The 68,941-nt window shown below is 49.2% G+C and overlaps 5 protein-coding genes across 7 annotated transcripts in view; 3 read left to right on the plus strand and 2 right to left on the minus strand.

The window, feature by feature from the left end:
* IFFO1 (intermediate filament family orphan 1) overlaps positions 1-9,444 on the plus strand; it is a 17,631-nt gene extending 8,187 nt beyond the window's left edge. Inside the window, exons 6-10 of one of the 3 annotated variants that reach the window (XM_007469427.1) lie at positions 4,131-4,288; positions 4,386-4,506; positions 4,770-4,862; positions 7,560-7,690; positions 8,330-9,444. In XM_007469427.1, coding sequence (XP_007469489.1) covers positions 4,131-4,288; positions 4,386-4,506; positions 4,770-4,862; positions 7,560-7,690; positions 8,330-8,441 — 615 coding nt within the window. In that variant the 3' untranslated portion in view covers positions 8,442-9,444. Of the gene's footprint in view, positions 1-4,106; positions 4,289-4,385; positions 4,507-4,766; positions 4,863-7,559; positions 7,691-8,329 lie in introns of all 3 variants that reach the window. The other 2 variants (XM_007469425.1, XM_007469426.1) reach the window with 2 other exon arrangements.
* Positions 9,445-10,158: 714 nt separating this feature from the next.
* Positions 10,159-14,475, minus strand: GAPDH (glyceraldehyde-3-phosphate dehydrogenase). The gene is made up of 12 exons (XM_007469428.1): positions 14,443-14,475; positions 14,145-14,185; positions 12,232-12,331; positions 12,045-12,151; positions 11,836-11,926; positions 11,593-11,708; positions 11,422-11,503; positions 11,069-11,220; positions 10,907-10,985; positions 10,741-10,824; positions 10,560-10,657; positions 10,159-10,453 (listed from the first exon to the last, which is right to left on the minus strand). The coding sequence occupies exons 2-12, from the start codon at positions 14,165-14,167 to the stop codon at positions 10,384-10,386; spliced, it is 1,002 nt and encodes a 333-aa protein (XP_007469490.1). The 5' UTR covers positions 14,168-14,185; positions 14,443-14,475; the 3' UTR covers positions 10,159-10,383.
* A 2,872-nt stretch (positions 14,476-17,347) lies between these two features.
* NCAPD2 (non-SMC condensin I complex subunit D2) lies at positions 17,348-43,758 on the minus strand. The gene is made up of 31 exons (XM_007469429.1): positions 43,632-43,758; positions 35,236-35,311; positions 34,850-34,908; positions 34,182-34,363; positions 33,728-33,870; positions 31,318-31,445; positions 31,122-31,245; positions 30,793-30,940; positions 29,586-29,783; positions 29,100-29,234; positions 28,913-29,000; positions 28,636-28,816; positions 27,166-27,290; positions 26,340-26,579; positions 25,866-26,040; positions 25,268-25,352; positions 23,485-23,618; positions 22,673-22,805; positions 22,495-22,579; positions 22,252-22,419; positions 21,786-21,955; positions 20,974-21,085; positions 20,776-20,899; positions 20,538-20,693; positions 20,018-20,195; positions 19,463-19,557; positions 18,909-18,989; positions 18,570-18,753; positions 17,910-18,036; positions 17,650-17,805; positions 17,348-17,430 (listed from the first exon to the last, which is right to left on the minus strand). Exons 1-31 carry the CDS (start codon positions 43,756-43,758, stop codon positions 17,348-17,350), a joined length of 4,200 nt encoding a protein of 1,399 aa, XP_007469491.1.
* Positions 43,759-45,614: 1,856 nt separating this feature from the next.
* On the plus strand, positions 45,615-46,662 carry MRPL51 (mitochondrial ribosomal protein L51). The gene is made up of 3 exons (XM_007469430.1): positions 45,615-45,723; positions 45,808-45,918; positions 46,349-46,662. The coding sequence occupies exons 1-3, from the start codon at positions 45,615-45,617 to the stop codon at positions 46,543-46,545; spliced, it is 417 nt and encodes a 138-aa protein (XP_007469492.1). The 3' UTR covers positions 46,546-46,662.
* Positions 46,663-63,183: 16,521 nt separating this feature from the next.
* On the plus strand, positions 63,184-67,847 carry VAMP1 (vesicle associated membrane protein 1). The gene is made up of 5 exons (XM_007469431.1): positions 63,184-63,332; positions 66,132-66,258; positions 66,441-66,599; positions 67,277-67,328; positions 67,732-67,847. Coding segments are annotated over exons 1-5 (357 nt in total). The 5' UTR covers positions 63,184-63,330; the 3' UTR covers positions 67,749-67,847.
* Positions 67,848-68,941: the final 1,094 nt, after the last annotated feature.

Consider the following 68,941-nt stretch of genomic DNA (forward strand, 5'->3'; position numbering starts at 1 on the left):
CCGCCCCCCGCCCCGCCCCACCGGCTGGTGTCCGCGCCCCGAGCTCTGTAGGGGGGCGCGGGGCCCCGAGAGCCCGGTCCTCCGCAGGAGCTGGGCCCTGGCGGGACGAGGCTGGGGGGTGAGGGACAGCCTCTGGAGAGGACTTCGCAGCGGCCTCTAACGCCATCTCTCCCCTCCCCTCTCTCTCCCATCCGCCTCCTTTTGCCTCTCTGCCTTTCATCTTCTCTTGCTTCCTCCCCAGAAGAAGCTGGTTAGTTCTGCTCTCACGCAAGCTTCCTGCGTCCCCTGCCCGTTTCTCAGCTCCCCAGGCCTCCTGACCCGCAGGGCTCTTAGCGCAGACCCCTCCCCTCGATCCTGCCGCCCTCTCCCCCCTCTCTCTCCCTCTGCCCCCTTCTCTCTCCCTCCCCCCCTTCTCTCTCTCTTCCCCCTTCTCTCTCCCTCTCCTTCTCTCTCTCTAAATTGCAGTTCATAGTTCCTTGCAATTCTGAGGCACAAAAGTAGGTGAGACTGCTTTTGTATCTGCGAAGTGCTTCACTCCTGAATGTAATTCTAGCTGAGTGCAATCTAGGTTAAGAGCCGGGCAAGCGGGTAATTAGAGCCCGCTCGCTGCCCGAGGACCGGCCGCCCCGCCGAAGCGCGCCCGGAGCCGGCGCCCTTCTCCCGGCCGAGCCGAGCTGCGGCTGGACACGGAGCGCCCGAGATGATGGTGCTGGACAAGGAGGACGGTAGGTGGCGGGCGGGGGTCCCGACTCCCCGCACACCCGCGCCCCCCGCCGCGGCGCGCAGGAACACACACGCCAGGACGCCGGCGCGCACACACCGGGCTGTGCCGGGCTTGCCGGGCGGGCGGTCCGCAGGGCGCTGGGACTGGAGCCTGGGGCGGAGGGAGGACCGAGTGGGACTGGCGTGGGGAGATGAGGGAGCCCCGGGCTGCGCGGCCCCGGGGCCGGGACAGGCCGGACTGAACCTCGGGAGGGCGAGCTGTGCGCCGGCCGTGTGATGCTCTGCGGGGCCGCGTGGAGGATCCGGCTGCCCTCCTATCTCGGCGCAGGGGTGGTTCACGTAGAGCGTTTTCGTCTTTGCGGCTGCTCCTCTCACCGCAGCCATCAGCCTCGCGCCGCCCGCGTAACCCGAGAGGCGCTGAGCGCCGAACAAATCAGTGGCTTCGGGAAATCGGACTCCAGAGCTTGCGACGAGCGGGCGCGCGGAAAGACGGTGGCCGCTGGGTGCCCGGCAGGCGAGGGGAAAGGCCGGAGGGACCCTCGGGGAGACAGCTGCCCGAAAGCTCCGTGAGAAAAAGGGTTGCCTCCTGTGATTCCCACTGTCTCCCAGTGTGATTCTCACTGTGTCTTGAAATAGGAGGCAGGAGTTTGGCCCAGAGGAAGAAAGTGTCCCGCTCCTGGCCAGTAGCACGAGTGCAGGAGCGGCATGGACTTGCCCTGGTCAAGAGGCTCGCTGCGCCCGAGAGGTCAGAACAGAGGGACCCATGGTGGTCCCACACACCCCAAGGCCTTCCTGACGGGGAGTGCCCTGCAGTAATTGTCCTGGTATGTGCAGGAGAAGTTGGAGAACCCAGTCCCCTTGAGGGTAAAACCAGGGGTGCCCTGTGACCCAAGGGCAGCCCTCAGGGTCAAGAGTGGCCGTCCCAGGCCCTCCTGCCCTGTAGGTGAGGGTTACCTGGTTTGTTAAGTTTGTTAGTGTTGTCGGGAGGGAGATGTGAATGTAATTGTTCGCACCCACGCCATCACCTGGGTTCTACTGGTAAGGAACTGAGGTGGGTTTTCTGTGAGTCAGTGGAAATCCTCTTAGAGTGACATCTTCTGACCTCTGCTAGTGAGTAGTAGAGGTCTGTGCCCTTTTGCCCTCCAGGTCAGTGGTGTTACTGACATGGTCACTTGGTGAAAATCTGAAGTTAAGTGACTTAAGTTCACACAGGATGTTCACTTTGCTGCCACCATGTGCTGATGCCCCTAGCCTCCCCTCCCACCTTCTGAGACCTCCAGCAGGGAGGGACATTTAAAGTATCTGGCCTGGGGGTGGCATGTGTGGGAGCCCTGTGGCCCGCAAGGCCATTTCTCAGCGTGAGTGTGGAAAGAGAGGGAGGGGGAACTAAATGCTCTGGCCAAAAGAATCCATTGTCCAGGGTCTGGCTCGGGTGTGACATTCATCTCCTGTATGCTTTTCTCTCTTCATGGCCCCCCTCCCCTGGAGCCCCATGTGGGCCATCAGAGAGCTGGGCTGGTGCAGTTGTGTACAGATTGAAAAAGAAAAGAAGGGGTCTGGGGTCAGGCCAGATAAGGAGGGAGGAGACCTTGATTTAGCTCCTTTCTCCGCTACCTCCCTGTGTAATCTCGGACCAGTCATGCCCATCTCTTCACTCTCCCTCTTGGTAGAATGAGGAGCCAGGGCAGAGGGTCCTTCCTTGGTGTTTGGAGGAACTCCCACCGTGGGGAGCATGTGGAAATCAGGGTATGTCTTTAGCCGAGATTGTTTAGCATGCTTGGCTCCCCAGGCCCAAGCCAGAAACCCAGAAGACCCAGGCCCTACACATGGGCGGCCTCAGGCAGGGAGACTGGTCTCCCGCCAATAAGACGACGCCACCACCACCACCTCGGGTCTTGCACTCTGTGCAGGCACCCAGAGTGCCCTGGACTTTGTGATACTAAAGGTTTCCAGATGAGCCCTGAATGGGAATGGCTCTCTGGAGGTCATTTTAGCCCATCTCCTGCCTACACCCTGGGCATATGTATTTTCCCGGGTCTTCACCAGACCTGTGGGGGAGAGCTCACACTGCCCCACAGGTCCCCCACCCTGTCCAGTCTAAACCATATGGTGCTCTGTACTGTTGATGCCACTGAGTTCTGGGACACGTCACAGCACAAGGAAGAAGGCTGGCTTAGGTCCTGAGGAGCCATTTGATTCTTGTCCTGCTCAGCCTAGAGCTGTCTTCCAAAAGCAACCTTTCTGCTCATAAAATCCACCCTCCACTCCCCATTGGAGTCTAGCATCTCCTGGTTCCAGGAAACCTTGAAGGTGGTACCTTCAGTTGGGGGAGGGAGAAAGGCTCTGGATATACTCACCCTCCCCCCACACCTGCTGCCTAAATCCTTCCTTGCACTTATGCCCTCCCAGCAGGTGGCCGTCTGGGCTGGGAGTCAGCACTGGTCCCCAGGGCCCCCAAGGGGTGTGTTCCTCAGGGCTGCGGACTGCACCCTTTGTCTGGCTGCAGCGTGAACTCAGGCTCCTATTAACCACCCCCAATGCCTTTTCTCCACCTGACAGCATCTTGTCGGAAGAGGCCGGGGCTCCTCTGGTTGAAGTCAGGTCCGCCAGCTGCTGAGGACCAAAGCTCTTGCTCTGCTGGGCTGCAGGGCTTTCATGTTGCACTTCTGAAAGATAATAAAATATCAATCGCTTTGCCGTAGCAACGGGTTTAAGAGACTTTCTGAAGTATTGGATCGTCAGAAAAAAATTTTTTTTTTTTTTTTGCTTTTAAGCACAGTGCATTATTAATAAAGTAATCCATTAGGTCGAGCAGTGAAGGGCCACCACAGAGAGGAGAGATCTGTTTTGCAAACGGTTAAACTTCAGGTTTTAAGATTAATTGCTTTCATTTGGATGCTTGCTCTTGGCCTAGGCAGCTCCACTTTACTGGAACTCAGGGTCCTGCCTTTCTACATGCCATCGGGCTCCCTTTGCCCTCTGGCTTCCAGATCTGGATGTGTGACTCAGGTTCTGCTTTGTCAACTCCGTGTCTCCCTCGTCCTTGCAGCCTGAAAGTTTCCTCTCAGTTCAGTCATTTCACTAGGAGACTTTTTTTTAGAAAAGAAATCCTCTGGGCCATTATGCACATCTTACTGTGGTCGAGGCCAGCCATTTCCCCCTTATCTTACTGCCCTGTTTTCTCTGTTTCTTGTCTGTCCTCCTCCTAGTCTGCAGCCCCGTCCCCATTGTGTCTGTCTGCCTGTCTCGGTGACGCTGGTGTTTCTGTTCCGTCTTGTAACTGTGCCGTCTCTCTGTCTGCCCCCTCTTCCCGCTGGTCCATGCTTCCCTCCCGTGCCGGCGCCCACGCCCTTCTCCTCATGCACCCGGCCTCGTCTCTGTAGTCTCTGCACTTGTCTCCCATTAAGGTCCCGTCCATGGGGGGGCGGAAGCGGGAGCGCAAGGCTGCCGTCGAGGAGGACACCTCCCTGTCGGAGCGTGACGGGCCCTGCCACCCCGCCGGGGACGAGGACGAGAGCTCGGCCCTCAGCATCAGCGAGGAGATGCAGCGCGTGCTGAACCAGCTGTGAGTCCCGCCGGCCCCTCGCCGCCCCTCCCCCGAGGCCGGAGCCCCGCCCAGCAGCCCCTCCCTGCCGCCCGCCTTGACGGCTCCCTGTCTCTAGGAGGGAGTATGATTTTGAGGACGACTGTGACAGCCTGACTTGGGAGGAGACCGAGGAGACCCTGCTGCTCTGGGAGGATTTCTCGGGCTATGCCCTGGCTGCTGCAGAGGCCCCGGGAGAGGTAACCGCCCTCCCGGCCGCAGGGTCCCGGCTCCTCCTCTCCGGGCGGTGCCAGGCCCGATTCCTCCCCGCCCACCGTCCACCGTGCTCTGTCTTCCCTTTGTGGCCATCATCCGTCACCTGCTTCTACCTGCTGCTTTGTCCTCGTCCCCTCTCTCTCTGGCTTCCTTTAAGCTGACTCACTCTCTCCCTCGCCTTGCCCTGTGGTGCTCCATCCCACCCCTCCCGTCTGGCCTCCCCCTGCTTCCCTTTCCTCTCCAGCAGCCGGAAGACAGTTTGGAGAAGGTGATTAAAGATACTGAGTCCCTGTTCAAAACCCGGGAGAAAGAATATCAGGAAACCATTGACCAGATAGAGGTAAGGCCGTGCACTGAAGCCGAGGGGCCCAGGTTCCCGGTGGGTCGCAGGTGCAATGGCCTCACCCCTGCCGGACCCCAGACACCAGGGCCTCCCCATTTCTTGCTGACGGGGGCGGAGTGATCTCCGCACTGTAGCACCTCTGGTGGGTCCTTAAGACCTCAGGCTGGGGAGGGAGGCCGACAGATGTGGGTTCACACCCCAGCTCTGTCACTTACTTCCACTCTAACTTTTACCAGGCCTCTTCTCTCTGAGCCTCTGCTGCTTTATTTGTAAAGTGGGGTTGTTACTAATACCTCCCTCAGGGTTGTTTGAAGGTCAAGTGAAATAAGGCCCAGGCAGAGCGTGGGGCAGCGTCTGTCTCGCAGTCAGCACAGCACATGGTCGTTGCTTTTTTATCATTGCCGTTATTATCGTTAGTGCTGTAGCGAAGTCCGCTCGGATGGACTTGAACTTTGCTGCTGTCGTGGCTCGACCTTTGAGCCGATGGGGAAATCTCCATTCTTATCCCCTAGGCTTGAGGGACCCTCGAGAGATGCGAGAGGAACTGCTCTTTCAACCTAAACTCTAGGCCTCTAGGGGCGGCGGGAAGGCTTTGTGGCACCTGGGAGGAGGGCCTGTGGGACGAGGCTTGTGTGTGATTCTCGTGAGCCCTCCTGCCCGAGCAAGCGTCAGAGGGTCCTTTCCATGCACTCTGACTTGGGGATGAGGCTGGGGGCCTCTCTCCAAGCCCAGTTGAGGAATTATTTTCCTACATCCTCATTCCCCTAACGCACCTTAGCCGGCCCTGCTCCTTTCAGCAAAACCTGCTTTCAGATGCTCACTTTTAAAGGCCCTGCTGGGGACTTCCCTGGCAGTCACATGGTTAAGACTCCACACTTCCACTGCAGGGGGCGCGGGTTCGCCCCCAGTTCGATCCCCCCGGTCCCGCATGCCATGTGGCCAAAAAAAGAAAAGAAAGGCACAGCCAGCTGTGCGCCACTAGCTGAGGAGCTGGGAGGGGGAACTGCACTCCGCTCTCGTGTTTACACCATCCCACTGTCCTCCTCCTCCCTATGCCTAGAATGGCATGATGGGAGGTGTCAGCAAGGCTGACCCGGTGGTGGTGGCTGCAGTGTTGCTCCTGGACATCCAAATGGGACACCTGAGGTCCCTTTAACTCAGTGACCTTTGATCTCTCAGGGGCCCTGGGATGGAGGCAAGGACCATTTCCACCACTGGATGGTGAGACCAAGGCCCAGGTGGAGGGTGGGCAGGAATTCTTTCCCCCACCCCTTCCCCTCCATCTGCTCGCAGCCTCACCCCTCCGCCCTGCCCCGCTGCCAGCGTGCACGGGGTTTGCAGTGTGGCTTTTGGGGTCGTCTCCTTCCTGCAGCCCTGCTCTGAATGTGTAGAGACTGGTGGCCATCCTAGCCTTGTATTCTGCTGGAATATGTTTGGTTCATTCCCACTGAGCGATGGGCTCCAGAACCCACCCCCCCTCTTTAATACCGGCTCTCCTGAGGTGTAGGGATTGGGGTGTAGGTGGCAGCCAGTCTGGACAAGAGCTGGCGGCACCGTATTTCCCTTCTGGACTGAACAGTCAGTGCGTGCTGCCCCTGGACACGCTTTTGCTGCTGGGGGCCCCGGCTGGGATCCCAGCTCTGGAACCAAGGCTGTCGTTTGAGCCGTGCTCACTAGGGCTTCTGATCCACCCGGGCTATCATCTCTGTGTCTGGCTCTGTGACTATTTTCTTTTCTCTCCGAGTTTCCCATCTTCTCTGCCCAGTTCAGACCATTCATGGGTGGCTTCCCGCCCTTTCTCTTTGCTCTCAGGCAGTCAAGCAAATCACCTCCGAGCAGTTTTACTCTGCCTCCCCTTGTGCCTGGAACAAAGAGAGGCAGCACATTGTCTGTGGCCCAGATCTTTCACCGCCTCTGTGCTTGGCTCTCAGCTCTTGCCTCTGAGCCTGTGGCGCAGAGGCGGGGCCTGGGAGGGAGACTGCGTGCCCTCGACTCTGGGCCACACATCATGTCATGCATGACGTGTCTTGAGTCGGGCTACATCTCAGAGCCCGTCGGACATTCAGCGAGGCAGGCAGTCCTTCCGTTCATCTCTGAAAAGGACTTACAAGTGAGAAAAGCAATGAGAGGAAATAGGTGGTAAGAGAGCAGAGTGCCTTTCAACAGGGCCCAGCCGGCCTCTGGGCCATGAGTCTCGTAGACGCTGCTTGAAGTTAACTAATGACTCTGCTGTCGAGGTGCACGCAGGGATGAGTAGGCCCCGTGGCCAGCCCTGCCAGGAGCTCCCAGCTTGCAGAGGGGGACAGGCTGGGGGGACAGCGCTGTGTGGGGAGTGAGGACCGGAGCAGGCCCCGGGGGGGCCCCGGGAAGGGGTAAGGTCATCCCCACGTGCCGCCCGAGCACTCAGGAACATCCCTTCCTCACGGCTCTCGTTGGGAGTCTGTTCCGAGGATGCTGGCCCAGAGCAGATCCTTTAGTGAAAGCCTCTGTGGGAGAGACTCCCGGGGAAACTAGAAGGAATGATGGGGTGTCAGGCACCTTCTGCCTTGAGCTGGTTTAGTTTAAAATCTGAGTCCTTCACTTCCACTACGGCTGCCTGTGCCCCTGCCCGGGGTGCCCTTGGCAGGTTAGCCTCCTGGAGGTCAGGGACAGGGGCCCTGCTGACCCGGCGGCCCTGCCCTGCCCCCGCCACAGCTGGAGCTGGCCACGGCCAAAAACGACATGAACCGGCACCTGCACGAGTACATGGAGATGTGCAGCATGAAGCGGGGCCTGGACGTGCAGATGGAGACCTGCCGCCGGCTCATCACCCAGTCCGGGGACCGGTAAGGGCCCCCCGGGCACAGGTGGGGAGGGGACAGTATCCGGCGCCCCTCACTGGGGAGCCCTGAGACCCTCCGGCAGTGACTCAGGCCCGTCTTGCCGTGGGGCTGCCCGTTGGAGGTCGTCTGGTCTGCTCGCCCCAGCCTGGCAGCTCCTTCCCCCTCGGCAGTCGTCCATCTGTGGTTGGACTGCTGAAACCTCCCGATGCCACTGACTCTGGTGGTTCCCCTGGTTAGAAAGGCAGCTAAAAGCTGACAGGGAGCACGAGGGGCAGATTTTTATCTAAAGTCAGCGCCACAGTTCGTGCCTTTGACTCTGCGTGTAAGTTTTTAAAAATCGCAAAACTATATCATAGACGTGAAGCTGAGGCCACAGAGCCGCTGCCCTCCGGCTCCGGCGTCTCGTACTGTGACCTCACATACTTCTGAACTCAGCCTCTTCGAGTCCCTAAGTTAAAGTGGGGACCGTTTCTTACCCCCTTCCCCCCTCCCTTGCCCTGCATCCGCCCTTGCCCTGTGGTCCTTCTGCCCTGCCGGATGCTGCTCACCTGCCTGCCAGGGGATCAGGCCAGGGGTGGTGGGCGTGCCAGCCTTGTCAGGATTCCTCCCTGCCCCGAGGTTACAACTGACGCTCTTTTCTAGAAAGTCTCCTGCTTTCACTGCGGCCCCGCTTAGTGACCTGCCACCCCCGGCGCCACCAAGCGAGGCTGAGGACTCCGATCGCGATGTCTCATCTGACGGCGCCATGAGATAGGGGCCTCCTCGGCCCGCTGGGACTCACCAAGGCAGGGGGCTGGGTGGTTCCCAGAAGGGAACGCGTTTGTCCTGCAGCACCGAGCCTGGCCCCGGCCACGGGGTGCTCCTCTCCAGCCTCCCCTCTTGGTCCTTGGCCTCTCTAGGGGTCTGGGGTGTCTGGAGCGAGGCTTGGCCTGCCCCTCCCGGGCGACTCCCTGCACAGCCGGCTCTCCTGCCTCCATGCGTGGGTGAATGCTACTTTCCCATCTTTAAAATGCTGCCAGAGCGCTCGTGGCCCCTCACCCTCTCCACTGAGTAAGGAACGTGATGGATTGTCCTTCTTGCCGTCCCTGTGGCCTCGAGCCAGCTGGCTGTCTTGATTCTGTACTGGTGCTAACTGGCGTGGGCACTGGTATGAGGGGGATTAGGCTGGACGTTCTGTGGCTTGTGCACCAGAGAGGGCTTCCCTCCGTGTCACAAGCGGAGGAAACGGGCCTGGGCAGGGCGCTCTGTCCTCCCTGTTGTCCGAGTGCTCATGGCCGGCTGCCGGTCGACAGCAGTGATGTGGCTGTGAGCCTTCCCTGGTGGAAGTGCCACGCATTACAGGGGCCTTAATGCGTCCGGTCCCGGCGGCTTCTGGGTCTGACTGGGTGTAGTGTCAGTATCGTGGAGGGAGACAGAAGCCCCTGCTTGTTTCCCAGTCACCGCCTGGTGACAGAAAGGTGAAGCTGTGTGTGTGTGTGTGTGCGCGCGCACGCGCGCATGTGTGTGCACACGAGCGTGTATGGGCACGTGCGCTCAGGGTCTCAGTTTCTTCAAGCATCAGCTGCAGGTGTGCATCCTCCGTGTCTGTCACATGCTGAGACACACCCGGCTGAATGAGATGTCCTAGACTCGGAAAAGCTTGGCGAACTGGGGCTACGAGACCGAGGGTCCCTCATCGTCGCTGCCTGAGGCGGGCTGGGCTGAGCTGATGTTTGTGTGGAACCTAATAATAATGAAACTGGCGACTATTTATTGAACACATCTGTGTCACTGTTTCCAGCACTTTCTGGTGGTTATACAGTCCTCTGCGCGGAGTGCGCTAGTTATCACTTTAAGAGCATGCAGGTGCAAGGCAGGTGCGGAGGTTATAAGTAACCTGCCCACAGTAATGGTGCCTCGAGTGGCACAGCCAGGGCCTCAGCCCTGGTTGCTGGCACCAGCTCTGTGTGTCTACTGCTAAACCCACGTGCATCCACACAGGTGACAGATGACATGGGAGCAAAGCCATCCCCACCCTTCCCATGGACCAGCCTACTGTAACCCCTCCGGTGACACTAGGGCACCCACCCAGCTGCACTACCAGTGATCACTGGGGCACTGAGACTTGCAGCCACTGGGCAGAGCTGGGGTCTGCACCCCACAGGCTGGCCGTGCTCCACGCTGCTGCAGAGGTCAGCCAACTGGCCAGAGGCCAGGCGGACTCTGCCCTGACTTCCTGTGCCAGTGTCACCCTCTGGGGAGCTGCAGACAGAATAGCATCTGGATACTTGGAGCGAGTCCCCGTGGCACCCAAAGGCCTGAGGGGAATCAAGGTGACCTGAGGACAGGTGGCTCTTCAGGGGAGCAGTGTCCACCCTGGGGTGGGGCTCCTGCCTGGTTGGGTGGTCTCAGCAAGTTGTAGTTCTCCTTGGCCCCAGCCCAGCTCCCCTCCCCTTTATCCTAGACCCTGGAGCAAGACAAAACAGTAGCCCGGGTGCAGTGTACTTTATTGATGGTACATGACAAGGTAGGGCTCCCTAAGCCCCTCCTCCTCCCCTTCCTCAGGGGGTCTGGGATGGAAACTGCGTGGAGCATGGAGGTCAGGTCGGGAGATTCTCAAGTGTGTTGGAGGATGGAGTTGGGGCAAGGGCTCCCCAGCAGCGGAGGACCTCTCTCTTCCTCTTGTGCTCCTGCTGGGGCTGGTGGTCCAGGGACTCTTACTCCTTGGAGGCCATGTGGACCATGAGGTCCACCACCCTGTTGCTGTAGCCAAATTCATTGTCGTACCTGGAAGGAGAGGGAGTTAGGGGTTGTTTTCCCGAGCCGGCCACCAGGGGGCAGCAGACTCAGTCCCACTCTGGCACAACCAACTCCCCACACCCCAGCCACGCACCAGGAAATGAGCTTGACAAAGTGGTCGTTGAGGGCGATGCCAGCCCCAGCATCGAAGGTAGAAGAGTGGGTGTCACTGTTGAAGTCACAGGAGACGACCTAGGGAGGGACAGGGCCAAGCATAGAACCCAGTCTTGCTCACTGGGGCCACGTGGACACCAAGTTCCCTGACCCATCAGTACCTGGTCCTCAGTGTAGCCCAGGATGCCCTTGAGGGGGCCGTCCGACGCTTGCTTTACCACCTTCTTGATGTCCTCGTATTTGGCCTGAGGAGGTAAAGACAGGCGGTTATTCAAGCTCCAGTCTTGCAAGCCCCAGCCCACCAAAGCCGCTCCAGCCGGAACTTACAGGTTTCTCCAGGCGGCAGGTCAGATCCACGACGGACACGTTGGGGGTAGGGACGCGGAAAGCCATGCCCGTGAGCTTCCTGTAGACACAAGGAAGCAGAGTCAGCACCAGGCGCCCTGGATCCCCGGGTCCCCAGGGCAGAAAAGCAGCAACGAGTCTCACCCGTTCAGCTCAGGGATGACCTTGCCCACAGCCTTGGCAGCGCCAGTAGAAGCAGGGATGATGTTCTGGGCAGCGCCTCGGCCATCACGCCACAGCTTCCCAGAGGGGCCATCCACGGTCTTCTGGGTGGCAGTGATGGCATGGACCGTTGTCTGGAGACAGGAGGGGGCGTGAAGGCCCTGCCTAGTGCTCACCCCTCCCCCCTCCCCGGGGGAAGTAAGTGACCTGAGCAGATCCCTTGGAACCCCGGATGCCCCTCAGCCCCACAGCCCAGGGCCATGCTCTGGGAGGGAGAAGGGTCCCACCCTGGGTGTGGACTGAATGTGCCCTGGCAAACCCCGCATCACTCATACCATGAGTCCCTCCACGATGCCGAAGTGGTCATGGATGACCTTGGCCAGGGGGGCCAAGCAGTTGGTGGTGCAGGAGGCATTGCTGGAAAGAGGGAGGCAGGTCAGGGGCACGCCCATCGCGCAACACGCAGCGCAATCTGCCCACTTCTCTGCGGCCTCTGCCGCGCTCACCTGACGATCTTGAGGTGGTTGTCATACTTCTCGTGGTTCACGCCCATGACGAACATGGGGGCGTCGGCGGAAGGGGCAGAGATGATGACCCTCTTGGCTCCACCCTTCAAGTGAGCCTGCAGCAGAGGGAGCACTTGCAAACCCAGGGTCCCCCTTCCCGGCCCCGGTCTGCCCCACCCAATCTTCCTGTCACACCAAAGCCTAGGGTCAGTTCCCCTCCTCTCCCGCCTCCCCGTGGCTCACCCCGGCCTTCTCCATGGTGGTGAAGACGCCGGTGGACTCCACCACATACTCAGCACCAGCATCACCCCATTTGATGTTGGCGGGATCTCGCCTACAAGGGAAGACAGGACAAAGCTCAGGGCCACGGGCTGCCACGGACCCAAAGAGGTCACCCCATCCCAGTACCTCCTCCAAGGCAACTTTCTTCCTGTTCCGTCTCCCACACTCACTCCTGGAAGATGGTGATGGCCTTTCCGTTGACAACAAGCTTCCCGTTCTCAGCCTTGACTGTGCCGTGGAACTTGCCATGGGTGGAGTCATACTGGAACATGTACACCTGGGGGGACGAGGGAGGGTGTCAAGGGGCTGCGCCTCAGCCAGGCTCTGCTCCCCGCCACCGGCACGGGCGGAACTCACCATGTAGTGAAGGTCAATGAAGGGGTCATTGATGGCGACGATGTCCACTTTGCCAGAGTTGAAAGCAGCCCTGGTGACCAGGCGCCCAATACGACCAAATCTGAGGGGGACAACAGGTGAGAAGGCATGAGAAGGGAGGAGGGGGTCCTCCTGGGTATGTAAGCAGCCCCAGGCCCACTCACCCTCTTTCAGAGGGAAGACGATGCCACTTTGCTACCACCAGGAGAGTTCCAGGAGAGCTCACTTCACCTTCCTAAGCAACTCTGCCAGGCCAGCCTGGCTTCCCAGCACGGCCACAAAGTGAAGGCTCACATCCTGCCCAAGCGGTGATTAGGCTCAAAGACTTGCCCACCCATCTGAAATCTGTTGAGGAGCGACAGGGTGGTGCGCTGCTGCCGCCACCTACAGTCTGGGCACGTGGCAGGCACATGGCACTCATCTGACTGTAAATGCCTGTTCCCATCTGGCCCAGCTTCGGGCTACACCCTCTAGAGAGCAAAGACTTGTACACTCAGCACCACCAAGCTCAAAGGGCAAGAACAAAGGTCAGAAGTGAACTGGCCAGGGGAAACTCACCCCTTCCCCAAGTCCCTCCTACAAAAGGGAGAGATAGGGAAAAGGAATGGTTTCTCAACCCCTAATCCCAGCGCTCTGATTTGCTTAGTACCTGTCCTTCCTAGCTCTTCACCAAAAACCAGGAGTGGGAGCAACAGACGTTTGGGTGTGGGGAGGGCAGGGGGAGGAGGCGGAAAAGAGCAGACGCCCAGGACCCCAGCTGCAGAAAGGTCAGGCAGCTATATTTAGCCCCAGCTTAGGGTGGAGTGGGGATCTGGTTTCTGGAAGACGGGATGGGGAGAAGGGCAGGATGCCTGAGGCTCACAGACACCTAATCCCTCCTGGTGACCTTTACAGCCTGGCCCTTAGGGTTGGGTCAGCTCTAGGCATGGATGGAAGAAATGAGCTTCGAGGAGAGCCGCTGTAAAGACAGGGGCTGCAGCTCCGGGAGCCATTTTGTGGTGGAAAATTTCTAAGTACCCATGACTCAGCTCCCCCAGCATGGCACCAAGCCACGGCTACCACACCTCTACGGGAAAAGGAAAGGAAAAAAAAAAACCCTAAACAACACAAGACCACCCCCATAAACCCACGTTTTTGATTCATCAGATAACCATCTAGGAAAAGCATCCTATCATCCCTGGGGGGAAATGTGGCTAGCAGTTTAAGGGATCTAGGGTTAGTATGGTCAGAGTTGAGGTCTAGCTGAACAAGAACGGGAAAGCCTGGCCTCACCTGGCTTAAGGGATAAAGGCGACTCCACCCCACGGGACAGGGGTAGGAGGGTTAGTCATAGGCAAGGAAGGAGGAAGGCTGAAGGGCTAAGGAAGGTTTCCTAACGGGCGGTTCATTCATTTCCGTCCTAGTTGCAACATGGCGGCTGGTTACCGCGGATGACCAACCCCCACCCCCGCAGCTGGTTCTGCGCGCAGCTGTGCCTCCTGCATCCCGGGGCTGCGCCCGGCCGGGGGCACGGGCTGCAGGTGGGGGACCGGCTCCTCCCCAGCACGTGACCGCGAAGGGCGCGAAATGAAAGAAAGGGCCCTAGCTGGAAGATTAGATGGGTCCAGACCAAGAATCGGAGACTCCTGTGTATCTGCCGCAGGCTGAGTGGAAGGCTCCGCAGAGGCGGAGTTAACAGGAGGCGCAACAGCCGGGGATGGGGGACACGAGGCCTTGCGAGGGCCTCCTTCGGGTCAGAGCACCGACCTTGAGCTCTCCTTGGGGGGGGTGGGTACGACCACCCCCATCCAGGTCCCCCACGCGCTGGCAGAGACCCGGTAGGGCAAGACCCACAGACGCAATTCGGTGGGGAGCGCAGGACTTACTGCCCCACCCCGCGCCACCCCGCAACTCACCCGTTCACTCCGACCTTCACCATGTTGTCTCCGGGACGCAGCTGCAGAGGGAGGTGAGCATTAGAACGCGGGGCGAAACGGCTGGAGTCCGGCGCTGCCCTCCCCGCCCCTCCCCCAGGCCTCCATCCCGGACCTGCGCTTCCGCACGTCCTTCCTCCCGCCCCTGCAAGGCGGGGGGCCCCCGCCGGGCGCGACCCGGACCCCGGCCTCCTCAGCCGCACCCCCGGCCCGCGCACGCCCCTTGTCCCTTTCGGGGCCGTCCCCGAGCCCTTTGTGGATCCTCTCCGCCAGGCTTTACCTGGCACTGCACACTAGTCACGGCTAACTGTCGAACGGGTAGGCGCAGAGAGCGCAGGGGAAGGCTGCAGCCGGAATTTATAAGGCAGGGGAGGGGCGGGGGCGTGGCGACGCAGCCCCGCCTAGCCCAGTCCCAGCCCCCGGGTGCGGAGGCATGAGCTACGTGCGCCCGTAAAGTCGCGAGTAGTCGGCCCTCCGCTTCTTTTGGACCAGCCTGGTTCTTCAAATGTGCACGCACCGCGCGTGTGGGCTGAGGAGGGAGAGGGGGAGGGGACCGAGACTGGCCCAAAGGAGGAGGGGACCGGTGATGGTGTTTGGCGGGGATTGGGGGCGGGGGGTTACTGCGGGATTCTGTGGACTCGGAGCCGTGGGCCCTGGTGAGAACTGAGGGATGCTGCACGGATGAAACGGGAGAACTTGGGGAGCCGGTTAGATAGGGAATTGGACCCGGAGCCAGGGAAGGCTCGCGGCTGCAGGGTCCCCCTTCCTCCTCCTCCCCGCCCCCGCTCCCCTACTTTCAAAGGCTGAGAGGCGGGAAGGCTGAGGAATTTCTCGAGGCTCTTCGGTAGTGACACAGGAACAGCAGAGGAAAAGGCTCGGGAGAGGCCTCCCGCAGGACCCCGCCCAGTCCCCCTTACCCCCCCGCCCCCCCGCAACGACCCGGATTCTGGGCCGGGGGCCGGGGCTGGGTCCTGGGCTGTGGGGGCCTGGAGAGGAAGGAGGCTCCGGAGGAGGCATGAGGGGGAGGGGTCTGCACTGAAGGTCACGACGTCCTGCGGCGTAGGCAGCCTGGGGGCAGACAAACCAGGCCCTGTGCGCACTAGCTGCTCTCTAGGCCCGAGCTGGGGCCCCGGGGCGGGATAGCATCGCTGCTGGGGGCTGGCCCGGTAGAGGGCCGGAGGCCTCCCACAAATTCTCTCCTGGGAAGCCTGAGGGCTTGCCGCCCGGGCTGGGAGACAATAGCTCTTTCACCCTGTCCAGCCCGTCCAGCCTTGGGCCGAGAGCAGGACGCTAGGGCGGAAGTCCCTCCCCATCCTGGGACGTGCAGGCCAGCCCTGCAGCCAGTGCCTCCCCTTTACTGGCTGCGTCCAGGGGATGTTGGGGGCAGGGTGAGGAGTCCAGAAGAGGGAAAATATTGGGAGGTCTTGGGCACATGGTGGGAACAGGCCCCCAGACCCTTCCCACACGTGATGTGGAGGAAGGGATCCATTCCTCTCCAAGACCCGTCAGTCAGAAGCTGGCACTGTGCTGGGTTTGTAAGCTGAGGATGGAGGAAGGGCTGGTTCTGAGGACTTGAAGGGTTGAGGGTTTAGAGGGGGGTGGGGTGGGATGGACATTGCCCATCAGCAGGTGCTGGGGGACAGAATTGGGGCCTCTTTGCTGGCCCAGCGTAACCTGAGACCAGCCCCCTTTTCCAGCTGAAAAGCCTGTGGCTAAGTTTAGCCCCGCATGGTGACAACCTTTGCTTAAAAGGCAGAGAGCACTGCCCTGCACCCCGACTCCAGCCCGTCCCTTGCCTTTCTGGGACTGCCCTCCCTCCTGCGGCCCCAGACCCAAGGCTGGCTGTGGCTGGCAGCCATCTGCATGGCCCACGGCCAGACTTCTGCAGGAGCAGGAAGAGCAGGGCCACCTGGCCGCTAATGGTGGGGGAGGCGGGAAGCGCCGCACTGAGGGGTCTGCTGGGTAAGTGGAGGGGAGACGCCACCTCCTCAGGCTCCACCAGGACTGTAGCGCCTTCCCTGACAAGGGCCTTAGGAGCCCCTCCACGCTCCTGTGCTACTCGAAGCACGTCCCGCTTTGCTGCGTGCTTGTCATTTCTCATTACTGTCCTTTGCTGAAAAGGGAGCTCAGTGCTCCGGGAGCACGACTGACTGATGCAGTGTGCTGTTGTCATGACAGCAAAGACACCACTGTAGCCATGACAGCAGCCTCACTGCCTCCAGTTCAGGTGACTCAGCAGAGAGGAACTGGGGAGTAGGAGGGGGTGGATGGGGCCTGCATCTGAGGGGCTGACTTGCTGCAGACCCTGTAACGTGGTAAGGAATCCCTGGGAGACAGTCCCCAGAGACACTGTCTAGAGCTGACAGGGAATCATGACCTGATCTCCCATCAGCCTGGCCAGGTCAGTCATCTGTCTTTAAAGATGGGGTCAGGGGCACAAGTCGGGGTGAGGGCAGGACAGAAGCCAGCCCTTGGTGGAGAGGAGGGTTTCTCAACTTCAGCTTCACTGACATTTTGGGCCGGAGCATTCTCTGTGGTGGGATCTGTCCTGTGCATTGTAGGATATTTAGCAACATCCCTGGCCTCAGCCCCCTAGCTGCTGGTAGCACCCCTCCCTGCTGGGTTGTGACCACAAAAATAGTCTCTAGATGTTGCCAACTGTCCCCTGCAGGGCAAAATTGCCCCCAGATTGAGAAGTGCGGATCTGGAGTCTAGACGCTGCCTAATTCTGCAGAGCGGAGCAATCCTGCCACGCGTGCAGGGTGGGGAGGTCGAGAGGGAAAGATGAGGCACTGAGGGGGCGTGAAAAAACTCAGCAGATGCTGTGACGGGCCCCAGACTCCTGGGCTCATCTTCTCCTTCTGGATCAATAATCCTCTATCTGCTGCCTGCCTCTGGGCTAACAAGAAACATGAAACAAAGATGAGCTTAGGAAAAACCTCTAAAAGTATATAAAAACATTTATTCATTGGAAAACTAGGAAACTGGCATATGTATATTCCAAGGAAAGCAGCTCAACTCGGTTCAGTTAGGCTAGTTTAAGAGCAAAGCCGTCTGTTATAAAGACCATTTATGCATTAAAAAAACAAGGAGACAGGCAAACAAGTATTTTACAAGGGGAATGGAATTCAAGGTCACTACACAAGACACCAGCACAGCAGGGTTGGGAACAGGCAAGGCTGCCCCTAGGACCTGTGCCTGTGAGCAGATGCTCGGCGGATGGGGGTGGTTTTCTTGGGTGTCTCATCTGTCATCTCTGCTGATGGTTCTATTCAAAGAATTGGGGGAATAAGAAAAAGCTGAGTCACAAAGATGGTGAAACATAGGTCTCAGAGAACAAATGGGACAGTCCCAGACCACACTGCACAGGGAGGAAGAGGACCTTGAGGGCAGGGGGCCTACGCAGCAGGACCCCATCAAAGCCAGCCTCCCCCCCGCCCCCCGAGCTGTGCTTCTTCTGGGCTGGGTGTGGAAGGAAGCACCGTACCTTCCTCGCTGGACTCATCACTTGAGAAGACGATTCTGAGTTTCTTTCCTGAAACTTGCTGCTGGGTGTCTGGATGCCATCGGGTAGTACGGCGGGGCTCAGGTGTGACAAAGTCACTGTGTGACGCTACAGAAGCCAGACGCCGGTGTCTAGAGACTAGAAAAGGCAGAGGCGTGAGTCCAAAAAGGAAAAAAAAAAGGAACCTGTATCTGAGAGGAGGGCCCCGCCTGGTCTGTCCTGCGAGGGGCTGCCTCACGTACCAGCAGGCTGTTTCCTGGCTGATGGGGCTCTCTGGCTACCCGCTTGGCCAATCTCAAGTTCCTCTATTGCATCCAAACCTCTGGTGTGACAGGCCCGAAGCTTCTGCTCAAATTCATCTATTACAGCCTGGAGGCAAAAAGAGGTGAAAAGCAGGCCTGGAAATATAGTTATTTCTATGATTAAAAAGAAACAAGTCGGGGCTTCCCTGGTGGTGCAGTGGTTAAGAATCTGCCTGCCAATGCAGGGGACACGGGTTCAAGCCCTGGTCCGGGAAGATCCCACATGCTGCGGAGCAACTAAGCCCGTGTGCCGCAGCTACTGAGTCTGCACTCTAGAGCCTGCGAGCCACAACTACTGAGCCCACGAGCCACAACTACTGAAGCCCACGCACCTAGAGCCCATGCTCTGCAACAAGAGAAGCCACCGCAATGAGAAGCCCACTCACTGCAACGAAGAGCAGGCCTCACTTGCTGCAACTAGAGAAAGCCCACGCGCAGCAACGAAGACCCAACACAGCCAAAAATAAATAAATAAAAAAAAAAAAAAAAAAATCAGGTCACTCTGGTTACTTGGTTGCAATCAGCTGGGGCTAAGTCAGAAATCCAGAGCCTCAGAACAGCAGAATGAACTGCGGCTGGAATGCAGTGGGCGCCGCTCACCTTGCCCTCGGGCTTGGCTCCACGCCGCAACTTGCCCACAGCGGACAAAAAGGCGCTGAAGATGGACTCATCTGACAGTTTATCTCCAAAGCAGTCAAAGTTTTCCAGCATCTTGCGGAGGCCCCGCTCTGTGAGGGGCAGCTGTGACACGCAATAGGCCAGGTCCCGGTACTGGCGCTCGGTCCTACAAGCAGGACGGCTCTGTGAGGAGCAGTGGGACCCAGGAGGGAAAGGCCTCCTTCCTCATCAGCCTCCCACAGCCCCGGGGAGGCCCCTGGGTGTGGGGGGGGGCGCCTATTTCCCTCTCGCCACAAAGAGCCCTCAAGGAAGGCAGCGTACTGGGCCGTGCGGAACCGCTGACACAGCTTCTCCACCAGGCTCTCCGTCTGCTTGTCCTTGGTGATGTAGGAAAGGAGCTGCCTGCAGGAGGGGAGATGCGGATGTGCTGTCTCTGGGGGCAGCTCCGAACCCACCCACTGCCAACACCAGCCCTGTACCCTCCCCAGCACCAGCCTTCTGTCATCCTCCTGACTCCGTAGCAGGCTCTTCTGTGCTGCAGCCCATGCCCGGGCCTGTACCTCCTGCCCTCTCTCATGCCTCAGGGAAGGGTCCACCCCACCCTCCTGAGGAATTTCACTGTGACTGGAAATTTATAACAAAAGCAGCTGCCATCCAGTGTCAGGACTTTTACCTTACTGAATCTTTTCAAGAACTAATAAAGGGGAAGTATTTCTAGCCTCATTTTACACAGGAGGAACAGGCACAGAGAGGTGGTTATCGCTGCAGTCCACACGGCTACAGAGGAGCAGAGCCAGAAATCACACACAGGTTTGTCCGATTCCTAGGCTGCTCTACAATATGGAAACCATGCCCCAAGGCCCAGGGAACTCTACTTCATGATGCTGCGGAAAGGCTCCTCCTCCACTCCTCCCTCAGGGGCTGACAGGCGGCTGATGATATCTGGAAGGAGGTTATAGATGGCATTGCCCTGTAAGAGAGAGAGAGTCATATCAAAGAGACGAGGTGTGGGCTTCCCTGGTGGCGCAGTGGTTGGGAGTCCGCCTGCCAATGCAGGGGACACGGGTTGGATCCCTGGGCTGGGAAGATCCCACATGCCGTGGAGCAACTGGGCCCGTGTGCCACAGCTGCTGGGCCTGTGCTCTAGAGCCCACGAGCCACAACTACTTAGCCCACGTGCCACAACTACTGAAGCCCGTGTGCCTAGAGCCCATGCTCCGCAACGAGATGCCACCGCAAGGAGAAGCCTGTGAACCACAACGAAGAGTGGCCCCCGCTTGCCGCAGCTAGAGAAAGCCAGCGCACAGCAACGAAGACCCAACGCAGCCAAAGATACATAAAATAAATTAAAAAAAAGAAAAAAAAAAAAAAGAGACGAGGTGACCTGCATGTCCCCCGGCAGCACGCCCTAAGCTGCCCCCGCCTCTCACCTTGTGGGAGAGCTCCCTGAAGAAGTTCTTGGCCAGGGCGGCGATCTGAGGGGCAGGGTCGATGAGCAGCACGGCCACCTCGCTCACCTGCCCCTTCACCTTCACCATGTCCTTCAGGACCAGGTGGGTCATCACCAGCCCAGCTGTTTTCCGCACTTGCTGAGCGGGGTCCCGGAGACTAAGAATGAAATCCGAGTCATTAGGACCAAGACCACGGGCTAGAGCTGACGCTGGCAGAGAGGCCCTCAGTAGGACTCAATGGCCTCTTCCTAGTGCCATTCTAGAAGCAGTTAGAGGATGTTTAGAGTTGAAAGCTGGGTTTGGGGAAAGAGGCCAAGGCTGTAACCAAGGCTTTAGACAAGAAGCATCAATCCCTTTGGGGCCACACTCAGCCAGGGCCTGCACAGATGTTCAAGGGAACACTAAAGACCAGGGAACAGTTTTGGGGATTCTCACACTGACTTCACCACAGCCTCCAGGGCTGGCAGGGACGGCGAAGGCGCTGTGAGGTGTCCCTCACCGAGCATACAGATGAGGTGTCCAGGGGTCCACCAGGTTGGGGAAGCGGATGGCCAGATCCCCAGTAGCAATCATGAGGTTAGATCGAACGATGGGGAGTGGTGACTTTTCTAGCATGGTGAACAGAAGACGAAGCTGGGAGTCACAGAAAGTGGCACTAGGGGCAAAGAGAGGATCATCAGGGAAACCACAGCATCCCCCATCCTCCTGGAGAAGGTGATGCCCACCCCAAGGCCTACCTGATCATGCAGAACTTGCCAAGGGCAAGCGAAGCAGCTGCACAGAGCTCTGCGTTGCTATAGAGACCAGGGTTGTTGCAGACTTTAAGCAGAAGTGGAACAAAGGCAGCCAGTGTCTGTTTGCCTGGTGAAGGAACAACTCTAGGTTTGGGACAGCCTACGTAGCCAGGGAGACGGTCACTCAGCAATTCTTCTCACCATCTAGCAGCTCCAGCTCACAGATGCCGCGGATGAGTTCTGCCTCGGTGTCATCAGCTGTAGCCCCAACCAGCCCCATCTCCTCCTCCATGGTGGCCTCAGAGCTTGGATTCTGATGGGAAAGCAGCCAGGTCATGGGTGAGAAGACCGTTTTGATTCCAGCCTACCCTTCATTTTGCACAAATGGATCTGAGGAAAGGCAAATTCTACAAAACCATTCACAGGCTTTTCACGTGTATCCAAAGAAGGACTCTTGAATTAAACTGGAAAAGAACTAGGTCTGTTTGTGTTTAAGTTGCCAAAGCATCCCACATCTCTTCTGAATTCCTCCTCAGAAGCATATAACTTCCTATACACAGTAAACAGATGGAGCCTGCCAGACAATGGTTCAAGGTCACAGAGAAGGTCAGACTTTATCTCACTGCTGCAGGGCTCTGTCAATCATTTGTCTGCCAGACATCACTGCCTCTAGTGGAGAGAATACAAGGTCCCATCAGGTGCTAGGCCCAGTCACCAAGGCTGCCGGAAAGGCCGTGGGAGTGTGCTAACTAACAAACACTGCCTAGGGCACAGCCTGTGTCTTATGCCAAGGTCCCTATCTCGCTGCTCTGTATTTACCTAAAACTTTCCTTCCTGGGTGATCCATCTTTGTTCTCACTAAGAGTAGTTGCAGCAAGGAGGCAGTCTCCATCAGCTCATTTAACAGGAGAGAAGCGGAGATCCCCAGAAGGAAATGTGAAGGACCTGAGAGCCGGAAGCAAATCTGGGAAACGCCTGGGACCCGAACCCAAATGCGCAGGCGTGCCACTCACCTTCTCCTTTGGCTCTTTCGTCTTATGCTCCTGTTCTTCCCGAAGAACTCGGCGCCGACAGAGCTCTCCACTCACTGCCTGCTCCAGATGCACCAGCTGCTGCAGAGCCACGTCCCCGGCCAGGGACAGCAGGTTCATCAACAGGAAAGTGGGGAGCACGGGCGTGTCCTCTGCAGGAGGGGGAGCGGGAAAGCAGGGAGAAAAAGACAATCAAGTCTCACAGGCCCCTGCCATACTGATGGCCCCCTTGCTCACGCGCTCTACACCCCAGTGAAGAGGCAAGAGATGGGGGTGGAGGGTGTGGTAGCAGTGACTGGCCCGGCCTGAGTGACAGAAAGGGACAGCGTGGGCTGAGGGGATCGGGAGTGGTTGTAGGAAGTGGTGGTGTCAGTGGCTCCTGGCCGGCAGGGACAGCAGCAGAAGCTGGCTGCTGCCCGTGGGCCCACGGACCCTCTTGCCTACTTACTCATGGCCTCCTGGGGGGTGCTTTTCTCTCCCAGCTTCTCCAGGGCCTGCTTTGCACAGCCCTGCAGCATGCGGGCACAGATCACCTCGGGGCCCTCTGCCAGCTGGTAAATGAGGGTCACTGCCGCCTCCTTGAACGGGATCCAGAGTGGGTCTGGGCAGACAACGCCTGCGCAGCAAAAGGGAGAAGCTGCCACTGCAGACAAAGGCCCAATTCTGCCCGAGGCCCTTCATGGTAGCTCACCTTTCGTGACCATCTCCTGCAGTCGCTCAAACAAGCAATGTTCCTGAGGCAGCCGGAAGGGAGGGTGACGTTTGCCCAGAGAAGGCTGTCGAAAGCAGGGAAGACAACGCGGGTGTGTGTTGAGGGTGGACAGGAGGACGCCCACTCTCCTTAGTTTGGACGTACCCACCCCACGTACCTTCCTCCTGTCAGAGATGTTGGCAATGGCACGGCACACCTGTTGGGCCAATCTGTAGTCCTGTGGAAGCTTCTCATCCAGCCCTATGCTCAGCAGTGTGTCTAAGTTGCTTCCCACAATTTCTGGTTTTCCTCTAGGAGAAGGAAGCCACAGAGTTAAAGCCACTCACGGACCTCTCTGCGTGGGGGACAACACCAAGGGGGTTAGGAACCAGCACCCAACTCAGGGCTTCGAGAGCCCTGGAGCGCTACAGAGAGGCTCTGGCGTAGGGTGGCCCCTTGGCATCCCTCTTGCTCTGCTGACCCCACTGTTTCTGCTGCCTGGGGGTAGACTGGTACGGTCACTGTTTTAGTCTCCATTTAGGTGGCTGATGCATGCACAGAGCCCAGCTGGGCCTGACTGCTATTACTGAAGCAGTCTTTTTTTTTTTTTTAAAGAAGATGTTGGGGGTAGGAGTTTATTAATTAATTTATTTATTTTTGCTGTGTTGGGTCTTCGTTTCTGTGCGAGGGCTTTCTCTAGTTGTGGCAAGTGGGGGCCACTCTTCATTGCAGTGTGCGGGCCTCTCACTATCGCGGCCTCTCTTGTTGCAGAGCACAGGCTCCGGACGCACAGGCTCAGCGGCCATGGCTCAAGGGCCCAGCTGCTCCGCGGCACGTGGGATCCTCCCAGACCAGGGCTCGAACTCATGTCCCCCGCATTAGCAGGCAGATTCTCAACCACTGCGCCACCAGGGAAGCCCCACTGAAGCAGTCTTAAGGGAACCTTCCCTTCCTCTCTCGTCCTACCGCCTGTCTGGATCTGAGCCTCACCGTGCCATCATCCCAAGAAGCATGACAGAAGAACAGCGCTCCAGAGGAGAGCAGGGCACCTTCTTGGTTGCCCGCTCCCACAGCACTTGGGTCACTGCTGGTTTCAATTCATCCTTCTGCACAAACTCACAGAGCTGAAGAGAAAAGATAAAGGGCTCAGGCCAAAAAATAACAATTCCCCTGATGCTTGGTCCACCTCCTCTGAAGAGAATATCGAGAATCTAAGTAAGTAAAGGCAATGTTGAGGAGTGGGAGAGGAAGGAGGAGGCTCGAAATGTAAAGTGGGGTCTGGAGAGGTACTTCCAGTAGGTACTGCTACTTTTCTGCTTTCATGGCTTCAAAACTACGTTCATTAAGATGACAGACACACTGAAACTGACCTCGAGTTCATGTGCATCTATAGTTTGGACTACATTCTGGAGATTTCTAGTAGGTTTTCTTGCTGTAACCACTAACTCAACATGTCTGAAATGGATGCCATCGTCCTTTCGTGCCTTTTCATTTTGCCAGTGGCACCAACACCAACAGTCACATATGCTTCAAACTTCACAGTCACCTAATATTTTATGTATCAGTCACTTAGTCCGACCTATTCTTCCTCTTAAAATTTATCTTCCATTAAAGTGCAATTCTACAGATTTTCCTCCCACCCCCAAAGTCTAGACCCCTGTCACTGCACATCTCCAGCAGCCTCCAGGGACATCCCTGTCCCTAGCCTCTGCTCCAACCAACCTGTATGCTGTGACCTCCCCAGACGTCTATTTCATCATGCCACAGCTCTGCTCACCATGCAGAAATAGCTCTCCTTTGCCTGCTGTATGGGCTCCTGGCCGGCAGCCACTCTGCAAGATCTCGGGCCAAGTGCCACCAGCAGGCTCTTCTTTCCCGCAGTGAGGAAAAAACGTGGCCAGCGGTGACGCTCCTCCCAGTGGACGCTGGTGGTCAGCACCACCTCTGCCTTCTGTCCCATAATCCAAACCCTTCAAAGCAGCTCTGCCTCACTAAAATGCTGGAGTCCCTGGCTGACAAGGTTCAGGTCCTAGACTCTTGAAAGGCATCCCGGGATCTTCCCCATTTAGTTCCAACCCACATTTCCAACTGCCTATCTTTTCCAGATGACAGTTTTGAGCCAGAACACAATCGTCTTCATTCTACAACATAGGCAGTGCTCTTTCTTGGCTTTCTGTCTGAAATGTTTTCATTTCTTTAATTCTCTTTAACTCCCTCCTTTCTTTAATTCTCTAAATCCTACTCATCAAGGCCCAAATTAAGTCCTGCCACCTTCAGGAAGCTTTTCCCTCGAGTATTCCACCTCACACTGCTCCCTTTCCCACTCTACTCGTCAATATAACATACCAGGTAAGAGTATGTTTTCTGGAACTCTTATGCCTGAGTTTAAATCTCAACCTTTGCTCCTAAGTAGCTGAAATTAGCCAACTTCTTTAAGATCTCTGTGCCTCAGATTTCTCATTGTAAAATGCTGATAATAGTATAACCTCCTAGGGCTGTTGTGAGGATTAGCAAATTAATATGAGCAAAGTACTAAATAGAGTACCTGGCATAATGTGTTATTATTATTATATTACTATCATTACTATAATCATTGCCTGGGCCACTTAGCAATCTGCTGCATTGCTCTAGAAATGTTTTGTGTTTTGGGCTGCCAACTAGACTTGAAAGCGAATAATCTTATACTTCTTTGCAGGGCTGAGTAAGTTGCTGAACACACAGTAATCACTCACTAATACTTGCTGAATGAGTAAGTCAAAGTGAGGAGACTTACGATTTCCTCAAGACACTGAATGGTCCCAACTGAGGCATCCACTAGCAGCAAAGAGAGATTGTGAATCAAAGTCTGGGCCTTGGCTCTGTGGGAACAGCAGAGATCAGGGGTCATTAAAAGACCAAGAAGCTGAACCTGGCAAACAGGTTATTAGGCAATCCCAGCACAGTGTCAAATAATAAATAACTGCTTTAGACTCACAGATATAGAGAACTAGCAGTCAACAGTGGGAGAGGGAAGGGGGAGGGGCAATATAGGGGCAGGAGATTAAGAGGTACAAACTGTTATGTATAAAGTAAGCTACAAGGATATACTGTACATGGGGAATATTTTATAACTATAAATGGAGTATAACCTTTAAAAATAGTGAATTACTATATTACACACTTATAACATTTAATATTGTACACATCAACTATACTTCAATAAAAAGAAAAACAAAAACAAACCAAATAACTGCTTGGGATGGGTTTCATTGGAAGTTCAGCCCCACCCCGAGCCCATTACAGACCTAGTGCCTCTGGAGCTAGAACTCCCCTAGAAGAAGGGTGCCCACTCCCCCCCAACTCCTTCAGGAGGCGAGACACAGCCCATCTACCTGGCAGAGTCCCCCTTAGGTTTGAGGTAAAGTTGGCGGTAGGCGTTCAGCACAGCTTCCCGGACACCAGGCTCCTTCGACCAGATGAGAGGCAGCATGCGGCGCACCCCGAACAGGGCCTGGGGTACCCCAAATTGGAATACCATCACAAAGAATTCAATCACCTCCTGTACCACTGAGAGGACAGACACAAATGTCACCTATCTGCTTGGCAAAACTCCCCCAATACTTAAAGACGGAACCTTTCTTAATGTAGCAACATGCGAGCGGAGGCCTTCCTCCTTTTTCCCTGAGGATGCCAACTCCCCTAAATGCCCCGTGAAATACTATATGCACACTCCGCAGGGCTACACAAAGCAAATTGAAGAAAGAATCCGGGCCTTTCAAAGGAGCGGACAGACATCAATAAAATACGGACAAGACTGGTTCTTCCAACTCCGAGACCCAGTCCTTGCAGAGGGGATGCCGGTGTACCTGTAGTTGTGTGTTCGTACATCATCTTGCTTATGATGCCAATGGCCTCTGTGATCTTCAGAGAGAAGCTGTAGGCATCCTGCAGATACTGCACCAGCATCTCCTGCTTCACCAGCTCATCGTTTTCCCTGCATTTCTCAGGCTCTGACACACTGGGCTTGTCTTTGCAGCCAGTCTCTCCTGGGCCCAAGTTCCCTGCAGCCTCCTGGGGATTCTTCTCCTGTGTGGGAGCTGCTGGGCCTAGAGTTAAAGAATTACAGGATGGTTTTTGTTCAAGGGTATACGGGGAAACCCAACAGCTCTAAACGTCGCTGAATATTTGTTTCTACAATAGGAAAGCTTTTTTTTTTTTTTTTTTTTTTCGCGTATACGGGGAAACCCAACAGCTCTAAACGTCGCTGAATATTTGTTTAAAAAGGAAAATTTTTTTTTTTTTTTTTTTTTTTGCCGTGCCGCGCTACTTGCGGAATCTCAGTTCCCTGACCGAGGATTGAACCTGTGCCCCCTGCAATGGAACTGCAGAGTCCTAACCACTGCACCACCGGGGAATTCCCACTAGGAAAGTATAAATTTAGAATTTATTCTAAAATATGTTGGTTCATTTCTCAAAAAAGATTCCTCAAGTCCTCTACAGTTTGGAAATAACCTTTTATACCCTGTGACTAAATCTTAGGCCCGTAGGCTGCTTCCATTCCAGAGCAGAAGCACCACTACTCCCCTCTGGCCTCTTTCAGCACCAGGTTGCCAGCCAGGCCAGTGTCTGACAGAAAGTATAAATACAGTTGAAGTGTCTTGTTTGCTGACTGAAGAAGGAAAAGGAATTTACCTTTGAAGATAGTTCCTAAGAGATTCAGGAACCCGGTCTTCTCTGACTCCTCTGGGTCCATATGACAGAAGGGTTCAGATTCCTGGAAGTGGCCTATGGCTTCTTGAGTGAGAATGATGGCCTGCCTGACAGAACATCACCTGTCACCAATCAGGCACCCATAAGAGTGTCACTGCAGCCTTGTGTCAGGGAGCCTGTCATGATTCCATCAAGAACCTAGACCTACTGGTAGAGAATTCTGTCACTTGTATAAAAAGGGGGAAAAAATGTAGATATGTTTGACTGTGTGACTACATATTACCTCTAGAAGGAGGCTCACTATGGGAAGGGAACTAACTGGCTGGAAAGCAGGTCTATGGAAGGGATTTTTCATGGCACGTCCTTGTTCAAATTTTAAATACTGTACGATGTGAATATATTGTCTAATTACGAAAAAGTAGCTTCCTGCTTAAAAAAAAACAAAAAAATCCCCCAAAACTCTGCTATTAAACTGTTAAAAAGTTACGTTCTAACACGTTTAAATTTGTAACTGGAAGCCAGAACCTCAGCTATTAAGAACTTCACCCAGCACTGGCTGCCAAGGATTGCTGAAGGAGGAGGGGACATCTTTAAACATGAGAAGAAGCCTTTTCCTAACTCATCACTAGCATGCTTGGAGGCAGAGCAGGCTGCCTTTTATGCTTTAGCAGAGACACCAGAGAGACATAGGGAATTAGAGAGCCAACTAGCCACCCTCTCTTCAGCCTTTCTGAGCAGCCTAATTAGGTAGGAAGTAAGCTAATGACTTGTGGCTGAGGTTTAAGAATACCTGTAGACAGCTATAACGCTTTTGTTGCCAAGGTGCTCTCAAGTTCTAGTCACAAAAATCTTTTCTCTAAGATCAGGATTCATACCAGGTTGATTTAAAAATTAAGGTATGATTGAGCACGTTTGTTATTATTTATCAGCTCACACATTTTGGAATTAGAAAGCCACTTGAGATCTTATGACCTAATCAACTATTTTTAAATAAATAATGAAACTGAGGCCCAGAAAGTTTAAGTAACTTACTTTATAGAAATAGGATTATACTTATAGGTCACCTTCTTCAAATGAAGCAGGACTTTGGTCATATTTAATTATAACACAATTTATGTTTAGTTGTTTTAGTAGTTTCTTTAAACATTTGTAAAAGTAGAAAAGCATGCTTAATTGTAGACTTTGCCTTTGGCATAAATCTGGTGTTCAGACTATTACTGCAATGAAAACACCTACCACCATCTGATGGCAGCATACCCTAAGTGCAGTTCATTTAAAAAAAAATTCTTAAAGAATGTACATATGTGTATTAACAGTCACTTTGCTGTAAAGCAGAAATTAGCACAACACTGTGAATCAACTATACTTCAATTAAAAAAATATATTGTTTCTCAAAAAAAGTTACCTCTAAACCTAACAGGTCATGAGAGAATATCCCATTCTTTCACATACTTGTAACTAGCTTTGGCTAGCAATCGACGGATGCGTCCTTCCACCTCTTCCGCTGTCTCTGTTTCGGCAACCTCCTCAGGCATCCCCTCTCCTTCCTGGGGAAGCTTCAGCAGCTGCTGCAGGGTAGCCTTCAACTCCGGCAGCATAGCTTCCCACTCCTCCCCTGGGTCCAGCACTGCGGCTGAATGAGAAACTCTCACTTAGACTCTTGCACTGAGTTTCCAGCTGCAAGGAGAAGGATGTCTGGGGTGAGAACTCCCCCGCAGCAACTACTCACAAGCAGCTGCAGCTCGCCTCTGGGCCCTCATCTCTTGTAATTTCTGGGTTTCTTTCTGCAGCGGTCCAGCAAGGTCAGTATCACTAAGCTACCAAGGTAAAAATGAACATCAGGGTCACTGAGTCATGGAATTTCAGTGCTATTTCCATTTAATTCCTTCTTTTTTGGGTGGCCCCAGACTACTTACCTTGCAGGAAAAGGGATTATTGGCGAGAAAACTGGCAAGGAGCTGGACGGCATTTTTACAAACCAGCACCGACTTGTCTGCCAGACGCCCCACTGCTAAGGCCACCACTGCCTGGAAACGTGTCAGGGGCAGAGCCTATGTGGAACAGAAAGACAGGATCAGATCCTGCCCCACACTTTCCATTCTGCTCAAGATGATCGTGAAGCACAGTCTACACGAGCTAGCCACTCATTCTAAGGAAACTTTTCTACGGGATGTGAATAGCTCAAGAGGACTGTCTGTAGTGGTTAAGACATACTGTAGTCCTTAAATGGAGCCCAGAATCCTTGTCCTTGATAGAGGAAGAGCTTTATTACTGGTAGTAGAATCCTGAATTCTAGACTCTTCTTTGACATAGCTACTTTTCTTTTGACGCTGGATTCCTCTTTTCTTCAGCCTGTACATAGAGGGGTACTGTGTATCTTTATCATGTCAAAGGCCACTCACCTTCTGCTGGACGATTCGGGTAAAGAGTTGCAAAACACGGCTCCGCACAAAGGAGCTGATGTCGTGGCCGTGGGCCTGCAAGGTGTCCAAGAACTGGTCTCGGGTGTCTCGGGCTGCCGCCTCCAGCTGATCCCCATTCAGAACCTGCAGCACCATCTCCGCCATGGCCGCCAGCACGGCATTGCGCATCATGTAATTCTGAGAGGGATATGAGGCTGGTATGAGCCTCTGCACCCCCATACTGACTGTCCTTTTCCTAAACTCTTGTGCTCATCCAGGCACAAAGAAGGGGTAAGGCCTTTAGGCAAGGTTAAGCTTGCTTTTCTTAGCTCTGACTTTCTCTGGTCAACTGCCCAGCAGGTATTCATTGACTCCTGAGGTCACTAGAAAAAACTGAATCCCAGAAGGGCCTTGTCTGGTCAGAGGAGAATGTAAGGACAAAATAAACAAGAGCCCAGGGCAGTTTTTCCCCACAAGGCTCACCCAGGTAACCATGGTGGCAGCTGAATATGAAATCACATCCATCCACCAACACGTTTGAAAAGCATTAATTACTACCTTTCATCTGAGGCCTCAAAGCCTTTGATCCTTACTAATAAACACCGCCTTTCTCTCACACTTCCCTTCCCACATCTTACTCACAGGGAAACAGAAATCAGCCCTAGTGCCAACCAAGTCCATTACAGAATCATGGAGAATAGTGTTTGGGGTTTTTGCCAGGCCAAGAGCCTGAGAATGGGATCTTGCATAAAAAGTTATAGTACATTAGATGAACAAGCAGACTGTCTTTGTTCCTGACATTCACCGAGGAGTGCCAGCATCAGTTTGGGAAGCAGTCAGGCTAACACTGAGGGATAAGACAGATGATGTGGGTGGATCTGAGAACCAGGTGGGCAGGAAGGGGCTTCAATCCTGAGGAATGGGAACCAGAATCACAGCTGAGTCACTCTCACTAGACTTAAGCTGTGGAACTGTCATCTCCCCTACCAGACCTGGGTGAAACCAGTGTGATATTGAAATAGGATTAATAAGTGGCTCTTTATTTAATTCAATAAACTTCATCTGCTTCTCTATAGGAAGAAACTGCCACAGTGATTAGCCTAGACAACTTGACTTCAGTGAAAGCTTCCTTCTTGTTAAGAAACAGCCTTTCAACAATGCACTTAAAACCCCTAGAAAAACCTGAGATCCCCAGGGGACCACCTACCTCTCCATCCAGATGATCTAGTAGAATGCACATGCTGGACATCAGGATGGCCGGGACACGCTCCGCTAGTTCTGTCAGGAAGGTGGCAAAGCTCTTTGCCCCTGAAGGGTCCCGACTCAACTCCTGGGGACACTTCTGTCCAATCTCTCTACACAGGGGAAAAAACATAGCCATAGCAGCGTAACTTAATTACTCAGGTCCCAGTAAGGGAAGGTAAAGTTGGTGTCTAATATCTGAAGGAATCTAATGTTACACAGAGAAGCAATTTCCAATCTTTATACTCTCCCTGAGGGAAATGAAAATTAGAAACTTAGAGAAGGAAGGGTCACCTTACAATCTCTCCTACTATGCTCTTCATTCCATAATCAGTTGCCCACAGACTCACAGCTGCCACCAGTACAGATGCCAGGTGTTCAAAGTGCTGCAGCATCTGAATGATCTTCACAGTGGCACCTGTGGAAGTGCTACACATGAGAAATCATGGGCCAAATGAAAAGGGCGGGGCAAAGCGGAGGGCTAACTTACTCAGCATATGGTTATAACGTGTCAAGGCGACACCAAGCAGGTGTGTTATGGCTTCCCGGGTGGAGCGGTTCTTCTGGTGACTAATGGTGGGGTTCTCCAGGAGGCGGTAGCAGCAGCCAGTAACCAAACTGAGAAAGGAAGAGTTGAGATGGTGACATCAGCGGTCTGGACTCAACTACATTGGTCTTGCCTCATTCATTCCACCTCTGCTGCCCGAGTCAGGGTCTTCTAGTTTTCTTTATTCTATCGCCTTCTACACCAAGTTGCTTCACTTTGCTGACCCCCAAAGGAGGAAGATAGGTACTTCCTCCTTCTGGATTACCAACTTTCAACCAGTTATAACGTCTACAGAAGCTGAATATATGATAAAAGACAGGACAAAATCACCACTGACTTCTCATTGTTAAATGGCCAATGCAGTCCTCATCTTAGTTGACCTTTCAGCTGCATCTGACACAACTGGTCACTTCTTTCTCCTTGAAACATGGCTCATTTGGTACCAGGAGGCCAGACTCCCTTCTCAGTTTCTTCAGCTGGTTCTTCCTCCTCATCTCACTCTCCTGATGCTAGAGGGCCCCAAGGTACAGTCCTTGGATTTCTGCTCTCTTCTAGCTATGCTTACTGATTTAGTGATCTCATTCAGTCGCATGGCTACAAATACCATTTATATAAATACATTATATTCCCAAATGTGTGCTCTAGCTTAGACCACTCTCCTGTCTTCCTCCAGCTTTGTACATTCCACAACCAAATCTGACATTATTTGGATGTCTAATAGGCACCTCCAGCTTTCTATGTCCAAAGCAGAACTTCTACTGTCCCCCCAAACACGCTCCCACAGCCTTCCCCGTTATTTCAGTTACTGGCAGCTACATTCTTCCAAATGCTCAGGCAAAAACCCTGGGTGAGTCACCCTCGACCACACCCTCCCTCAAACCTCACATGCATCTGTCAGCTCATCCCGTAGGCTCTCCTTAAAGAACAAGTACAGACTGCATGCACTTCTCCCCATCTCCACCGCCCTCTTGGGCCTAAGCAACTGTCATCTCTTGCCCAAGTGACCGCCACAGCCTCCTTACTCGTCTCCCGCTTTCCTCCTTTCCCTCCAGAGTCTGTTTCAACACAACAGCCAGGATGACCCTGTTGAAGACAAGCCAGACCACCTCACTGCCCTGCTCCGAACCCGAGTGGCCCCATCTCACTCTGATAAATGCCAAACCGTGATGGCCTATGAGGACCTGCAACTGGCTCCCTGTTGCCCCGACCTCACAGCCTACCCCTCACCCTGTCTCAGCTGCCAGCTCTGGCCTCAGCGCTCTTACTTATATGTGCTCAACACACTCCCTCCTTCGTCCTTGCTGTTTCCTGCCCTTGCCCTTGCTCTCCCTCCAAATATCCTCATGGCTCTCATTACCTTCTCGAGGGCTTTGCTCAAATGTCACCATCTCAAAGGGGTCTTGCTAGAACAGCTGATAAAGATTACAACACTTTCCCATCAAACTTCCCACTCCTTCCACAGTAATAAACTATAAGACGTATTATATATTTTTACTTATTTAAAAAATTGTCTTCTGATCTAAAATATAAACTCTAAGAGGGCAGAAACACTGGTTTTCAGTGACTTTAATGACACCTGCCATGCACCTAGGAGATTCTCAGTAAATACTGTTTCATGAATGAAAAAATGGCATTAAAGATGAGAAATTCAACGCAGTTTCTAATCTTCATTATCTACTTCTGAACAATTCAACGTAATGGGAATACTTCTGTGTATTACAGACAGAACTGAGGGATGAAATGAAGTATTTAAAAGGCATATCTAGTAAAGCAAATGTGGTAAAATGTTAACATTTGAGGAGTCTGAAGGATATAGAGGATTCTTTGTACTATTCTTGCAACTTTTCTGTAAATCTGAAATTATTTCAAAATAAAAAGTTAAAAAATTGAAAAACAACAAAACAAAACAAACAAAAAGCATATCTAGGGCTTCCCCGGTGGTGCAGTGGTTAAGAATCCACCTGCCAATGAAGGGGACACGGGTTCGATCCCTAGTCTGGGAAGATCGCACATGCCGCGAAGCAACTAAGCCCGTGTGCCACAACTACTGAGCCTGCGCTCTAGAGCCCACACACCAGAACTACTGAAGCCCATACACCTAGAGCTGGTGCTCCACAACAAGAGAAGCCACCGCAATGAGAAGCCCATGCACCGCAACGAAAAGTAGCCCCTGCTCGCCGCAACTGAAGAAAGCCCGCACGCAGCAACAAAGACCCAATGCAGTCATTTATTCATACATACGTACATACATAAATACACACACACACACACACACACACACACACACAGCATATCTAGCAACAGAGCCCTCATTCCTCACAGCCAATATCACCTATAGCAATCAACTACCCACCTGACAAACTCCTCTTCGATTACTGAGTGACTCCACAGGTGACGGATGTCCAACTGGAGCAGCTGTGTTAAAAGCTGAAGAATTGGTTGCCTCTCTTCTTCCCAGTCAAAGCCATGGGTTGCCTTGGCCAGGGCTTTCCTACCCTAAAAAAGCATATACTTAAGAAAAAATAAAGAAGCCGAAAGGATCATGATCTGCTAGTCTGAGTGCCCAAACTATCCAGTATTGAGACAAGGTAGAAGGAAAGACAGAAGTATTACAAGTTCCAAAATATAAAAGAGCTGCTTGTCAGCAAAAGATACACTGTGGTACTTTTGAGTGCCTCTTCATAAACCTTAAACATGGGTCAAGGGCAGAAAGGAAAAGATTCTCAGAATCACTGAATTCCATCTTTCCCACCAATTCCTGTATCTCCCCAGATCCCATATTAAGTGAGCCAGGAACAACAAATTACCTTCCCACCAAGGGCCAGGTCCATGAGGCTTTTCTGGCTGGCCATGGTCTCAAAGGATTCCAAGAGGCATATCAGAGCATAGCAGTTCATCTTGAGGGCATTTAGGTGTGCGCTTCTATCTGACCCACTCAAAGCTGCATCATCCAAGATGGCAGGAAGTTCCTGGGTGTGGCGGGATACCACTGCGAGGGGCAGGATCTGGAGTCAGTTTCATTCACTTTCCTCATACAACCCAACTTCAAAACCCCAAGCACTTGCAGCCATCAGATTACCAAAGATCTGTGTTTCATCTCTCAGTGGCTACAACACAAGCTAAGTCCTCTGGGACCCCTGACCCTGATATCCTGAACATGCCCTATCCCTACTCTCTCACTCCAGTTACCCCAATTTCTCTCTGGCAACAGGAAGAACTGCCTCTATTGAAGAGAGGCCGTTCAAGAGTGGGAAGGATTTATTGTTGGTCTGCCCTTACAGTGAACACACATAACTCTGTATTGCCCACCAAGATTACAGACCTATAGGTCAGAGGTCCCCGGGCTTAGCCAAACCAACTGAATCACCACAGCCTTGATATCATCATGTGGCAGGAAACAGTAAACAAACAAACAGCAACACACACCTTCCATCCCCTACCCCCGACCCATAAACACCTTTTATCCCATAAACACCTTTTATCAGGAATTCCAGAGTATCTTCCTTGAGGCCAGGGTCTATACTTCGAAAGTGACTATGAGGGAAAGAAAGTGCGGGGGGGTGAGACAGGAACCTGCAGAGCCCATTCTAATAGATCAGATCGAACCTGAGGAATCTAATACTTAAAAAAAAAAAAACATGATCGAACCTGAGGAATCTAATACTTAAAAAAAAAAAAACACGTGAAATTACTCGACTGAATAAATATGGTGGCAAACTGGGGTAAATGCTCACGAGTAGAAATATCCGCACCCAGAACCATCTATCAGTGAACTATCATTTGGAACTTCAGGACTAACATGCAAAGTTAGGGCAAAGAGCCACCCGTTCTTTTTAAAGTATCAGAGGGTACTTTACTCACTGCAGAATGCTGTAGATGGTATCAAAATGCTCCAGCATAGCCAGGGGCCCCTGAGCTCGAAAGGCAGCCTGAAATGCTATAAAGATGAAAGAAACTGATCAATACAGAGGGACAGGCCTTTTTGGTAAGTTCTATTCATGGCAGAAAATGGAGTTAATTGCTTTTCTTGGTAGAATCACAAAAGTAGACACTTCATTTCAATGTATTCTCCTATTATAGTAACATCTGACACTTTGTCCTGTTTTACAATTAAAGCCTTACTTGAGTTTTCTTACCACATCTCTGAACTAGATGAAGCAAACAGTACTGTGCCTATTTTATGGGAAAATAAATTAAATGTCTGAGTAGTTATGTGACTTGTCCAAATGAGTAATGAACACAAACTCAGGATCTTTTTTTTTTTTTTAATTTTGAAATTACAAAGGTAGCAAAAACATTACAGAGTTCCTGTATTTTTCACCCAGAAAATGGTAACATCTTATATAACCATAGTACAAGGATCCATTCTAAACCAAGAAATGAACATTAATTCAATGTTATTAACTAATCTACAGATCTTACTTGAATTTTGCCAGCTGTTCTATTTTTGTCCTTTTCCCAGACCAGGAGCCAACCTAGGGTACCACAATGCATCGATTTATCATACCTCCTTAGTCTCCTCCAATCTTTGTCTTTCATGATCTTGACACTTGAAGTGTATTTGCCAGTTATTCTGTAGAACGTTCCTCACTTTGGGTTTGTCTGCTATTTTCTCATGATTAGATTGAGGTCATGCACTTCTGGCTAGATCACTGAGAAAGGGAGGATGGGTCCTTCCGATGCATCATACCCAGAAGTAGGTGATGTCAATGTCTTATTACTAGCGATATTAACTTTGATCAGTTGGTAGTGTTTGCCTGGGTGTCTCCGCTACAAAGTTACTATTTTCCCCTTTGCAACTAATAAGTATCTTGCGGGGAGATACTTTGAAAATCCTGTTTCTCACCACATTCTGCCCACTTATTTAAGCATCTATGGATGATTCTGGCCTGCCACAATTATTACCTTTACTAAATGGTGATTCGTCTGTTTCCATCATTCCTTTTATGCTTACTTAATGGGAATGCCAGGCTAACTATGAGCTGTTACTTTCCCTTCATTTATGTATCCAATTATTTGTTTATAACAGAATGGGCTCATGAACGTTTCTTTTATTCTGTGTTTTAATCCATTCTTCTTATTATTAATTTTGTTGCTCAGACTGTCCCATACTTGACCACTGGGAGCTCCTTCAACTTGGCCTGTGTCTCTGACATGCTCCCTTCACTCTTGTTCTCTTACTTTCTTGTACCACAAGATGTTCCAGGCTCGTCTTGTACCTTCCCTGGCTCAGTCCTGGAATCAACCATTCTCACTGGAGTCCTGGTTTCTTTTATGAGAGAATGGTATGTAGAAACCAAGTTCTAGGCCCTAGTTAAGATCACTGCTGTTGGAGCTTTTAGGCCCTGTCAGTAGACAAAAGCAGGATATACATATATGTAGGTATAAATGCACACACCCCTATATTTTTATCTGTGTATATATTAAAAACATAAATTCACTTATATATTTGCTTAATCCTAGTATACACATAAAACAGTTTCAGAATTGCTAACCCACACCCCTTTAAAAAATAAATTTACTAACTACCTTACGCTAATCGTGTAAAGTTCTTTTATATACAGTTTACAGTCAAAATACTGGACTTCCCTGGTGGTCCAGTGGTTAAGACTCCGCACTTCCACCGCAGGGTGTGCGGGTTCGATCCTTGGTCAGGCAAGATGCCGCAGGCCACACAGCGCAGCCAAACAAAGCAAAACAAAAAAACTGAAATACTGGGTTTCCTAGTTACTTAGGTTAGTTATTTTCTTCTGCAATCCTTTAGTGTGATTATGTCAAACATCTGTAATACACTTAGGTTCATTTGTTACCACAAATTTTCCTTGATTTATGATGCGGTTACATGTTGAAAAATCCCCTGTAAGCTGAAAACATTGTAAGTCAAAAATTTAATACACCTAACTCACTGAATATCATAGCTTAGCCTAGCCTACCTTAAACATGCTCAGAACACTTACATTAGCCTGCAGTTGGGCAAAATCATCTAATACAAAGCCTATTTTATAATAAGGTCTTGAATATTTCTCATAATTTATTGAACACTGTACTGAAAGTGAAAAGCAGAATGGCTGTCTGGGTACAGGATGGCTCTAAGTGTATGGGTTGTTTACCTTGTGATTATGTGGCTGCCTGGGAGCTGCGCTTGCTGCCCAGCATCATGAGAAGAGTATCCTACTACATACTGCTAAACCAGGAAGAGATAAAAATTCAACATTCGAAATATGGTTTCTACTGAATACATATTGCTTTTGCACCATCATAAAGCTGAAAAATCATAAGTTGAACCACTGTAAGCTGGGGGACATCTGTACTTGTATTACATTTTGAAAATCCAGCATTTGTTTTTTTGGGGGGCTGCAGTTCCCCGACCAGGGATTGAACCTGGGCCACAGCAGTGAAAGCCTGAAATCCTAACCACTAGGCTACCAGGGAACTCCCTGAAAACCCAGCATCTTTTGACTCTCAAACTCAGTGCTCTTTTCATCTTCACTGTACTGCTTCTATATAAAAACTTCAGTATAAAAGGGAGTAGCAGGGCTTCCCTGGTGGCACAGTGGTTGAGAGTCCGCCTGCCAATGCAGGGGACACGGGTTCGTGCCCCAGTCCGGGAAGATCCCACATGCCGTGGAGCGGCTGGGCCTGTCAGCCATGGCCACTGAGCCTGCGCGTCCGGAGCCTGTGCTCCGCAACGGAAGAGGCCACAGCAGTGAGAGGCCTGCGTACCACACACACACAAAAAAAGCGAGTAGCAGCTAATTATGACTTATAACATGCAAGAGTAGCAAGGCAGCATGGGAGTTGTTATTTCTTTTTCCTGGCTGCGATGGGTCTTTGTTGCTGCGTGCAGGCTTTTTCTAACTTCAGTGAGTGGGGGTCACTCTTCATTGTGGTGTGCGGGCTTCTCATTGTGGTGGCTTCTCTTGTTGTGGAGCACAGGCTCTAGGTGCATGGGCTTCAGTAGTTGTGGTGCATGGGCTCAGTAGCTGCAGCACGTGGCCTCAGTAACTGCAGCATGCAGGCTCAGTAGTTGTGGTACGTGGGCCCTAGAGTGCGTGGGCTTCAGTAGTTGTGGTGCGTGGGCTCAGCAGTTGCGGTGCGTGGGCTCTAGGGCAGGGGGGCTTCAGTAGTTGTGATGTGCGGCCTCTAGAGCACAGGCTCAGTAGTTGTGACGCACGGGCTTAGTTGCTCCGCGGCACATGGGATCTTCCCGGACCAGGGATCGAAGCGTGTCCCCTGCATTGGCAGGCAGATTCTTAACCACTGCACCACCAGGGAAATCCCGGGAGTTAACTTTTGAACCAAGTTGTATATCTAGTTCTTTCTGTGGATGGGGAGGGAAAGAATTCCACCAAATTCTTCTTTTCTGCAGTAAGAAGTGGGTTTGCCTAGAAAGCAAAGCTTGAACCTTGTACTACATTATCACTGCTGGCTCACTGACCTGATTCATCATATTGCAGTGTTATGCTGTTCAACTACAACCTGGTCCTCTGCGATGCTTAACAAACTATTTTATTTCTCCAATTCCTACTGACTCCCTAGCGCTATACCCATAGCATGTTCCCCCCTTTCTTTATACCACTTCTTATGCTTTGCCTCTCTTCTTTTACCAGATGACTGCTTTCTACTTTACCAAAAAGAATGAGACCCAAAGCATGGGTTCCCTCATGTAATCCTGCCTCTCTGTCAACAAGTCATTCTGCCAACACCTTCTCATTCTTTGCTTCAGTCTCAAGTGAATAGATTTTCTGTTCTAAAGCTAAGCTGTCTCACTGCCCCAAAGACTTGTCTCCTTTCTTTCACCTCTGGCTTCATCCTCTCTAGGGAATGCTCTTTTCCTGACAATGTGCTCAGGCCCCTACTTCTTTAAAACAAACAAACCAAAAATGATCAGTGCCTTTCATTTGACTTTGCTCTCATATCCCTTTAAAATTTTGTGTAATCTTTCTCAATTCCCTGAAACCTAGTTTCTGAAATTTACCAATCTAACAGCTATTCTCTCTTCAAAGATTACCCATTACCTATTTTTTATTACATCCAATGATTCTCTCCATTCACATCCCCCTTTACTTCTCTGAAGCATCACCCGCTGATCTAGTCTAGTCACCCTGCTTAGGTTTACATGTGGCTTGAACATTTACTAGGCTAAGCTACTTAGCTTACCAAGTCTCAGTTTCCTCTTTTGTAAATTGGGAATAATAACAGATCATACCTCATAGGGCTTTTCAGAATTTTTTGGTAAAGATTAAGTGAGATAATCCACGTGAAACAGTCAGTACAATACTTAGCACATAATGTAACTGAGTACTTGAAAGCTATCTCCCACTCTTACAAACCTCCTTCTGTAATCTGGAAAATACAGTAAAATGAAAATGAGAAAGAAATAAACACTGTTAACATCTGGCTCATTTTTTTCAGTTTATTTTCTATGCATACTATTTCTATTGTTGAGGTCATGTCACATATTCAACTCTCTGTTCCATTTTTTTAAAACTTAATATTACAATAAGGAAATTTTAAAAAACCTTTGTAATTGTTTTTAATGACTGCATAACATTCCACTGAATGTACCTCAATTAACTTACTGTTCCTCTATCATTAGACGTTATATTTCTAATTTTTTCCACTAATTATTAACACATTTACTCCCCTTGTAAATCTGGATTATATCCCACTGACTGATTACTCCATTCATGTAACTACACAAATAAAAGTGGCTTGAAAAAACATAAAACCATGCCAACTATTCTCACTTTATGACCTCAAGTAGGCCCTTAGTATTTCTTAGTAAGCCTATATAACAAGTTCCCAGGCCTATTTGCTTTCTTCTAGGCAATTATTTCACACCTTTCCTCTGTTCATAACATCAAGATCATTTTCCGCCAATGCACCTTCAGTTAAAGGCTTCACTTCCTATCTCACTGAGAAAACTGAATCGGACAGAAGAGAAACTCCAACTGTGCCAAGGTCTGTATTTATCGGCACGACCTGCACCTGTGCCCTAAGCTCTGCCTTTTTTTTTTTGCTGCTGTGGATAAAGTGTCCATGCTCTAATAACCCACCTCCTCCCCCGAGCACCAGATCGCTTACTCTGACTCCTTAAAGGATACTGCTCCCGACACTCATTCACTCTCCCTCTGTAGCATCAGCTTTCCCCCCTCTCTAATTGTTCCCATTCAGCACATACACATGTAATGTTGCCCATCTTAAAAAAAAAAAAAGTCCTCCCTTGACTCTGCCTGCCCCTCCAGCTATGCCCTATTTCTCTGCTACTCCTTAAAGCAAAACAACCAGAAAGGGTTATCTAAACTCATCCTCTCTAACCTCTCTCTTCCCATTTTCTCATAAACGTATTCCAATCAGGCTTCATTCCCACGGCTCTGAAATAGTGTTCGAGGTTACCAGCCATTGCCACATTGCTAAGTCCAGCAATTAAATGTGTAGCTGATCTCTCCTTTCCCTTTTGAAATTTCTCTTAATTTAGCATCTTTGTTCACTTTCTGCCTCAACAACTAGTCCTTAGTTTCTTCTACTGGTTCTCTCTTTTTCCCAGCCTCTACATGTTGGACTGCCTTAGGTCTTATGTCTTGAAACTGCTTTTCTTCTCCATCAATACTTACTCCAATCTCACAGCTTTAAACACCCTCTACATGCTGAATATTAAATCCCAAATGTGTATCGTTAGCTGGAACCTCTCCCCTGAACTCCACAATCATATAACCAACAGTCTAAACGCACTCCTCTCATACTCTACCCATCTCAGTAAATGACAACTCCATTCTTCTAGCTGCTCAAGTCAAAAAGCCTTATTCATAATCATCCACAATTCTTCGTTCTCGAACCCTGTAAATCCAATCCAGTCCATCAACAATCCTGTTGGCTCTACTTTCAAAATTCACTCAGGATCTAACCTTTTATGATCACCTCCACTGCTATCACCCCAGGTAAGCTGCCTGGTATTATTTTATTAGCCTCTTAATTAGTCCCCTGCTTCTTCCCTTCCCCCTTACAGTCCCTGCTCAACACAGTAGATATACTTTTAAAATGTCAGACCATGTCACTCCTGTGCTCAAAACACAATGGCTTTCAAGCTCACTTTCTCTGAAGCTGAAGTCTTTACCATGACCCACAACACTCTAGATCAGTGCTTCTCCAACTGAAATGTACATCCGAATTACCTGGGGATCTTCTTAAGAAATGGATTTCTGATTCAGTAGTTTGAGGATAGGTCTTCCTCCTGCATGTCTAATAAGCTCCTAAATCACGATACTAATGCTCCTGGTCTGAAGACCACTCTGAAGAGCAAGACTCTAGAATAATCTGTACCACTTCCCACCTGACCTCTCTTTCCCTAGAGTACTCCCCTCCAACCACGCTGACATTTCCCCACACCTCAGGGCCAGCACTGGCTTTCCTGTCTGCTTAGAATGCCCTTCCTTGAGAATCTGCATAGTTAACTTCCTCACTTGTATGGTCTCTGCTCATATGCCACCTATCAGCAAGCCTTCTCTGATCATCCAACATAAAATGCTAGCCCATAACCTGGCTCACCGTAATCTTTTTTATCTTTACTTTTCTCCTTGGCATTTACAACCATCTGACATACTCCATATTTATTTATTACTTGTTGAAAGCCTTGAGAGAAAGAACTTTGTCACCTTGGCTGCTTTATTTACTGTTGTACCCCAGTGCCTAGAACACTGCCTGGCACATAGCATAACACCAGTAAATACTTGAACAAATTAAATGACCTGATCTTGTGTATTTATAGTAGAACTTATATTTAGGGTTCTAAATACCAAAAGCAATGCAACTGTTATAAAAAGGACTCTTTTTTTTTTTTTTTTTTTTGTGGTATGCAGGCCTCTCACTGCTGTGGCCTCTCCCGTCGCGGAGCACAGGCTCTGGACGCACAGGCCCAGTGGCCACGGCTCACAGGCCCAGCCGCCCTGTGGCATGTGGGATCCTCCCAGACCGGGGCACGAACCCACGTCCCCTACATCGGCAGGCGGACTCCCAAGCACTGCACCACCAGGGAAGCCCTAAAAAGGACTCTTAAAAGGAATGAGCACTCATGTAACAAAGTGATGCATAATAACAACTGAAGAACAGTTTGCTAGAGTGTGCAGCTTGTGCCATTGGTGATGCACAGATCCACGCAATATGGAGAGAATGGTCTCTCTGTGGACACCCATCAACTCCACACTCTGTTCTCTTCCTTGCTTACCAAATGATGATATGTTCAGGTTTAGGGAAGCCTAGGTAATGATATTGATCAATTTAGCCAATCTGGATAATTCCACTTCCCTTACCAGTAGTTAGGGAAATAGGCACCTGATCCAGTTCTGGCTAAGTCTGTTATAAGACTTCTGGTAGTTTTAAAACAAGAAAGAAGAAAAAGCACAAGACAGAAAAATCCCTTCTTCTACTTCTGCACATCAGAGCAAGGAGCTGTCATCTGGCAACAATGATGGGAAGGCCAAGAAGAAACAAGCTGAAATTATATTATCAAAGTACTTGATAATTAATGAACCCTACTTGTTGTAGGAGATAACAAACGAAGTAGGTTATTATCCAGATGAGGAAACCAAGGCACAGAGAGAATCAGTAACTGTCCAAGGTCAGAGTAGTGCAGCCAGGATTCAAATCTGGGCAGCCTGGCTCCACAGCCTTAATCTCTACCCTCTATAACTCTCCAAAGCAATCTAACTGACACAAGACACTTCCAAGAAGTACACTGACATTACGGATGGGGTCTTGTTGATAACGCATGAATTGTTCTCGGTCATCTCTAGGTTTCAATGGGCAACTGCACTGTACATGTATTGTACAGCGTTGCAACTGTGCACATATGTTTTCCATTATCGCACTCTTGGAAATGTGATCTAGACTCTAAAAAAGTATTACCTGAAACGGGTCAGGTCAAGTCCCAGACATTCTAGGAGCTATCTTCTCCTACAACTCTTAAAGCCACCAGTACTTTATTTTGGCATATAGTAAGAAGTCAAGATCTAAAATAAAATTCTCCCCAAAGACTAACCATACACACCAAGACTGTTTATTGAATAACCTAGAGAAGGTGGTCAATGAATATACTCTTCGTGTAATGCAACGCTAGGGAGAAAACAGTAAGGAATAGGAAAGACATGTTCCGTGCCCCCATGGAGCTTAGTGGTGTAGTGGGACAGACAGACAAAATATCATCACATGTGGGTGGTTGTTTTGAAGTGCTAGGCACAGTGGCAGCTATGGAGTCTTACCTTTAAGGTGCGATGGAAGATGTCTGATGGACAGTACCTCTTGCACGACATACTGATTCACCCCTCCACTTTTCAACAACTCCTCTGGGGATAAGGGCAGATGGAACTCATACAGTTGGGGAGACATCTTCCCCCAGTGGCTCACAGGGCTAGAAGCCAAACAGCAAACAAGTCAGGGTCTATATCTAAGGGTCGTCTTTTTAATCTGGTTCTATTATTCCCGTCCTCCAATACATAACACTTTTTAGTCTTACATCAAGCTAATAACATTATCTTAGAGCGTGTGAGATTAGGCCTGGCCTAGAATCTAATTCTAGTTGTGACTCTGACACTTGGCCATGTCACTTAACCCCCTGGGCCCCATCTGTCAAGCAGGATTACTGATCTCTGATTACTTTACAAAATTTCTCAGGATCAAATGAGTCAAGGGGTATTAAAGTATTTAAAGAACTGTAAAGTGGCATATCGATGCGTTAAGTTAGCATTGTTATTTCTGTTTTTATAGGCAAAACTTCTTAAGTATATAGACACTGTCTCATCTGAGGTCAGAACGGTGACCCAGTATGGGCTAATGGGCTTCCTGTCTCCAGAATGAGAGAACGTGAACATTTACTATTTGTTTACTCTGTGCCAGGTTCTGTTCGGCTATTTGAACGTCCTATCTGATCTAAGTCTCCAAATGCCAATCTCATTAAGTGCATAGTAATATAGCTCAATTTACAGATGAGGAAACTGAGACTAAGAAAGGTTAAGCGATTTGCCCAAATTCCACTGCGGATCTGTGAGACTTACTGTTTCTACCACGTCGTACCACAAGGACACACCCACTAGACCTCCCAGCCCAGTACCGCGTCCTACAGCCCGGTGGCCGATTTTCCCGGCCTCTCCTTCCCCGCTCCCCCTCAACACCGCACCTTACAAGAGCACTTCTCCAGCCGTTCCTCCAACTCGGGATGTAGGGCTGAAACGAAGGAAAAACCAAGGAGGGCACCAGACGCACCAATCTGCGACGCGGCACTCCCGTGGGTAGAGAGACCGACCAATACCCGCCAGGCGGAGGCAAAAGCCCGCCTCCGAGCCGGGCGCCGCGCGGGCAAAGCCACAAAAGTGCAGTTCAAACCTCAACGGCCGCAAGGGGGCCAATCGCGACGCTCGCTGCAGACACCGGCCAATCAGAGCGCAGGAGGCGGAAGGCCCGAGGAGGGCGGGGCCTAGATTCCGGCTCCCCCCCACCCCCCACACGCCGTAGTCTCGCGGCCGCCTCCTTCCCCACAGGGTCCTCTTTTTTCGCGGTCGGTGGAGAGGAGGCTCTGGCGGTGCCTGCCAGAGATGCTGCGTTTGTAGCTGGGCAGTGGCCGTGCCCCTGGGACCGTGACCCACTCCGTCACCCCCAAGACAGGAGGCAAGTTCAGGCCGGCAGTTAGAAGGCTTAGGCTCTAGTCCAGGTTCCGCCATGTCCTCTGCCTTATGACGTCCAGTAGGTCACTTCACTCCCTCAGCCTCAGATTTCCTCCCCTGTCGAACTGGGGGAATAAAAACAGCTACAGCGCAAAACTGCTGTGGGGCACAGAGAAAGGAAGCTCTGGGTTCCCGGTTCCGGACCTTCCTCTCCCTCAGTTGAGGGACGCCCACGGAAACAAGAAAGGGTGAATTTGTTTGACCTTCAGCTTTGGGGGTAGCTAGGCAACGAGACGAGTCCCTCAGCTCTTCCGGAGCTCCAAACCTTCCGGCGGGCAGGCCGGAAGCGCCTCGGCTGGGTGGGGCGTCAAAGACCTTCTGCAACGGAACCTGGAGGGCGGGGCTCGTGGCTGGGGAAGGCGGGGCCAGGCTGGGTCTCACCCGGAGCTGCCTGCGTAAAGCCCAAGATGGCTGCGTGCACGTAGTAGCCTGGTGAACCCAGCGGGGACGGTTCTTGTTCTCTCCTTGAAGGCAACGTCTAGCCTTCCCTCCTGGGCTTGTGAGGTGGGCTGTTGTAGGGGAGGGATGAGAGCAATGGCAGGGAACCTCTCTTGGGTGGCAGGCGGCCTCTCTTTGGTGGCAGGCAGGAGCCTATGGGGCCAGGTGCCGCTGGCCTGCAGAAGCTTCTCTCTGGGTAAGTGGCTGATGCAGAAGGACGCCCCTAGAACTACTTCTCAGTAAGCGGCTCAGATTCATTCCTTTTCTTCCCCATTCCTAGGTGTTCCCAGATTGTTCCATGTGAGGGTCACCCTCCCGCCCCGCAAAGTGGTTGATCGTTGGAACGAGAAGAGGGCCATGTTCGGGGTATATGACAACATCGGGATCCTGGGTAAGACTGGACTCCGTAGTGCAGAATTTCAGAACGGCAGTTATGCTGTAATGACTATCTTTTTTCACCTGTGTAGAAATGGTACCTTCTTCAGTAGTAAGAACAAACACGTGGCTATTTACGTTGTGTTCGGCATTGTTCCGTGTGCCCCGCATATGCATTAACATATTTCATCCTCATAACCTTTTCACTTTGCAGATGAGGAATCTGAGGCACAGGGAGGTTAAGTAGTTTTTCCAAAGCTAGTAAATGGCAGGGCCAGAATTTGAACCCCAAGCAGTCTTGCTCCAGAGCCTATGCTCTTGTTACCCTAGCGTAATGTGTTTTGTCTCTAGGTGCTGCTCAGGGAGATGCAACCGTGTTGAAGGCTTAGCTGGTGGAGGCTGGGTTCTCTCCTCTTGGAACTAATACCTTCTCTCACATTACACAGGAAACTTTGAAAAGCACCCTAAAGAACTGATCAAGGGCCCCATATGGCTTCGAGGCTGGAAGGGGAATGAATTGCAGCGTTGTATCCGAAAGAAGAGAATGGTTGGAAATCGGATGTTCACTGATGACCTGCACAACCTGAACAAACGCATCAGCTATCTCTACAAATGCTTTAACCGACGTGGAAAGTACCGGTAGAAGTGAATGCTGGGAACTGTGGAAGAGGCGTATCTGTCACCCAAGAGAAAGGGAAAGTGCTTTTCCTTATGAGGAAAGGGATTTGTATGCTCTCAGGAATAAAATGGGACTTCTTTGAAATCTGTTATCCACGCCTTTATTTCCCTCTAGATGCTCCTTCTACTCATTCATGCGACTAGGAAGTGGAACTCATCCCTAAGTCTTATAGTCTTAGGTTTGGACTTCACCACTTGCCCTTTGCAGTCCAGCCATACCTATGGTGTTTAAAAACTAAAAAATTATTGTTGGCATCTTTTGACGTTTGGCCCTTCATGTACTGAAGGTGGTCATTTTAAATTGCCCCACAGTGCCATCATGTTAAATGTATTTTTAAAAACCGTTCCACACTGAAATGAAGTATAATAGAAAAATGGAATTATGCTTCTGCACTAACCTTGTCAAAAAATATTGATTGAGTACCTTTTCTGAGCTGAGAACGGTAGGAAAACCAAAATGTATATCCTCCCCCCATGCTTTTCTAGTTAAGTGTATAAAGTTATAGTCTCACAGGTACACTTTAATAGGAGGCATTAAGTACCATATGAGTTAAGTACCATATGAGTGGTTCCTAAGCCTGATTGATCATCAGAATCTCTGGGTAGTTTAACAATTTAAAAAGTCTACTCCCTGCCCCCAAAGATTTATGATCTGTAGAGCTGAGCTGAAGTCTTGTGGGTCTATGTGGGTGGGTTTGGTTTTTTTTTTAATAATTTTTTAAAAATGTATCCATCCGTATAGGACATATGGACATCCATATAGGATATATAGACATTTCAAATTAAGAGTAATCAGGGACTTCCCTGGTGGCGCAGTGGTTAAGAATCTGCCTGCCAATACAGGGGACATGGGTTCGAGCCCTGGTCTGGGAGGACCCCACATGCTGTGGAGCAGCTAAGCCCGTACACCACAACTACTGAGCCTGTGCTCTAGAGCCCGCGGACCATGACTACTGAAGCCCGCGTGCCTAGAGCCCGTGTTCCGCAACAAGAGAAGCCACCGCAACGAGAAGCCCACACACCACAACAAAGAGTAGGCCCCACTTGCCATAACTAGAGAAAGCCTGCGCGGCAACAAAGACTGAACGCAGCCAGAAGAAAAAAAAAAAAAAAAAGTAATCAGATGAGAAGTTTTCTCACAGCTTGCTTTTTGTGCTCCTTCTTGAGGCAACCACTCTTACGACATTCTTTTTAATCTTTCTGGATATATACTGTGCATGTACAAGCTTATATTATCTATCTGTCTATCTACTTTATAAAAAAAGTAGGATTCCATGCACACTAAGTTACATTTTCACTTAATGTAGCTTAGGTACGGTTTTATATTCTCAAGTTATATACCATAATGGTTTAAACTGTTCCATTTTGATAGACATTTAGATTGTTTCCAGGCTTTTGCTTTTGATTTTTCAAAGTATGACTCCTCTGATTTTAAGTAGTTCTAATTTTAAAAGCCAGGTGATTTTAATTAGCTGTGTTTGGAAACCACTGATGTGGGTGATAAATAACCTAGATAAGAGAATGTGTTTGGCCTAATCAGAAGAGGCTTCATAGAAGAGGTTGGATTTCAGGAAGCAGAGAAAGAAGTAGAACATTTCAAGTGGGGAAGAGAAGAGTGATCCGTGGTACATGGTGAGGGAACATAGAATGTGTTGGGAGATGGCTGGGTAGGTCTAGCTATAATGAAGCATAGTATGACACTGTCTGCTTTTTCATCTTTTAATAATTTGCTTGGCCATAAATCAAATAAGTTTGACATTACTCAACTGAGAGGAGAAAAATATTGCTACAATTTTAGAATTGTGTATTGATGAGAGTTAAATTCAGTGTCTCCAGAGCCTAGTCTATGTAAGGCTCTCAATAAATATTTGCAGAGTGAAGTAGGGAAAGCTTCCCTGGTGGTCCAGTGGTTAAGACTCTGCGGTCCCAATGCAAGGGGCACAGCTTTGATCCCTGGTTGGGGAACTGAGATCTTGCATGCCACAAGGCATGGCAAAAAAAAAAAAAAAAAAAAACGAAATGGACAAAAAGAAAGTATTTGACATATTGCTTTTAAAGAAATTTTTTATGTGGGTTAAAAGTGCTATTTGTGTTTCTTGCGGGGGGAGAGTTTAGGTTGATATGAGTCTCTAGTATAGTATAGACTATTGATTAAAAACATGTCCTTTGGAGTCAGACAGGTCTGGGTTTAAACTCAAGCTATACCACTCTATTTATGTGACCCTAGGCAAAGTAGGTAATTACTATGAGCCTTAGTTTTTTGTTTTTGTTTTGTTTTTGTTTTTGTTTTTGCGGTATGGAGACCTCTCACTGTTGTGGCCTCTCCCGTTGCAGAGCACAGGCTCCAGACGCGCAGGCTCAGCGGCCATGGCTCACGGGCCCAGCCTCTCCGCGGCATGTGGGATCTTCCCGGATCGGGGCACGAACCCGTGTCCCCTGCATCGGCAGGCGGACTCTCAACCACTGCGCCACCAGGGAAGCCCGAGCCTTAGTTTTTTTTAGCCTGTCAATTAAGAACAATACAATACTTTCCTCATAGGGATATGTGAAGAATAAATGAAATTATGCATGTAAAACAGTACAGAGTTTGGCAAGTGTAAATGGTAATGACACTCCTCTGGAGTGTGTGTAGTTGCCAAGAATTAGAAAAACCTGAAGAAATGAACAGAAATAGGTTTTTTAAATTAACTTTTCAATAAAAGTATTACAAACTAAAGAAAGTGAATTAGTTATAGATATGAATTGAGATTTGAAGGTAAAGGAATTAGGGTGATTAGGTCTCTTATTTGATCCAAATCCTTTAAAAGTATCAGTTTCGATTATCTATTGTTACGTAATACTCCATCTCCAAACTTAGTGACTGAAAACAACATTATGAACTCATATTCTCTGGGTTATCTGGCCTCAGCAGGGCGGTTATGCTCCATTTGGTGTTGGCGGGGGTCAACCATGTGGTTGCATTCAGCTGGGAGCTTGGTTGAAGCAAGGATGTCCAAGATGTCTTCACTCACATGTCTGGTGCCTCAGTTGGAGTGACTGAGATTTTTTTCCACGTGATTTCATTATTCAGTAGTCTAGCTAACCTAAACTTCTTTACATGGAGGCTTGACTCCAGAGGGCAAAAATGGAAGTTGCAAGGTTTTATAGACATAGGCCAAGGAGTGACATGTTGTCACTTGTGCTGCATCCTACCAGTCAAAGTAAGTCACAGGCCAGCACAGATTCAAGGCTATGTGGAAATGTACTCCATTTTTGGATCAGAGAACATGCATGCGATTACAGGGATGTGAAGAAGTGTCCACAGACCTATTTGCAGGCAATCTACCTCAGTAACATTTTGTGTCTTTGTTGGGACTTTATCTTTTGGAAGTCTCAACAGAAGTGAAGCTAATTAAGTACGTGTTGGATTAACTGAAAAGTAGATTTTGGAGAAGTGGATTGATGGGTATACATGACCATACATTATGATCCTGGGTCTCATGTAAATGTATATATGAGAGTGTCAGGACTCAAAGGGAGTGAATTTTTAAAGGGATGGCTGGAGAGGAGCTGGATATGAGAATGGAGAGGTTGGTGTGAAGTATGAGTGGCTCTGGGATACTTTACATGATTTGGTGGGACTAGAGAAGAGAAAATCAAATATTTGAGTTTCTGCTAAGTGCAAGGTGCTCCAAAGAATATGAGTACATGTTTTAGTAGGATGTGTGGTTCTTGGTAAAGAGGAAAATGATCATTTAATTCAATGAGCATTGAATCTTCCTGCTGTGAAGATTTATAAGATCATGTTTTCAAGGACAGAACAATCTTGGTTTTGGTGTGAAACAGTGTGTAATATTTTTATTCAATAAACACTGAACCATTATGTGCAGTGTTATTTGGAGGGACATAAATCACTAAGTCAGGGCTTCCCTGGTGGCGCAGTGGTTGAGAGTCCGCCTGCCGATGCAGGGGACACGAGTTCGTGCCCTGGTCCAGGATGATCCCACATGCCGTGGAGCGGCTGGGCCCGTGAGCCATGGCCGCTGAGCCTGCGCATCAGGAGCCTGTGCTCCGCAACGGGAGAGGCCACAACAGTGAGAGGCAAAAAAAAAATCACTAAGGGTTGGTTCCTGACTCTCAGTAGCTTTCAATCTACTTAAGAGATACAATATGTAAACAATATAAATTTGGATATGATAATTGCATAGGAAAATTAGTTCTTTTTTGGCTGGGGGGAGATCAGAAAAGTTATTTGTTGAAGAGATGACATTTGAACTAAATCTTGGAATAATTCCAGCTGATGGAAATGGGAAATCTTTGTTAAATATGTACAGTAATATCTATAGGGAGGAGCTTTGAAGAGTATGAAATAATTCAGATTGGTAAGGGGCATGGGAGGGGGCAGCCTTGTCTTGAGGACAGACATGTGAGCAAAGGTGGGAATTACACAAGTCTGTAGGACTAGTTAGTGATCATTAACACACAGTAGGCTTTCTCTGATAGTAGGAAATAAGTTTGGATAGGAAATCTAGTGCCAAATAACTAGGAGTCTTGAATGCCAGCCAAGATGAAGAGCTTAAATTTATTTTTTCCCCTGCAGACCAGTGCTGTTCAATCCAAGCAACATGTTAGAATTCTTGTTAGAGCTTGAAACCCAGTGGGACCCCGTGGGCCTTCCTGGGGACTGACACCCCACCACCACTCGTGTCCCCTGCCTCTTGTTTGTAGAAAATCTTTAGCCTCCTAGGCCTTCCCCAAGTTCCAAAGAGCAAATTTAATCAGAGGAGAGAATGCAGAAACAAAGGGAAACAGTCAAGCAAGACAAAATAAATAGCCTTAAAACAAAATCAAGGACCTTTAGTTCCTCCCTGAGGGTTATAAATAATATCCTGAGCTGTATCCTTGAGCTGTTTTGCAGATACTAAACCCCCACCAGGTGTAAGAAGTTAACTACATGCTGACCACAGGCACACAGACCCCAGACTGGCTGGAACCAGAAGTTGATTGAGATTCCTGAAACATCACCCTGTTACCTCACCACCAACCAATCAGAAGGAAGTATACGAGCTGATCATGCACCCTGTGACTCCCTCACACCGTGTTTAAAACCCTTCCCTAAAAGCCATTGGGGAGTTCGGGGAGTTCTGGCCTTTTGAGCTTAAGCTACCCATTCTTCTTGCTTGGCCTTGCAATAAATGCTTTACTTTCCTTCCCAACAACCTGGTGTCAGTAGATTGGCTTTGCTGTGTATTGGGCAAGTGGACCCAAATCCAGGTTTCATAACAAAAAAAAATAAAGAGGAAAAAAAAAAGATTAGAACCTAGACCAATGAAATCAACCTGAGCTGGTGTCCCAAGCATTCATATTTTTAAAAGCTCCATAAGGGATTCTAAATCAGGGTCAAATACTACGGCTTTGGAAAAGTGGAAGAAGACAAGCGAATACTTTTCAAGGTCCATTTACTTTGAGATGTCTGAGCCTCTGAACTCGTATTTTTGCTTTTCGATCTTGCTTGGTTTTATGTATCTCTTTGTCCATCTTCACCACTGACTAGGGCTCATTCCCATTCCCATGAGGGCAGGAACTGTCTTGAACATGTTTGTTCACTGTAATAGTCTAATATCTGGTCTCTTTGGGTACTGGCTCTTAATAGGCCCTTGGTAAATATCTATAGAAGTAATCCATTCAACAGCCATTTACTGAAGGTCACCAGTAGGTTCCAGGGATACAAAGAAAAAAAGATACAACTCCTGCATTTAAAGAATTCCACATAATGCAGGAGGTAGACAAAGAAGCATACTTATAGGGGGACGGGGGAGGGAGAGGGATGGACTGGGAGTTTGGGGTTAGTAGGTACGAACTATTACATTTAGAATGGATAAACAACAAGGTCCTACTGTATAGCACAGGGAACTATTTTCAATCTCCTGGGATAAACCACAATGGAAAAGAATATAAAAAAAGGATGTGTATATGTGTATAACTGAATCACTTTGCCGTACAGCAGAAATCAGCACAACATTGTAAATCAACTACACTTCAATTTAAAAAATAGCAAAGATAATTATAAAATATATCATGGCATTTAAAGCTTGTTAATTACCTACTGTGTAGGTTCAGAGAGGAGGGACGCTTATCCTGGGGGAGCAGGAGTGGGGGCAGGGAAGGCTTTCTGGAGGAGGCCATTACTGAGATATCTTAAAGAGTGGAGGCTAGCAGGCTTTCCAGGCAGATGAAACAGAAACAAAGGTCCAGAGGTGAGAAACAGCATGGTGTGTATGGGAAAGCTGTAAATTGTATTTGTTGGTGCGTGATAAAGAGGGCAGGAGATGGAGGCAAGAGTCAGACCACAAAGACGACTCTAAAGCACCATTAAGACTTAACCTTTAGTAAAATGATGCAGACACTTTGGAAAACTGTTTGGCAGTTCCACAAGAAGTTATATAGAGAGTAACCATATGACCTAGCAATTCCACTCCTAGGTATATATATACCCAAGAGAATTGAAAACATATTCACAAAGAAACTTGTGCACAAATGTTCATAGCAGCATTATTCCGAATAGCCAAAAAGAAGAAACAACCCAAATCTCCATCAACTGATGAATGGATAAACAAAGTGTGGTCTATTCATACAATGGAATATTACTCAGCCATAAAATAGAATGAGGTACTGCTACAACATGGATGAACCTTGAAAATACTATGGCAGAGGAGAGAAGCCAGTCATAAAGGCTACATATTGTATGATTCCACTTACATGAAATGTCCAGAATAGGCAAATTCACAGAGACAGAAAGTAGATTAGTTGTTACTAAAGGATGGGATAAGGGGTGAGGGATGGGAGATGACTACTAACAGGTACAGGGTTTCTTTTGGGGTTGATGTAAATCTTCTGGAATTAGTGGTAATGATTGCACAACCTTGTGAATATACTAAAAATCCTTAGGTATATACTAAATGAGTGGATTCATATGGTGTATGAATTTTATCTCACTTAAAAAAATGGGTTGGGAGACTTGAAGATTTATTTCTAAATTAAGCTTTATTTTTAAAAAATCAAAGTAATACATGCATATAGTTAATCAAAAAGAAGGGAAAGTTATATGACAAAAACAGCAATCCCCTGCCTAACCCCAGTCTACCCTCCAAACTAGCTTCCCAGAATGAAAGACTTTCACTTCTTTGAACTATTCTAGTATTTGTCATCATAATTTGAAATAATATGGCCTCCTGCTCTTCATGGTTTATCAGCTTTAGACACCTATTAGCTTCCTGTTATGAAAGGTGAAGGTGTAGTTCTCTGTGATGATCTTAGTTGATATAGAAAAGAGAATTTAAATAATTCAGCTCCTATTTATAATTAAAAAATAAAACCCTGGGAACAGAAGGAAATTTCCTTAAATTGGTAAAGGTGATATACTAGAGATCAACAACAGATATTTAGTGGATATGTATTCCCTTAAGATCATCAACAAGGCAAGAATGCCCACTATTACTGTTGCACTTTAACTTAGTACTGAAGGTACTAGTCAGTGTTATAGAAAAAAAGAAGGAAAGAAAGGGGGGAAGGAAGGAAGGGAGGGAGGGAGAAAGGAAGGAAGGAGGGAAGGAATTAAATGGATGCAAGGATTGGAAGGAAAGAGCAAACTGATCATTTACAAATTATATGAATTTCATCTTTAAAACTTCATGCTGAGTGAAAAAACCGAATGAGATTTAAAACATAATCATTTATGTAAATTAAAAATACCTGTGGGACTTCCCTGGTGGTGTAGTGGTTAAGACTCCATGCTCCCAGTGCAGGGGGCCTGGGTTTGATCCCTGTTCAGGGAACTAGATTCCACATGCATGCCACAACTAAGGAGCCCGCCTGCCACAACTAAGAAGCTCATGGGCCACAACTAAGGAGCCAGCACACCACAACTAAGGAGCCCGCCTGCCGCAACTAAGACTGAGTACAACCAAATAAATATAATTTTAAAACGTCAATCCATTTGTGGCTTCCCTGGTGGTGCAGTGGTTGAGAATCTGCCTGCCAGTGCAGGGGACATGGGTTTGAGCCCTGGTCTGGGAAGATCCCACATGCCACAGAGCAACTGGACCCGTGAGCCACAACTACTGAGCCTGTGCATCTGGAGCCTGTGCTCTGCAACAAGAGAGGCCGCGACAGTGAGAGGTCTGCGCACCGTGATGAAGAGTGGCCCCCACTCGCCGCAACTAGAGAAAGCCCTCGCACAGAAACGAAGACCCAACACAGACAAAATTAATAATTAATTAATTAATTAATTAAAAAATCAATCCATTAAAAATAAGTAAATAAAAATAAAAACACGTGCAGAAGACAATATACATTTTGCAAAAACACAAAATTACAAATATCAAACAATTTATAATGTTGTCTATGGCTGGGGAGGGGAATAAGGAAAAACGGAATTATAAAATGAAATGAAATCTTTCTATGCATAAGAGGAGATCATGTGTCATGAATTGATGAGTGGCAGTTAACTCCACCTTCTGTACCTGAGGTTCTCCAGAAAAACAATGCTCTATTTTTGTCTTCAGGGTGATTCATGCTTTAAGAAACACTCATATTTGTTTACTCCTGTTGGTTTCTTAAACTTATCGGTATTCATAACAAGTCAAACACTTTAGCACACTCGCAAGTCCCTTTTGGTATTTTCACCACATGTATGTGTAATATCTATGTATGATATTTGTTGTTTGTTTTGGGAATCTAACACATGTGCTGGTTCAAGATAGCTGTGTTAGTTTTCTGGGGCTGCCGTAAGTACCGTAAGCTGGGTACATAAACAACAGAAATGTATGAAGTCATGGTTCTGAAGGTTAGAAGTCTGAGACTAGGCATCACCAGGGCTGTCAGGCAGAATTTGTTCCATGCCTCTCTCCTAGCCTCTGGTGATTTGCTGGCTATCTTTGGTGTTCCCTGGCTTATAGACATATCAGCCCAATCTCTGCCTTGATGTTAACAAGGCGTTCTCCCTGTGTGTGTGTCTCCCCAAATTTCCCCATTTTATAAGGACACCAGTCATACCGGAGTAGGTGCCCACCCTACAACAATATGACCTCATCTCAACTAATTACATCTGCAACGAACCTGTGTCCAAATAAGTTCACATTCTGAGGTCTGAGTGTTAGGACTTAAACATAAAAACTTTTGGAGGATGCAACTGAACACATAGCTAGAGCCTTCAGTCTCCCCAAGGTATTCTTATGCCTTTGTCTTTGTTAATTCTTGAGATTCATGATTCCCTGTAGCTTCCATAGATTCTTCACGTGTGATTTTGGAAGAGGGAGCTGGTGGCCCTTACTAGTTACCTTGTTAGGAAGCTGGATTTACACTCCCCAATGTCCTCCTTTCTTATAGCCCCTATCCCTCACACCTCTTCATTATAGTTATATCAGCATTTTGGCTTAAATCAGTAGACAGTGTTTACATTATTAGGACTATTAAATATTGTTTACTACCGAGCCAAATGGTGTGGGATAATTTATGTTTCTTATATTTAAAAAAAACCTCTTGATATCTTTATTGAGATACAATCCACATACAATTCACCCAATTCAATGGCTTTTAATATGTTCGCAGAGTTGTGCATCCAATACCACAATCAACTTTAGAACATTTTTGCTTTTTTGTGGTACGTGGGCCTCTCACTGTTGTGGCCTCTCCCGTTGCGGAGCACAGGCTCCGGACGCGCAGGCTCAGTGGCCATGGCTCACGGGCCCAGCCGCTCCGCGGCATGTGGGATCCTCCCAGACTGGGGCACGAACCTGCGTCCCCTGCATCGGTAGGCGGACTCTCAACCACTGCACCACCAAGGAAGCCCAACTTTAGAACATTTTTAACATTACCCCAAAATAAACCCCCTGCCCCTTAGCTGCCACCATCAGTTCCCCCTTCCTCCCCGTTCTAGGCAACCACTAAGCCACTTTCTGTCCCTGTAGATTCTTGCCTGTTTTGGATATTTCATCTAAACAGAATCATACAACATGTGATCCTTTGTGATTGGCTTCTTTATCTTAGTGTAGGTACAAGATTTCCCCATGTTGTAGCAAGTATTAGCACTCCACTTTTCTTATTGCTGAATAGTATTCCATTGTATGGCTATTCCACACTATATTTATCCATTTATCAGTTGGCGAACATTTGGGCTGTTTCTACTTTTTGGCGATTCTGAATGATGCTGCTATGAACATTCGTGTACTAGGTTCTGTGCGGGCATTTTCATTTCTCTTGGTTAAATACCTAGGAGTGGAATTGCTGGGTCACATGGTAACTCTGTGTTTAACTGTTCGAAAAACTACAGTGTCTTTTCCAAATTGGCTGCATTATGTTGCATTTCCACGAGCAGTGTATGAGGGTTTAATTTCTCCAACATTTGGTTTAATCCTCATCAACATTTGGTACTACCTGTCTTTTTGATTATAGCCATCCTAGTGGTTATAAAGTAGCATCTCATTGTGGCTTTGATTTGTACTTCCTTGATGGTTAATGATGTGGAGCATCTTTTCTTGTGCTTTTTGGCCATTTGTATATCTTCTTTTGAGAAATGTCCGTTTAGACCCTTTGCCCATTTTCAAATTGGGTTATTCATTTTTTTTATTACTGAGTTGGAAGGGTTCTTTGTATATTCTAGATACCAGTACTGTATCAGATACAAATATTTTCATTTGCAAATATTTTCTCCCATTCTGTGAGTTGTCCTTTCACTTTCTTGATCATGTCCTTTGAAGTACAAAAGTTTTACATTTTCCTGATGTCCTGCCTATTTTTCCTTTTTTTGCTTGTGTTTTGTAGTCATATCTAAGAAACCATTGCCTATCCAAGGTCATGAAGACATACAGCTGTGTTTTCTTTTAAGCGTTTTATAGCTTTAGCTCTTTGATACATTTTCAGTTAATGTTTGTGTATGATGAGGGGTAGGGATCCAACTTCATTATTATTATTATTTTTTTGCTTGTTGCTATCCAATTATCCCAGCACCATTTTTTTATTTAAATACTTTATTTGTTTGTTTATTTATTTATTTATTTACGTTGTGCTGGGTCTTAGTTGCTGCACTTGGGGATCTTCTTTGTGGCATGTGGGATCTTTGTTGTGGCATGTGGGATGTTTTAGTCGTGGCATGCATGCAGGGTCTAGTTCCCTGACCAAGGATCGAACCCAGGTCCCCTGCATTGGGAGCACTGCGTCTTAACCACTGGACCACCAGGAAGTCCCCCAGCACCATTTATTGAAAAGACTATTCCTTCCCCCATTAAACGGTCTTGACACTCTTTTTTTTAAAAAATTAATTAATTTATTTATTCATTACTTCTGGCTGCGTTGGGTCTTCGTTGCTGTGCGCGGGCTTTCTCTAGTTGCGGTGAGCGGGGGCTACTCTTCATTGTGGTGTGCAGGCTTCTCGTTGCGGTGGCTTCTCGTTACGGAGCATGGGCTCTAGGCGCGCGGCCTTCAGTAGTTGTGGCATGCGGGCTTGGTAGTTGTGGTTCGCAGGCTTGGTAGTTGTGGTTCGCGGGCCCTAGAGCGCAGGCTCAGTAGTTGTGGTGCATGGGCTTAGTTGCTCCGCGGCATGTGGGATCTTCCCAGGCCAGGGCTCAAACCCCTGTCCCCCGCATTGGCAGGCGGATTCTTAACCACTGCGTCACCAGGGAAGTCCCGTCTTGACACTCTTGTTGAAAATCAATTAACGTAAAGGTGAGATAATTTCTAGTTCTTATTCAACTTTTTGTTTTCCCCTAAGTTTATAATTACCTCTTTTTCAAAATATGATTTTCTATGTATCTAGCTCTAATTTTTTCCGCATGTCACATCAGACTTGTAAAGTACTTGTTCATATTCTTTTTCAAATATTTAAACATGTCAGATGCTTTACAGTTTTTTCCCCCCCTCTGGAGACTGTCCTGCAGTTTCCTCCTTCCTCCTATTTCAGTCAGGACAGGTTGTTTCTGGGTCTGTGGTATAGCTTTCATTCCAAAGATTTCCTTCATCAGTTTTGTGTGTGGATCCAGCATTCCATTCCCTAGCTCTGCTGCCTTTCTCTTTCCTGTTTACCAGAGCACATCTTATAGTAGCCTACTTGGAAAGAGAAGTAAAAATGTTCACTCCTTGCATATCTGAAAGATGTCTATATTTTTCTTATATTGGTATGTATTGGTCTTATATTCATTTGGCTGGTATAGAATTCTAGGGTAATGATCATGTTTCTTCAGAATTTTAAAGGCACTGTCACATCATCTATCTTTTAATACCGTATTGAGTTGCCATTCTCATTCCTGTTCCTTTCTCTCTCTCTCTCTCTTTTTTGGGGGGCCACGTCATGTGGCACGCAGGATCTTAGTTCCTGACCAGGGATCCACCAGGGAGGTCCCTTTCTCTCTTTTTGAAATCTTTTTGGATCTTCTCTTTTCCCCTAATATTCTGAGATTTTACAAAGATGTGTCTTGATGTGATTCTTTTTCTTTCACTATGCTAGGCACATAGTGTACTATGTAATCCAGAAAGACTTGTTCAATTCAGAAAATTTTTCTTGTATTTCTTTTGTAATCTTTCTCTCTCATACCGTTCTCTCTTTTTAGAACTCCTATTAATCAGATATTGAACTATTTGGCTTAATTTTCTAATTTTCTTACTTCCTATTTCCATCTTTGCTGGCTCATGCTCCTTGTTCTTTGCTCCCATTTTTGACCAAAATCTCTTTTTCTTGGAACTGTATCTGTGGAAATTCCCCAAGGCCTAGATTGAAGATCAGCTCATCCAGAGATGATCTGCATTGTTCCAGCTGGTGCTTGGTGGCACTGTCAACCTGGAACCATTTTAAATTCTTGCTATTTTGTTTTTCGGACCAACAAGGAATTCAGGCAGAAAAGTCACAGATTTGATTATAAATTATCTGCATATATTTAAAAGAAAAAAGAAAAGATCTCTAGTAGGCACTTAGATTCCAGATGAGCAAATTTTCTATGCAATCCCCTAGGGGCAGTTCAGGTGTTAGCATATTTTAAAGCCACTCTTACATGAGGATATAGTCTTCTGGGGTTCTGGTGTTATAGTGGGGGCCTTCTATTAGATTTCCAACCCTATGCAGGCCCTGGGTTCTGTCTCCAATGCCACAGTGGCACCCTATGAGGTCACCATGCCTAAATTCAACTTTTAAGCAAACGCCCTCAAGGCAAAACAAGCTTCAGCGCTCAATTTACCTCTCCAGGTACCAGCTTTCACTTAGTTTTTTGGACCTTAAATAGTCTATTTTCTTGCCAGTTTACACAAATGCATTTTTAAAATGATCTATTAGGCAAAGGACCTAGAATAGCTAAACCCATTTTGAAAAAGAACAATAAAGTGGGAAAAATAATTCTACCTTATATTAAGGTTTACCTTAGCTACAGTAATTAAGACAGCATGTTATTGGCAGAAGGACAGACACATAGGTCACAGATCTGAATAGAAAACCCAGAAACAGACTTGCACAAATATGCCCAACTAATTTTTGACAAAAATGCAAAACAATTCAATGGAGGAAGGATTGCTTTTTCAACAAACAGTCCTGGAGCAATTAAACATCCATTGACAAAAAAAAAGGAACCCTGACCTAAACTTCACACCTCATACAACAATTAACTCAAAATGGATTATGGACTTACATATGAAACAAAACTGTACAACTCTTAGAAAATAAAATAGGAGAAAATTATGAGACTCTAGGGCTAGGCAAAGTGTGACACCAAAAGTGATGCATTAAAGGACAAGTTGATAAATTGGATCTTAAAGTTAAGAACGTTTGCTCTATAAAAGATTCAGTTAAGAGGATGAAAAGACAAAAGACAGACTGGGAGAAACCACTTATCTGACAAAGTACTTTATCTAGAATATTTAAGGAATTCTTAAAACTCAAAGGTAAAAAAAATGAACAAGCCAATTAGAAAATGGGCAAAAGACATGAACAGATCTTTCACCAAAGAGGATATATAGATGGCAAATAAACACATTAAAATATGTTCTACATCGTTAGCCATCAGGGAAACAAAAATTAAAACCACAATGATATATCACTAAATAACTATCAGGACGGTTAAAAAATTTAAAAAAAAGTGACAACAACTAATGCTGGTGAGGATGTGGAAAAACTGGATTCCTCATACGTTGCTGGTGGGAATCTAAAATGGTGCTGTCATTCTGGAAAACAGTTTGGCAATTTCTTATAAAACTAAATATGCAATTAGCTTATTACCCGGTAATTGAACTCTTGGGCATTTATTCTAGAGAAATGAAAATTTATGTTCATGCAGAACTGTACATAAATGTTCATAGCAGCTTTATTTGGAATCAGCCCAAACTGGAATCAGCCCAAATGTCTTTTAAGCAGGTAAATGGTTAAACAGATTGTGGTATATCCGTACCACGGAAATACTACTCAGCAATGAAAATTATTTATACACACAACTTGAATGGATCTCGAGGATATTAAAAAAAAAAAAAGCCAATCTTAGAAGGTTATATACTGTCTGAGTCCATTTATATAACAGTCTTGAAATAAAGGTATAGAGATGAAGAACAAATTAGCAGTTGCCAAGGGTGCGGGATCAGGGTGGGTGTGGCTATACAGGGATAGCAAAAGGGAGCCTTGTAGTAATGTAATAGTTCCGTATCCTGATTGTGGTGGTGGTTACAGGAATCTACACACACATTGCATAAAACTACACACGCACACACACACACATGCACACACACAAATGCATGTAAAAGAGGCAACATCTGAATAAGCTCTGTGGATTGTACCAATGTCAATTTTCTAGTTTTAATATTGTACTGTAGCTAAATAAGATGTTACCATTGGGGGAAACTGGGTGAAGGGGTACAGGGGAACCGCTCTCTGTACTTTTTTTTTTTTGCCACCTCATGTGAATCTGGTGGGCATATTTAGCCATTCATGCTGCCTGAAACAATTCCTTCCATTCTGTTTGTCTTTGAGGGTTTATAATTTGTTTTCAGTATTTACCAATTTTCATTTTGATGTAGTTTCAGAAGGGGCATGGGATAAACACATATGATCAATACATTGTGTTTCTAATTGTTTAAAGGTTTTAATCAGGGTTGTAACATTTGGGTAGACCACCTGGTGGTTTCTTAGAGGATGCTTATAAATGAGGGCAAGATGAAACAGAAAGATATTATATTTCATTAATTTTAAGGGGCACTTGGCACTTTTTTTTTCATTTTAACATCTAAATTGGGATGTTTGACTATAACTATTAGCCAGAACAGTCATACTGTATTTGTCATACTGGCTCATAAGAATCAAACTTTGCCAAATGGGTGTCTGAGGCTTGGAAGAAAATTCCAGAGACAGAAAAGGAACATTCCTTTAAGAAATGCTGCATCACCAAAGCCCCTGATGGCATGCACAGAGGACTACATTGTGTGGAAATCATGCACATGAGTAAAAAAAATGAATCATAAGAGTCAGTGTCTGAATGTGAAGTTTTATGAACACTGTTACCATGTTACTCTTTTCTGTTTTCCTTTTTATGTATTTTCACGAGAGTGAAGTATGATAAAAATCTACATCTATAGACACCTGCACTTGAAATAAATATAAAATAAAAATTCGAAGTGATAAGAAAGCATTATGTCACAGTTGATTTGCTACCTTTTTACTTATCGGGACATAAAATAATAGTTTTACAACTGAGGGCGTCCAGGTAAGGGATAATAATCTGAAGCAGGACAGTGAGACGAGGGGAGAATCCTTGAAATGCTAAGAAGGAAAACTTGAATTATTAGAGGACAGGTAAAGATGAACGGGGAGGAAATCTACGATAGTTTCCAGGTTTCTGGTTTGGGCAACTGAATCGATGTAGTAAGCTACCTGGGATGGATAGGACGAGCAGGTTTGGGGAGGGGGAGTTAAAATTAGGATACACTGCGTGAGGGGCTGGTTGGCTGTGTAGAACGGATGAACGGAGCTCTCGTATTTACTTTGGCCACGGGAGCCTGCGGCTCTGACTTGATGGATTCAGCCTCCTCAGAGCTGTCAAAGGCGGGTAGGTGGGGTGGAGGCCGGCCAGGTCCGAGCGCCAGCACAGTGCCTGGACCACCGAACCTCCGCCGCTCCCCGGGCTCCAGAGTCCAGGCCCTAGCGAGCCGGAGCCCGCCCCCGCCCCCGCCCCCGCCCCCGCCCACCGCTGTCAGCGGAAACGGCGTGATTGGCTGGAGACGCCGGCGCCGGGGTCCGCGAGCGGGCCCGGACTTAAGGAACTGCTCAGCGATTGGCTGGGAGGCACCAAAAAGGCCTAATTCAAATTGTTGGAGCCGCCCTTCCAAGGAGCGGGCGCCTAGTTCCACCCCGCCCCGTCGCTTAGTTAGACAGGTACGCAAACCAGAGCTGTATTGGTCAGATCCTTCCGGCACCGCTTCTTACCCGAGTCAGGATGAGAAGAGAGCTGGGACTGGCAGATTTTCAGGGGCGGGGGCTCTAGGCCTTATCCGGGCTTCGCTTCGGGACTGGCGCCTGTCCTGAGTGTGGATTGGGCCGCAGCGTTGTCAGCGTGATCTGGGGGCGCGGCCAGCGCTAATAAAGACAAGCCGGGGCTGCAGGTGCAGTCAGTTCCACCGCAGCTAGAACTCCGAGTGGTTTTCTAGAAGCGGAGCTCGGCGGTGCGGTCGGCTTCACCGCAGTGTTCCCCGGCCGGGTGTCTCGCCGCACCCTCGGGAGAGGAGACGGACCTCTCCTCCTTCTGTCAGAGACATGTGAGTTGACCCTGGTGTGGGGGGCGCGACACCTTGCCAACTCTCACCCCAGCGCCGGACTCTGCGGGACCGAAAATGGCGCATTGCAGCAGCTGCGGCGACGCGGGGAACCACCGCAGCGCGCCGTCCGCAGGCCGAGCCACCCCCGGGGAAGGGAGGCAGCACCCCATTCCTGCACCAGCCGCAGCCGGCACCCCATGGGCGGGGCAGGGGCGCGGGGGTCCCACATTCATTGCCCCCTCTCCTCTCACCTGCGGGGCTCCTCAGTCGAGTCTCGGGCGAAGGTGGGGCGCGGAGACACCTGGGAGGGGGCTCCAGGCCCTTTCTTGTCGTTGATTGAAGCTGTGCTTGGGACCTCTGGAAGGATAGTCATGGGTGCACCTGCCAGTTAGTAACTTGGGTTGCTCTGCAGTCTCTAGCTTTGTGTACGCCCCTCACCCCGACCGTGACGAGTAGCCCCACCTCTCGGTAGTGAGCAAAGCTCCAGGCACTTATCTGCCAGTTCACTGGCGCCAGGTGAGCAGCTCACAAAGACTCAAGGTGCAGTGGCATGTGATTCCAAGCATCCATTCATCCCAAGGCCACCCGTATAGGAGGTGTTTTCCTGTCATTGAGTCTTAGCCAAGTACTTGGAAGAGAAATAGAGCTAAGGATCCCCGCCTCCCCGCCCCGCCACCTTCCCTCAGTACATTCAATTTAGTCTCTGATCATCAATTTAGTCATCTGACCATGGTCACCCCATCCCAAGATCCTGAGGGAGAACTATAGCTAGACAAATGAAGAACTTCCCTTTCTTTCTTGGAGTCCTGGCCTGGTCCTAGATGTATTTGTGTTGCTTCTCTTGGTGACAAAAAGGGAAAAGATTTACTTACGTTACATAAGGGTTATAACTATCCCCGGATATGTTATTCCTGCGTGTTCCCAACTCCCAAGAAGTAATAAGTGAAATGGTCCCTTCAAGTGCTTTATAACGATTTCCCTTTTTCTCTATTTGATTTCTACAGTTTTAACTGTATATGATATTCTACGCGTTTTGGCCAAGCCCTAGGATTCCTTGTGTTTTCATTTTGGGGAGGGGGAGCCTCTTCAGCTCACTGGTTGCCAGTAGCATCCATATGGGATGAAAGGAAGGAGATGGGGAAACCGTGGTGACTAGAAGGGCATCACGAGGTCTCTGACCTTAATCTTGTCATTGGTGCCACCAGCCTGGACTGCTTCCAAGACCAAACACCGGCTACTTCCTACTCCTTGAATTTTCCACTTTCACCAGAGAAGTAGATTGTGTGGCACAGTAGTAGCATAGGAGCCTGGTGGCTGCCATAGTGTTGTTGTATCTTTCCTTTGCCTCCTTTGTGCCTTAAAGGGCAACGGGAAAGCAATTCTTTTAGCCAGGATGAGTCAGGTGTAATCTGCTAGTATAACCTCTCTGAAGGGTTATTCTCTTTTGAGACTGAAATTTACTTACTTAGAGAGGAGGAACTTCTGGGCATTAGTTCTATTGTGAGTAGTCAAGGCTTTTCCTTTTTGGTGACTTTGTGATGGTTTCATCCGTAGTGCATTTACTCTTGGACTGCTCCTATGAGGTAGGCTTTGTGAGATTCTGCTTCTGTTTGAGGAGTTCTTATTGTAATTTCTTTTCTCCATCAAATTGGAGAGATCTCTCTCCTACCTGTGACTTCTTCCTTGGCAGAGAAAATCTCATGCTTTAGGTTAGACTTCAGGGAATTCTTGAGGAGGTGAATTTAGCTTCCATGTGTTGGGACGTGGAGAGGAGTTTATTTTGAGGATCCCACACTGGATTATTCTCCCCTAAGGCTAAGGGAAAGGGAGTATGGTCTCTGTGCCTAGCAGTGTAAACCAAGATTCCTAGTTGGGACATCAGGAACTAGGAGAGTCTCCTGAGACTGGATGCCAGATCTAAAAAAGGAAGGGACAGGCTGTCTCTGGTGCACGTACACTGAGGACCATTTCCAATATTTTTGCTCCCTGTCTATGCTCTTGGAACACTTTCACAATTGACACAATTGCTTTGGGCCCCAGTTCTATCTAAGTGAAACCCCAGTCTTCTCTGCCAAAAAACAAAGCAAGCAAACAGTCCTGACTCACTGCAACTACAGAGGCCTTTGGTGATTCTCCAGGTCGTCCTTACAGTGGCCACGACATACTGATCATTGCATGAAACAACCAGTAACTGGCCACGACATACTAATCACTGCATGAAACAACCAGTAACTGGCCACGACATACTAATCATTGCATGAAACAACCAATAACTGGCCACGACATACTAATCATTGCATGAAACAACCAGTAACTGGCTCCCCCTCAGCAGAGTCTGTCAGCTTGGCCTTTCTTTTTATATTCAGGCTTTGCAAAAAAAGAGTTGTTCAGTCTGTAAGCTTGTCCTGAGGCTTGAGTTTTTTTGTAGGTAATTCTCCTGGATTGGAGTTTTCCAGTTTGACTTCATGTGAAAAAGGCTTCTGGGAGGCAGAGAAATGCCATTTAAGCCAAGACTGGCCCATTTGTCCCTGTGGCCATTGTGCCAGAGGATGTGTTTGAGTTTGGGTCAGAGGATAGCCCAAACGAGAGCTCTTGATGCCACCCTGGATGTCGCTGGGCCCCATCTGTTGCAGGATCTTTGATCTTTTGCTTTGGACCTCTGTGCTGCATCTCCCCACTTGGTATTGCCAAGGAGCTGGAATCCCTTCTACTTGCATATCACCCTTGCTTTGGTGACAGGGGTGAGGACGTATGTGATTCCTTTCTTGTCTTGGTCACTCTGTGCACTTCCCTCCGCAGGTCTGCGGCAGCTCAGCCACCCACCGAAGGGGCAGAAGGGGCTGCCCCAGGTGGGGGTCCCCCTGGCCCTCCTCCTAATTTGACCAGTAACAGACGACTACAGCAGACTCAGGCACAAGTGGAGGAGGTACGTGGATAGCTTTTTCTCTAAGGGTTTCCAAGTCATGGAAGTTGGGAAACTTCTCTTTATCCAGAGGGGCAGCTAAAGGCTCCGGGAGACAGGGCACCCCTTAGTTAGGCAGGGCAGACTTGCTGTTCTCTCCCCGGCTCTGGGGGAGTTTAGCCGCTTTGCTCCTGCGCCCTGCTCAGGTGGTGGACATCATGCGTGTAAATGTGGACAAGGTCCTGGAGAGGGACCAGAAGCTGTCAGAGCTGGATGATAGAGCCGACGCTTTGCAGGCGGGCGCATCACAGTTTGAGAGCAGCGCTGCCAAGCTAAAGAGGAAGTATTGGTGGAAGAACTGCAAGGTGAATGTTCTTGTCCTTTTTCCCCCTTATTTTCCTGGGTCTCAACACATAGGAGGCGGGAAAACCCTCAGGTTCCACAATCCTTCCCTCTCAGGATCTGTGCCCTGCAGGACTCTTGGGAGGCAATCTGGGAAGCCTCCTTCTTGAGTTGCATTACCCGAATTGGCCACCAGGGTACGCTAAAGTGCTCAGAACCACTAACTGAGGGCCAGGGGAGACCCTGAGGAGTTTGGAGGGGTTAGTCAAGCTGCCTTTTCTCAAAGGACCCCTGGAAAAATTCTTACCTGACCCTTCCTGAGATACACCAACATCGACACAATGGCTGGGGTAGCTATATATTTAAATACCTGCAGCTTTTGGGAATGAGCTGAACACTTTTTGATGAAAAACAAACCAGTTGACTAAAGATCCGAAGTCTGTACCTGCTCTGGTGTTCCTTTAAAAGCCTCCAGGCAACAGGAACTAGGAGAAAAGGAGCAAGCTGCAGACCCTCTCATGTTTCTGAGAAGCTCCAGCTGTGGTGCAGGGGTTACTGTCTGACGGGGAGCACGAGGGGTTGGGAGGCCTTCAGCTGTCCTGGGGGGCATGTGGCTTCTGCTGCTGTCCGAGTCCCTGGTCCTGGCTCCTGCCTCCTTCCCCAAATCCAAGGGCTTGTTTTTTTGTCAATGTCTCCTCAGATGATGATCATGCTGGGAGCCATCTGTGCCATCATCGTGGTAGTTATTGTAAGTAAGTATCGCTGAGGTTGCTGGTGGGGTGAAGAGGTGGGAAGGTCCCGGCGTCGCCTGCCTGCCTGCCTGCCTGCCTGCCTGCCTGGGGAGTGGGGCTGCTCTGACTGAGGTATGGAGATCATGGCCAGGGAAGCACCGTCCGGTTCGGGAGGGCGGGAGGGCAGAGGTGAGGGACTTCCTTGATGGACAAGCCTTCACTCTGCAGGGCTGTGGGGGAGGGTGGTGGCTCCTGTTCTGAGGAAGTGGGCTGTCTGCTTCTCCTCACTGGCTTGGCTCAGAGGGAGACCGTGGGGATGGGACACCTGCAACTACGCCTGAATGTCCAGTAACCTGATGTAATTTGCCCTCTTGTTTTCTCCTCTTCTCTTTTCCATCTGGGACTTCCTGATTCCTGTGTCCAGTCTACTTTTTTGCTTGAGAATGTGCCACCCCTTCCCTGTTCTCCATTGCCATCCAAACTCATGTCCCTGTCCTGCTGTTTCTCCCCAGAACTTCCCCGTCTGCCTTCCTCCATCCCAGTCCTGCTTCTCCATCGCCCACTCCTCCCCTTGTGTTGCTTTCATTTGCACTCCGTCCTGCGACACTGGACATGCTGCTTGTGGTGCAGTCTTGAATTAACTACCCGAAGGACAACAGCTGGCATCTGCTTCCTACCCTCTCATGTTCTCTCAGGTTCCCCCAAAGACAAGAAGTGTTGGAGGCCAAGGGATGGGGAAGGGGGCGTAACTGAGGGGACGCGCTCAAGAAGGGGCCAAGACTGGGACGAGAAGAGTGGTGTGCCCATGGTGTTGCCAGGAAAAGGCCAGGCTGCTGGCCGGAGGAGGCTGGGAGCAGCTAGGAGGATGCCCCCTCACCTCTCCTGTGCCAGGCCTGCAGAGGAGCCTGGGCCAGGCCCAAAGTCAAGCTTGGTCCTGGTGCAGGACTCTTTTAGAAAGTCAAACCTGTTTTTCACAGTTATTTCCCATCTGTTAGTCCAAGATCTTCTATGTCTTCAGGGATCTTACAACCTTTTACTTTGTCCTCCAGAGACCTGGAGAACACGTATTAATAGTGAAAGCATCAGGACTCTCGTTCCCATCCTAGAAACAGTCCCACAGGCTCATAGCTGGAAGGGGCTCTTGTCCACGTTTTCTACAGCATTCTGTATTGCTCGTGAAGGCATCAAATAATTTCATTTAGCCAAAGTTTGAGCCTCTCAATTTTAGTCATTGGCATAGATAATGAGAATGCCCGTTAGTTATAGAGAAACAGCGAGTCAAGGGCCTAATTTGAAAATACCAAGCTTGGAGGAAGCCATTTCTCACCCTCTTGTTACAAGCGTCCTGTACCTCCCTTGCTGTTGGTGGAGGATGAGATGTCAGAGGGTAGGAGCCCTGGACCCTCTGGGAGCCCTTCCCCCGACACCACCCCCGTGTACTTGCCAAAGGCAGGGCTGAGGAGAGAGGCCCTTCCTGAGGCCCGGCTGCTCCTGAGTGTTGGGAGTCCGGTGCCCCCGCCAGCCTTGGGGCGGAGGTGGAGCCGTCAGCAGACGGGCCTGCTTGTTGACTGCTGTGCCACCACGGCGCCTTCTCATCTGGAGCGGCCCCTCTGTTCTTCCAGCAGTATGTTCCC

This window comes from Lipotes vexillifer, unplaced genomic scaffold, assembly GCF_000442215.2.
Source record: "Lipotes vexillifer unplaced genomic scaffold, Lipotes_vexillifer_v1.1 scaffold395, whole genome shotgun sequence".
NCBI classification, from domain to species: domain Eukaryota; kingdom Metazoa; phylum Chordata; class Mammalia; order Artiodactyla; family Lipotidae; genus Lipotes; species Lipotes vexillifer.

Coding starts and splice junctions, on each gene's coding strand:
- GAPDH (XM_007469428.1), bottom strand. CDS start 14,167: ATGGTGAAGGTCGGAGTGAACGG. Junction 12,152..12,231: donor TCATTGACCTTCACTACATG/GTGAGTTCCGCC, acceptor TCGTCCCCCCAG/GTGTACATGTTCCAGTATGA. Junction 11,504..11,592: donor AACCACCTCAAGATCGTCAG/GTGAGCGCGGCA, acceptor CCCTCTTTCCAG/CAATGCCTCCTGCACCACCA.
- NCAPD2 (XM_007469429.1), bottom strand. CDS start 43,758: ATGTCTCCCCAACTGTATGAGTTCCATCTGCCCTTATCCCCAGAGGAG. Junction 34,364..34,849: donor TCTGGAATTCCTGATAAAAG/GTGTTTATGGGA, acceptor TGCCCCTCGCAG/TGGTATCCCGCCACACCCAG. Junction 30,941..31,121: donor ATAGTAGGAGAGATTGTAAG/GTGACCCTTCCT, acceptor TCCCCTGTGTAG/AGAGATTGGACAGAAGTGTC.
- MRPL51 (XM_007469430.1), top strand. CDS start 45,615: ATGAGAGCAATGGCAGGGAACCTCTCTTGGGTGGCAGGCGGCCTCTCT. Junction 45,724..45,807: donor CTGCAGAAGCTTCTCTCTGG/GTAAGTGGCTGA, acceptor CCCCATTCCTAG/GTGTTCCCAGATTGTTCCAT. Junction 45,919..46,348: donor TGACAACATCGGGATCCTGG/GTAAGACTGGAC, acceptor CACATTACACAG/GAAACTTTGAAAAGCACCCT.
- VAMP1 (XM_007469431.1), top strand. Junction 66,259..66,440: donor CTCAGGCACAAGTGGAGGAG/GTACGTGGATAG, acceptor CGCCCTGCTCAG/GTGGTGGACATCATGCGTGT. Junction 66,600..67,276: donor ATTGGTGGAAGAACTGCAAG/GTGAATGTTCTT, acceptor ATGTCTCCTCAG/ATGATGATCATGCTGGGAGC.